This window comes from Ranitomeya variabilis, chromosome 2, assembly GCF_051348905.1.
Source record: "Ranitomeya variabilis isolate aRanVar5 chromosome 2, aRanVar5.hap1, whole genome shotgun sequence".
In the NCBI taxonomy this organism is placed as follows: Eukaryota; Metazoa; Chordata; class Amphibia; order Anura; family Dendrobatidae; genus Ranitomeya; species Ranitomeya variabilis.
This window is the reverse complement of record NC_135233.1, coordinates 447743206-447815294: the sequence shown is the minus strand read 5'-3', so window position 1 is coordinate 447815294 and position 72089 is coordinate 447743206. Positions and strand designations below refer to the sequence as shown.

Here is a 72089-nt window from a genome sequence, read left to right as displayed (position 1 = left end):
CATATAGTATAACGTATTCCCCATAGTCCTCGATACAGTATAATGCAGCCCACATATAGTATAATGCAGCCACCCCAGAGTATAATGCAGCCACCCCAGAGTATAATGCAGCCACCCCAGAGTATAATGCAGCCACCCCAGAGTATAATGCAGCCACCCCACAGAGTATAATGCAGCCACCCCAGAGTATGTAACCCCCATAGAATATAATACAGCCCACCTCCCCATAATATATAATGTAGCCCCCCATAGAATATAATGCAGCCCCCCATAGTATATAACGCAGCCTCCCCCATAGAATATAATATACCCCCACAATAGTATATAACACAGCCACATAGTACATAACATGGCCTCCCCCATAGAATATAATATACTCCCCATAGTATATAGCAAAGCCCGCATATTATATAGCACAAACCGCATAGTATACAGCACAGCCTGCATACTATAGCACAACTCGCGTAGTAGATAACACAGCCCACACAGCAGTATTCAGCACAGACCACACAGTAGTATACAGCACAGACCACGCAGTAGTATACAGCACAGCCCACGTAGAAGTATACAGCACAGTCCACACAGTAGTATACAGCACAGCCCACAGAGTAATATATACAGCACAGCCCACAAAGTAATATATACAGCACAGCCCACAAAGTAATATATACAGCACAGCCCACAGAGAACTATATACAGCACAGCCCACAGAGAATTATATACAGCACAGCCCACAGAGAGCTATATAAAGCACAGCCCAGAGTACTATATACAGCACAGCCCAGAGTACTATATAAAGCACAGCCCAGAGAGTACTATATACAGCACAGCCCAGAGAGTACTATATACAGCACAGCCCACAGAGAACTATATACAGCACAGCCCACAGAGAACTATATACAGCACAGCCCACAGAGAACTATATAAAGCACAGCCCAGAGTACTATATAAAGCACAGCCCAGAGAGTACTATATACAGCACAGCCCAGAGAGTACTATATACAGCACAGCCCAGAGAGTACTATATACAGCACAGCCCACAGAGTACTATATACAGCACAGCCCACAGAGTACTATATACAGCACAGCCCACAGAGTACTATACACAGCACAGCCCACAGAGTACTATATACAGCACAGCCCACAGAGTACTATATACAGCACAGCCCACAGAGAACTATACACAGCACAGCCCACAGAGTACTATATACAGCACAGCCCACAGAGTACTATATACAGCACAGCCCACAGAGTACTATATACAGCACAGCCCACAGAGTACTATATACAGCACAGCCCACAGAGAACTATATACAGCACACAGTAGTATACAGCACAGAGCACAGCCCACAGAGAACTATATACAGCCCACAGTAGTATACAGCACAGAGCACAGCCCACAGAGAACTATATACAGCCCACAGCAGTATACAGCACAGAGCACAGCCCACAGAGAACTATATACAGCCCACAGCAGTATACAGCACAGAGCACAGCCCACAGAGAACTATATACAGCCCACAGCAGTATACAGCACAGCCCACAGAGAACTATATATAGCACAGAGCACACAGTAGTATACAGCACAGAGCACAGCCCACAGAGAGCTATATACAGCCCACAGCAGTATACAGCACAGAGCACAGCCCACAGAGAACTATATACAGCCCACAGCAGTATACAGCACAGAGCACAGCCCACAGAGAACTATATACAGCCAACAGTAGTATACAGCACAGAGCACAGCCCACAGAGAACTATATACAGCCCACAGCAGTATACAGCACAGAGCACAGCCCACAGAGAACTATATACAGCCCACAGCAGTATACAGCACAGAGCACAGCCCACAGAGAACTATATACAGCCCACAGCAGTATACAGCACAGAGCACAGCCCACAGAGAACTATATATAGCACAGAGCACACAGTAGTATACAGCACAGAGCACAGCCCACAGAGAGCTATATACAGCCCACAGCAGTATACAGCACAGAGCACAGCCCACAGAGAACTATATACAGCCCACAGCAGTATACAGCACAGAGCACAGCCCACAGAGAACTATATACAGCCCACAGCAGTATACAGCACAGAGCACAGCCCACAGAGAACTATATATAGCACAGAGCACACAGTAGTATACAGCACAGAGCACAGCCCACAGAGAGCTATATACAGCCCACAGCAGTATACAGCACAGAGCACAGCCCACAGAGAACTATATACAGCCCACAGTAGTATACAGCACAGAGCACAGCCCACATCTCTTCTCTTCCTCCCCTCACCTCCTCCGAGAATGGCCCCACAGTCCAGAAAAAAAAAAAAACTCTCCTCACCTCTCCTCGTGCCCAGCGTTGCTTCCTGGTTCCTGCTCCTGTCTCAGCAGCTGCAGTCTGCCCGGGACACAGCAGGTGCGCGATGATATGACATCATCGCGCACCCGCAGTGTCAGAGGCAGAGCGGGGAATGATGGGAGAGGAGCGTCTGTAGACGCTCTCTCCTCCATCATTGCATTCAACTGTACCGGCGTATACGCCGGTATAGTTGAATGCGACGGCGGGGGCGGCGGATTGAGCGGCCCACCACTGGCACCGGCCCTTCTGGCATTTGCCAGAAGTGCCCTATGGCCAGTCCGGCCCTGTTAGGGGCTCTGCAAACACAATGTGACGCCTGCAGACCATTCCATCTAAGTCTGCATTCCAAATGGCGCTCCTTCACTTCCGAGCCCTTCCATGCGTCCAAACGGTGGTTTCCCCCCACATATGGGGTATCAGCGCACTCAGGACAAATTGGACAACAACTTTTGGGGTCCAATTTCTCCTGTTACCATCGGGAAAATACAAAACTGGGGGCTGAAAAATAATTTTTGTGGGAAAAAATTTTTGTTTTATTTTTACGGCTCTGCATTATAAACTTCTGTGAAGCCCTTGGTGGGTCAAAGCGCTCACCACACATCTAGATAAGTTCCTTAGGGGGTCTACTTTCCAACATGGTGTCACTTGTGGTGAGTTTCTACTGTTTAGGTACATTAGGGGCTCTGCAAACGCAATGTGACGCCTGCAGACCATTCCATCTAAGTCTGCATTCCAAATGGCGCTCCTTCACTTCCGAGCCCTTCCATGCGTCCAAACGGTGGTTTCCCCCCACATATGGGGTATCAGCGCACTCAGGACAAATTGGACAACAACTTTTGGGGTCCAATTTCTCCTGTTACCCTCGAGAAAATACAAAACTGGGGGCTAAAAAATAATTTTTGTGGGAAAAAATTGTTGTTTTATTTTTATGTCTCTGCATTATAAACTTCTGTGAAGCCCTTGGTGGGTCAAAGCGCTCACCACACATCTAGATAAGTTCCTTAGGGGGTCCACTTTCCAACATGGTGTCACTTGTGAGGGTTTCTACTGTTTAGGTACATTAGGGGCTCTGCAAACGCAATGTGACGCCTGCAGACCATTCCATCTAAGTCTGCATTCCAAATGGCGCTCCTTCCTTTCCGAGCCCTCCCATGCGCCCAAACAGTGGTTCTCCCCACATATGGTATATCATCGCACTCAGGACAACTTGGACAACAGATTTTGGGGTCCAATTTCTCCTGCTACCCTCGGGAAAATACAAAACTGGGGGCTAAAAAAATAATTTTTGTGGGAAAAAATTTTTGTTTTATTTTTACGGCTCTGCATTATTAACTTCTGTGAAGCCCTTGGTGGGTCAAAGCGCTCAAAACACATCTAGATAAGTTCCTTAGGGGGTCTACTTTCCAAAATGGTGTCACTTGTGGGGGGTTTCAATGTTTAGGCACATCAGTGGCTCTCCAAACGCAACATGGCGTCCCATCTCAATTCCTGTCAATTTTGCATTGAAAAGTCAAACGGTGCTACTTCCCTTCCGAGCTCTCCCATGCGCCCAAACAGTGGTTTATCGCCACATATGGGGTATCAGCGTACTCAGGACAAATTGTACAACAACTTTTGGTGTCCAATTTCTACTCTTACCCTTGGGAAAATAAAAAATTGGGGGCGAAAAATAATTTTTGTGAAAAAATATGATTTTTTATTTTTACGGTTCTGCATTATAAACTTCTGTGAAGTACTTGGTGGGTCAAAGTGCTCACCACACCTCTAGATAAGTTCCTTAGGGGGTCTACTTTCCAAAATGGTGTCACTTGTGGGGGGTTTCAATGTTTAGGCACATCAGGGGCTCCCCAAACGCAACATGGCGTCCCATCTCAATTCCAGTCAATTTTGCATTGAAAAGTCAAATGGCGCTCCTTCGCTTCCGAGCTCTGTCATGCGCCCAAACAGTGGTTTACCCCCACATATGGGGTATCGGCGTACTCAGGACAAATTGTACAACAACTTTTGGGGTCCATTTTCTCCTGTTACCCTTGGTAAAATAAAACAAATTGGAGCTGAAGTAAATTTTTTGTGAAAAAAAGTTAAATGTTCATTTTTATTTAAACATTCCAAAAATTCCTGTGAAGCACCAGAAGGGTTAATAAACTTCTTGAATATGGTTTTGAGCACCTTGAGGGGTGCAGTTTTTAGAATGGTGTCACACATGGGTATTTTCTATCATATAGACCCCTCAAAATGACTTCAAATGAGATGTGGTCCCTAAAAAAAAATGGTGTTGTAAAAATGAGAAATTGCTGGTCAACTTTTAACCCTTATAACTCCCTAACAAAAAAAAATGTTGGTTCCAAAATTGTGCTGATGTAAAGTAGACATGTGGGAAATGTTACTTATTAAGTATTTTGTGTGATATATCTCTGTGATTTAAGGGCATAAAAATTCAAAGTTGGAAAATTGCAAAATTTTCAACATTTTCGCCAAATTTCCATTTTTTTTGCAAATAAACGCAGGTAATATCAAAGAAATTTTACCACTATCATGAAGTACAATATGTCACGAGAAAACAATGTCAGAATCGCCAAGATCCGTTGAAGCGTTCCAGAGTTATAACCTCATAAAGGGACAGTGGTCAGAATTGTAAAAATTGGCCCGGTCATTAACGTGCAAACCACCCTTGGGGGTGAAGGGGTTAAGGACCTTCCACCTACCTCTAACTTTGTCATTTGTGCCAATGTGCACCATGACTGCTGGGTCCTCACCAGCCCCTCCCAGTAATCTGTCAACCCGATCAGCGATGTGTCGGACTCGAGCGCCAGGTAGGCAGCACACCGTTCGACGATCCCTGTCTTTGTGACAGATTGCCCTATCTGTTCCCCTAATAATTGAGTCCCCCACTACCAGCACCTGTCTGGCCTGCCCTGCTCTCCTATTTCCCTCCTTACTGTAGCAGTCACTCCTCCAGCTTTCAGAGGACATGCCTGGCTGCAGCCTGTACTGGCACCCCCCTCATCTGCCAACTTAGCAAACTTATTGGGGTGTGCCAGATCAGGACTAGCTTCCCTGGCACTCTTCCCTCTACCCCGCTTTCTGAATGTCACCCAGCTAGCTACTCCACTGTCCTGCAGCTCCATCCTACCATCCCCCCTCATCTATCCAATTGAGCGTCTGCTCAGTGAGCAGAAGACTCCTTTCCATATTGTCAATGGATCTCAGTGTTGCCAGCTGCACATTTAGATCCAGAATCTGGGCTTCCAAATGCTCAACTTGCTCACATCTTGCACAGCAGTATGCACCCTCGACCGGCTGATCAAGGATTGCATACATGTGGAAAGATGTGCACTGGATGGCATTAACAATAGTGGAGCACATTTCCTAATGGGGATTGCACCAGAGAGAAAAGTTAAATAAAAAATAAATGCAAAATATTAATAAAATACAGACAACAATTCAGTAACTCCTCCCTTGGAAACTCCCTGAATCCCAAGTCACTGAATCACAAGTCACACACTTACCGCCGTTCACACTTAGGCTAGGTTCACATTGCGTTAATAGCAGCCCGTTCAACATATGCATTAACGGGCTGCTGTTAACGCAAGTGCCGACATGCCATCGCGCTAGCGTAGATAGAGCTAGCAGATGCTCTATCTGCGCTAGAAGTGACGGACCCGGCGTCCATCACTCAATGCCGGCACATCGCTAGCGCACGCCTATTGTGGGCGTGCGCTAGCGATGCGTCCGACATTGGACTCAATGGCGGCGTTAATGGACTGCGTTACACCGCGTTATGCCGTGGTTTAACGCAGTCCGTCTAATGGACGCCTGCAACGCAGTGTGAACCCAGCCTTACGCTCAGGTTATACTCAGCTCGTTCACATTCGCTAAGCTGAAGATTTAAAGAGATTCTTTTTTTTTTTTTCCTTTTTCCCCTCAGCAGCAATCCACCTTGCTGTTCAATAAAGCAGTAAAGCATACTAAAAATTGCCAGTTGCCTCATGTAAAATAAAAAATAAAATATATATTATCTGTATGTATATATTATATATATACGTATATGTATATATGTATATGTATATATATATATATATATATATATATATATATATATACATACATACATATATATACAAAAAGCAGCACAAAAAGAAAATAAAGGGTGCAAAAAATCCTTCCAGGTATGTACCAATCCTCATGCTATAGTCCAAAAGAAAGAAGGCAGCACTCCAATAGAAGAAACAAGTTTGAGAAAGGTCCACATCTTGGACCGAAACGTCGCGCATGGACCAATAAATCACATTTATTTTTTCTATTGGAGTGCTTATATTATAATATATAATATTTTGGTCTAAATCGATTCACAGGACCTGGTAATCAGCTTAGTGAAATTAAAAGTGGTGTTTAAATTTTTCTGATAAACGGATATTAAAACAAACAAAAAAAAACAATTAGCTAATATGCAGGATTGGACATTTGCAGAATATAAAGCCAATGTTATTTCTAAGTGGAGGAAACGTGGGTAGCTAGAGGCACGGTAATATTTCTGGTGACTAGTTTGGTGTAACAGTAAATAGAATGTCATCACTGTTTATTAATATACAAGAAGTGTATTGCAGAGGTGTCAGTGCACCTCCCCGGCATCACTAACAACGCCTCGCTTCATTTCTGTAGTATTTCTGACTAACCCACTTGACAGACATTGTTAAGTGATGTCCTTCAATGCCGGTACCTTACATGTCATGACAACCTGTTCTCGCTGTGAGTCTGAAATGAAATACGTCACCTTAAAAGCATAAAGTCAATGGTTGCTGCCAATTGAGACTAATGCTCAGTTCAGTCATAGTTAAGAGCACGCTAAGCCTTTAAACGGCACAGGTCCTAATTTTCTCAATCTCTGCACGCAAGCATTGCTTCTGTACTTGTCCTATAGCTGTTATTATTGGTCTGTCTATCCAAGTGCTAGACAAAATATGTCTTTATTTATATGTACGGTACTTATGTTACACGTATCAAGAGATTTCATGAAATTCTACATCTATGATTGCAAACCCAATAGAACCAGTTTTTAAAATAATTAACAAATAATGAAATCTTAATGTGTGAGAGAATCCAAGCAACTAGGTGTGATGACCTGAATACTTTTCTCAAGATTTGGAACCCATGGCTCGATCATGACCCCGGCTCCCCCCTGACCCGTACCCTCTTGTTGTCTCCTTGATTTTTTGAATTTCTATCTTCTGATGCTTGTAAAGCTCATTAACACAATTAGTACATTGCGATAAATCTACACTCACCTAAATATCAATGCTTGATGCCGTGTCTTGCTGGATTTCTCCCCGTATCTGGTAGAACGAAGTGGTGTTATTCCCCTTGTTGTTTCTATCCTTAGTCTGTCCTGTCTTGTCTTTCCTGTTTGGTTTATGTGATTGACCTTTATGGTTATGGTTACTTTTATATCTTTGTCAAGATATTCTGCAAACAACTATGTCTTATTTTACATGGAAGGTTGTTTTTGTTATATACCGTTATGAAAACTTTAAATAAACTTATTGAAACTAAAATAATTAACAAATGGCTGTTTTTCACCTACTATCACTTTTTAAGTTCTTTATTAATCAAATTTTCCAATAAATCCAAGCACTGGTACTGGACGCAACCTGGAAAGATCGCAATAATTTTGAGCAAGATCCATTGACAATGAAAATATATAGTAAATATAAGTATGGCAGCCCCTAGACCAGCAGAGAAAATAGGAATTCAGCTAGATATAGACTGTAGGTTTTTTTTTTATCTAAATAAACCCCAAATTTTGTGCTGATTTAATTTTTAAAAATACTTCTAAACTGGTATGATAAAATTCTGACTGAGTGCAGCCACCACTAGGCGGAGCTCATTCACAGGGCTCTATTATTGCAAATAGAAAAAATTGGAGTCCGGCTTAACAGGACTGGATTTTCCTTTTCTTTTTCAAAAGAAAATATAGTGCATACAAAAGAAAAATTTACATGGTCGACCTGACCCTGGTCATGAGTAAGACTGCCTGGTGCAGTCAAAACACGACAACTGGGTCATGTCGACCATGTAAATTTTTCTTTTGTATGCACTATATTTTCTTTTGAAAAATAATAAGAAAAGGAAAATCCAGTCCTGTTGGGCCGGACTCCAATTTTTTCTATTTTCCTTGATGTGAGGCCAGTGTCTGAGCCCCAGGTGGATGAGCATAGAGCAACGGGGTGAGCTGGAATCAAGTTTCTAAAATTCTCTATTATTGCGCTCAAAAGAAATTATTTTATTCAATGAGCTCCCACTGATGGTAGATGAGGCATCACTGGTGGCACTGGGGATCATGGCTACATGTGCTCCATAGATACAGATTTCTTGATTTTTGGTAAAAGCTCTAACCATGTATACTCAGATTTGGGATCTAGTTACTTCAGAAAAACCATATGGAACAAAGTTCAAACATATGCAAGTAATCAGCTACACTACTATTGTAAAGGCTTCATTTAATTCACAATCACTCAGTTGTTCTATAGGTTGCAGTGGTGTCAACCCAAGTAAGAGGAAATCCATAAAACTCTTTGATTAATGTGTTACGTTACGTATGCTTATAAGAGACTATTCTCTCCTAAATGTAAGCGGGCTATCTACTATATTCAAAGTTTCATTATTTTGGTTACTTGATAGAAATGTTCTCTATGGATACAAAGCCTCCTGCTGTGATTGTCGCTATCCACCCTTCCTTCTATTCCGTTATTCTGTAACATTTTGTTCCTATTGTTGGTTTCCTTTCTCTGGGTTAATATAACAACTTGTCATATAGTACTTGCTGGTAATGTTAATAAATGCTGCCTTTGTTTCATTTTTCAGCCACATCCAAAGCTGTATTAATTCAGTTTTAATTTTTTTTGTTTTCCAAGATACAGATATTCACAGCTACAGCCGTACACAATTCCTGTACATAATATAGTGTTTATATCAGGAACTGGTCAGGTTTCTTATAACAAAAAAACAAAACACTATAACTAGTGTTGAGCGATACCTTCCGATACTCAAAGGTATCGGTATCGGATGGTATCGGCCGATATCCAAAAAATATCGGATATCGCCAATACCGATACCAATGCAAGTCAATGGGACACAAGTATCGGAAGGTATCCTGGATGGTTCCCAGGGTCTGAAAGAGAGGAAACTCTCCTTCAGGCCCTGGGATCCATATTCATGTAAAAAATAAAGAATTAAAATAAAAAATATGGATATACTCACCCCTCCGGCGGTCCCTGGACCTTACCGATGTAACCGGCAGCCTCCGTTCCTAAGAATGAGGAGTGAAGGACCTTCGATGACGTCGCGGCTTGTGATTGGTCGCGTGACCGCTCATGTGACCGCTCACGCGACCAATCACAAGCCGCGACGTCATCGCAGGTCCTAAACTCACTGCATTCTTAGGAACGGAGGCTGCCGGTTACATCGGTAAGGTCCAGGGGCCGCCGGAGGGGTGAGTATATCCATATTTTTTATTTTAATTCTTTATTTTTTACTTGAATATGGATCCCAGGGCCTGAAGGAGAGTCTCCTCTCCTCCAGACCCTGGGAACCACACACTGGGAACTTCCGATTCAGATTTCCGATATCACAAAAATATCGGAACTCGGTATTGGAATTCCGATACAGCAAATATCGGCCGATACTTGCGGTATCGGAATGCTCAACACTAACTATAACTCATAAAATGTAATGCCGGAGAATGTATCGGCTGAAATCGGCTGACATTCCAAGCTGCAATCAGCAGAATTCTAAATGAAGCATTAGATAGGACTAAGTCATGTCTTAGAAAATGGCTTCTTAGTTGAATACTATAATTGTATTCTCTATAATCTAAAAATTGTAGATTGTATTGTACTGTTCCGGTGATATTTCTCCTGGACATTTATGAATAATTTGGAACTAGGTGCTGTTGAATGAGTCCTTGCATAGTCTGACCCTCTCCAGTCTTTGCAGCCAGTGCCAGACTATGTAGCAATATACTCTTTAACCAGGTGAATAATAACACCCAGCTGTCAAAGTTATCAGAGATTTCTAAAGAAATAACAAGGGACGAGTGTAATACACAGTTAGGAGGAAAATTGTTTCAGAATTGTTTCATTGCTACTTTCACACGTTCAGTATTTTGTCAGTATTTCATATCAGGATTTGTAAGCCAAAACCAGGAGTGGATGGGAAATGCAGACGTGAAGATGGGTTTCTATTATACTTTTCCTCTGAGGCTACGTGCCCACCATTAGAGATAGTAGCGTTTTAGATGCAGCATCCAAATTGCTGCCTTCTACAATAAAGGCAGAGTGGATGGGATTTATAGAAATCCCATGCCTACTGTGCTTCTATTTAATGCTGCGTAAACTCAGCCGCAGTACGGGTTTACGAGCAGCAGTATGTCAATTTCTGCTACGTATTTTGACCAGTAGAATGTCATTACATGCGGTAAATCCACATATACTAAAAAAAAACAAGTGCGGTAGTTAGAACGCAGCATTTTGGCCACAGCAAAAATACATTGTGTCAAAAACGTTGCTAATCTTGATCTTGGGAACGTAGACTGAGGGTATGTGCACACGTTGCGGATTCGCAGCAGTTTTCCATCAGGTTTACAGTACCATGTAAACCTATGGAAAACCAAATCCGCAGTGCGCATGCTGCGGAAAATACAGCGAGGAAACACTGCATTGTATTTTCCGCAGCATGTCAATTCTTTGTGCGGATTCCACAGCGTTTTAGGCTAGTTTCACACTAGCGTTTACCTGATCTGCGGCGGGCTGCGGACTTCCTCCGTGAAGCCCCGCCCCCCGCCGCACCTCCGCCGCTAGCTCCGCCTACTTCTGCATGCGGCCTGTGTACCTATATTTAACATTAGGTACGCAGGTCGTGCCGCAGTATGCGGATGGTGCCGCATGCGTCGTTTTGACGATGCGAAAAAAAAAAATGCTACATGGCTGCGTCTACGATGGTCGCCGCATCGTCAAAATGACGCATGCGGCACCATCCGCATACTGCGGTACGACCTGCGTACCTAATGTTAAATATAGGTACACAGGCCGCATGCAGAAGTAGCTAGCGGCGGAGGTGCGGCGGGGGCGGGGCTTCACGGAGGAAGTCCGCAGCCCGCCGCAGATCAGGTAAACGCTAGTGTGAAACTAGCCTTACACCTGTTCCTGTATAGGAATCCACAGGTGGTAAAACGCAGGTGAAATCCGTACAAAAAAATGCTGGAAATCCGCAGTAAATTTGCAGGTAAAACACAGTGCGTTTTACCTGCGGATTTTTCAAAAACAGTGCGTAAAAATCTGCACACGAATCCGCAACGTGTGCACATAGCCTGATTTTCCCACTCCTGATTTTGGCTTAAAAATGCTGATGTAAAATACTGACCAAATACTGAATGTGTGAACATGACCCTTTGCAGTAAATTTACCATGGTTACTATAAGGCCGGCGTCACACTCAGCGTATGAAAATACTGTCTGTTTATTACAGCCGTAATACGCAGAAATGTTCCCAAAATAGTGATCCGTATGTCATCCATAGGCAGGGTGTGTCAGCGTATTTTGCGCATGGCATCCTCCGTATGTAATCCGTATGGCATCCGTACTGCGATATTTTCTTGCAGGCTTGCAAAACCGACATCTAATGGATTTATGTGCTCAAATGTTCGTTAAAACATATATACAGTATGTATGTATGTATGTATATATATATATATATATATATATATATATATATATGTCATTGACACACATACTGTATATATATATATATATATATTCTGTATTTATATTTAATTCAGCGCGAGATATGTGAAAAGCCGGTAATTCAATTGTCGGAAGGTATGAGATATTGTAGTTTTTTTATTTTTCCTTTGTTACAGAATGAGGGTCATCAGGTGGATTACCAGTATAATAAAATATTACAACAACCTGTGTCTTTATTTCATTAAAATACTTGTAAATAATGTGTGTGTTTTATTAACCATTTCATACTATTGTATTAATAATGGATAGGTGTTATAATTGACGCCTCTCCATTATTAATCTGGCTTAATGTCACCTTACAATAGCAAGGTGACATTAACCCTTCATTACCCCATATCCCACCGCTACACGGGAATGGGAAGAGAGTGGCCAAGTGCCAGAATAGGCGCATCTTCCAGATGTGCCTTTTCTGGGGTGGCTGGGGGCAGATGTTTTAGCCAGGGGGGGCCAATAACCATGGACCCTCTCTAGGCTATTAATATCTGCCCTGTTATGACCCCAGTGGACAGGGTCTCAGAGGAACGTGTAAATCTGCGAGATACAAAAATCCAGCTCATAGGGCTGTGGTAACTGGGTTGACCAAATAGCTACTCCTAACGCCAACACTAGAAGTAGCCGGGGATCATGCCTACGGTGATCGCTAGATGACTCGCGCCAGCCGGAGAATCTAACTACCCCTAGGAGAAGAAAACAAAGACCTCTCTTGCCTCCAGAGAAAGGGACCCCAAAGCAAGATACAAGCCCCCCACAAATAATAACGGTGAGGTAAGAGGAAATGACAAACACAGAAATGAACCAGGTTCAGCAAAGAGAGGCCAGCTAACTAATAGCAGAATATAGCAAGATAACTTATCTGGTCAACAAAAACCCTATAAAAATCCACGCTGGAGATTCAAGAACCCCCGAACCGTCTAATGGTCCGGGGGGAGAACACCAGCCCCCTAGAGCTTCCAGCAAAGGTCAGGATACAGATTGTAACAAGCTGGACAAAAATACAAAACAAAAGCAAAAAGCAAGGAAGCAGACTGAGCTTGAAATACAGGAACCAAGATCATAGGACAAGAGCACAACAGATTAGCTCTGAATTCAACGATGCCAGGCATTGAACTGAAGGTCCAGGGAGCTTATATAGCAACGCCCCTGAACTAACGGCCCAGGTGAGGACAAAGGAAAAAACAGAAGCTCCAGAGTCAAATCACTAATAACCACTAGAGGGAGCAAAAAGCAAAATCACAACAGTACCCCCCCCCCTTAGTGAGGGGTCACCGAACCCTCACCACGACCACCAGGGCGATCAGGATGAGCGGCGTGAAAGGCACGAACTAAATCGGCCGCATGAACATCAGAGGCGACCACCCAGGAATTATCTTCCTGACCATAGCCCTTCCACTTGACCAGGTACTGAAGCCTCCGCCTGGAGAGACGAGAATCCAAGATCTTCTCCACCACGTACTCCAACTCGCCCTCAACCAACACCGGAGCAGGAGGCTCAGCAGAAGGAACCACAGGCACAACGTACCGCCGCAACAAGGACCTATGAAACACGTTGTGGATAGCAAACGACACAGGAAGATCCAGGCGAAAGGATACAGGATTAAGAATTTCCAATATCTTGTAAGGACCAATAAAACGAGGTTTAAATTTGGGAGAGGAAACCTTCATAGGAACAAAGCGGGAAGAAAGCCACACCAAATCCCCAACACGTAGTCGGGGACCCACACCGCGGCGGCGGTTGGCAAAGCGCTGAGCCCTCTCCTGTGACAACTTCAAGTTGTCCACCACAAGATTCCAGATCCGCTGCAACCTATCCACCACAGAATCCACCCCAGGGCAGTCAGAAGGCTCCACATGACCCGAAGAAAAACGAGGGTGGAAACCAGAGTTGCAGAAAAACGGCGAAACCAAGGTGGCGGAACTAGCCCGATTATTAAGAGCAAACTCAGCTAACGGCAAGAAGGTCACCCAATCGTCCTGATCAGCAGAGACAAAACACCTCAAATAAGCCTCCAAAGTCTGATTAGTTCGCTCCGTCTGTCCATTAGTCTGAGGATGGAAAGCAGACGAAAACGACAAGTCAATGCCCATCCTACTACAAAAGGATCGCCAGAATCTGGAAACGAACTGGGATCCTCTGTCTGACACAATATTCTCAGGGATGCCGTGCAAACGAACCACGTTCTGGAAAAACACAGGAACCAGATCGGAAGAGGAAGGCAGCTTAGGCAAAGGAACCAAATGGACCATCTTGGAGAAGCGATCACATATCACCCAGATAACAGACATGCCTTGAGACACCGGAAGATCAGAAATGAAATCCATGGAGATATGTGTCCAAGGTCTCTTAGGGACAGGCAAGGGCAAGAGCAACCCGCTGGCACGAGAACAGCAAGGCTTAGCTCGAGCACAAGTCCCACAGGACTGTACAAATGACCGCACATCCCTAGACAAGGAAGGCCACCAAAAGGATCTGGCCACCAGATCTCTGGTGCCAAAAATTCCTGGGTGACCTGCCAACACCGAGGAATGAACCTCGGAAATGACTCTGCTGGTCCACTTATCAGGCACAAACAGTCTGTCAGGTGGACAAGAATCAGGCCTATCAGCCTGAAATCTCTGCAACACACGTCGCAGATCTGGAGAAATAGCTGACAAGATAATACCATCCTTAAGAATACCAACAGGTTCAGCGACTCCAGGAGCATCAGGCACAAAGCTCCTGGAAAGAGCATCGGCCTTCACATTCTTTGAACCTGGTAAATACGAGACAACAAAGTCAAAACGGGAGAAAAACAATGACCAGCGGGCCTGTCTAGGATTCAGGCGTTTAGCAGACTCGAGATACATCAGATTTTTGTGATCAGTCAAGACCACCACACGATGCTTAGCACCCTCGAGCCAATGACGCCACTCCTCAAATGCCCATTTCATGGCCAACAACTCCCGATTGCCCACATCATAATTTCGCTCCTAGAGAAAAAGGCGCAAGGTCTCATAACAGAGCAACCAGGGCCTCTCTGCGACAAAACGGCCCCTGCTCCAATCTCTGAAGCATCCACCTCAACTTGAAAGGGAAGCGAGACATCAGGCTGGCACAAAACAGGCGCCGAAGTAAACCGACGTTTCAACTCCTGGAAAGCCTCCACGGCAGCAGGAGCCCAATTAACCACATCGGAGCCCCTCTTGGTCATATCCGTCAAAGGTTTCACAATGCTAGAAAAGTTAGCGATAAAACGACGGTAGAAGTTAGCGAAACCCAAGAACTTCTGAAGACTCTTAACTGACGAGGGCTGAGTCCAATCAAGAATAGCTCGGACCTTGACTGGGTCCATCTCCACAGCAGAAGGGGAAAAAATGAACCCCAAAAAGGGAACCTTCTGTACACCAAAAAGACACTTTGAGCCCTTGACAAACAAAGAATTTTCACGCAAAATTTTAAAGACCATCCTGACCTGCTCCACATGCGAGTCCCAATTATCAGAAAAAAACAGAATATCATCCAGATAAACGATCAAAAATTTATCCAGATAGTTCCGGAAAATGTCATGCATAAAGGACTGAAAAACTGAAGGGGCATTAGAGAGCCCAAAAGGCATCACCAAGTACTCAAAATGACCTTCGGGCGTATTGAATGCGGTTTTCCATTCATCCCCTTGCTTAATGCGCACAAGGTTGTACGCACCACGAAGGTCTATCTTGGTAAACCACTTGGCACCTTTAATCCGGGCAAACAAGTCAGACAACAGCGGCAAAGGATACTGAAATTTGACAGTGATCTTATTTAAAAGCCGATAGTCAATACAAGGCCTCAAAGATCCGTCCTTTTTAGCCACAAAAAAGAATCCCGCACCAAGAGGGGAAGAAGACGGACGGATGTGTCCTTTCTCCAGAGACTCCTTGATATATGAACGCATAGCGGCATGCTCAGGTACCGACAGATTAAACAGTCTTCCCTTAGGAAATTTGCTGCCCGGAATCAAATCTATTGCACAGTCACATTCCCTATGAGGAGGCAATGCACTGGACCTGGACTCGCTAAAGACATCCTGATAACACAGGCCAACAAAAAACAACTTTTTTTATGTTTCTTTGATGAAAATAGGCAAATATTACTAATTTTGGGTCGAGAAACTCAAATATACCCACAGAATTGTTTAATTAGCTCTCGTTTTTTAGATACACGCCATGGAAGTATGTGCTGTAGGTAGCGAGAAGAATTCATTACAAGAGTATAAATTGCACAGTACAGTACACATATTTAGTATCGCCGCGTCCGTAACGACCCAACCTATAAAACTGTCCCACTAGTTAACCCCTTCAGTAAACACCGTAAGAAAAAAAAAAAAAAAACGAGGCAAAAAACAACGCTTTATTACCATACCGCCGAACAAAAAGTGGAATAACACGCGATCAAAAAGATGGATATAAATAACCATGGTACCGCTGAAAACGTCATCTTGTCCCGCAAAAAACAAGCCGCCATACAGCATCATCAGCAAAAAAATAAAAAAGTTATAGTCCTCAGAATAAAGCGATGCCAAAATAATTATTTTTTCTATAAAATAGTTTTTATCGTATAAAAGCGCCAAAACATTAAAAAATGATATAAATGAGGTATCGCTGTAATCGTACTGACCCGACGAATAAAACTGCTTTATCAATTTTACCAAACGCAGAACGGTATAAAGAAATTCATGAATAGCTGGTTTTTGGTTATTCTGCCTCACAAAAAACGGAATAAAAAGTGATAAAAAATGGTCACGTGTCCGAAAATGTTACCAATAAAAACGTCAACTCGTCCCGCAAAAAACAAGACCTCACATGACTCTGTGGACCAAAATGTGGAAAAATTATAGGTCTCAAAATGCCACGTATATAAGTGCCACGTATTTAAGTGCCACGTATAAGTGCCACGTATTTAAGTGCCACGTATAAGCAAAGTAATGATGGTAAGCAGTCTTCACAAGTGGAGTAATTGGTCTTCTTTGGTTGGCAAATGTCACATAACCACACACGTAACAAAAATTGTTAACAATATTTGCACATTTACGAGGCATTTTCAAAGTGTAAATTCTCTCCACAAAATTACTGCAACAAGAGAAAGAGACTTCAATTAGTACAAACTATGCAGACACAATTTATAAAATGGCTGACATTGGTTCAACAGGTCTGTAATCAGGTTTACCAATACACATTTGTTGAAAATTCAAAATTTCCCTATTTTCCTGCATAATAATCTTAAATGACCTGTATCTCAGCAACAAGAGCTAATAATGATTTTTAAGTAACATATTCGTTTTTAGGATGCTAAAATTATTACAAACCAGCTATTTTCATTTCAGAAACATTTTCACTGTTGGCCAGTGTAATCAGACAAATACTCCGGAACTTCCGAAGGCGTAGAAGAAGCAATAGACACAGGCAGGGAATCCTCATGAATACCACGACAGCCCCAACTAGACACTGACATAGCCTTCCAGTCAAGGACTGGATTATGGGTCTGTAACCATGGCAGCCCCAAAACAACCAAATCATGCATTTTATGTAGAACGAGAAAACGTATCACCTCGCGGTGTTCAGGAGTCATGCACATGGTAACCTGTGTCCAATACTGCGGCTTATTTTCTGCCAATGGCGTAGCATCAATACCCCTAAGAGGGATAGGATTTTCTAATGGCTCAAGAACAAAACCACAGCGCTTGGCAAATGACAGATCCATAAGACTCAGGGCAGCACCTGAATCTACAAACGCCATGGCAGGATAAGATGACAGTGAACAAATCAAAGTTACAGACAGAATAAACTTAGGATGCAAATTACCAACGGTGACAGGACTAACAACCTTAGATATACGTTTAGAGCATGCTGAGATAACATGTGTAGAATCACCACAGTAGTAACACAAGCCATTCCGGCGTCTATGAATTTTCCTCTCATTTCTAGTCAGGATTCTATCACATTGCATCAAATCAGGTGTCCGTTCAGACAACACCGTGAGGGAATTTGCGGTTTTTCTATCACATTGCATCACATCAGGTGTCTGTTCAGACAACATGAGGGAATTTGCGGTTTTGCGCTCCCGCAACCGCCGGTCAATTTGAATAGCCAGGGACATGGTATCATTCAGACCTGTGGGAATGGGAAAACCCACCATAACATTCTTAATGGCCTCAGAAAGGCCATTTCTAAAATTAGCGGCCAGTGCACACTCGTTCCAATGTGTCAGCACGGACCATTTCCGAAATTTTTGGCAATACACCTCAGCCTCGTCCTGGCCCTGAGACATAGCCAGCAAGGCTTTCTCTGCCTGAATCTCAAGATTGGGTTCCTCATAAAGTAAACCGAGCGCCAGAAAAAACGCATCAATATCAGCCAATGCCGGATCTCCTGGCGCCAACGAAAAAGCCCAATCTTGAGGGTCACCCCGTAAGAATGAAATAACAATTTTTACTTGTTGAGCAGAGTCTCCAGACGAACAAGGTTTCAGGGACAAAAACAATTTACAATTATTCCTGAAATTCCTAAACTTAAATCGGTCTCCTGAAAACAGTTCAGGAATCGGAATCTTGGGTTCAGACCTAGGATTTCTGGTAACATAATCTTGTATACCCTGCACACGAGCGGCAAGCTGGTCCACACTTGTAATCAAGGTCTGGACATTCATGTCTGCAGCAAGCTTAAGCCACTCTGAGGTAAAGGGGAAAAGAAAAAAAAAAAAAAAATGAGAGAGGAAGAAAAAAAAAAAAAAAAACTCAAAATTTTCTTTCTTATAATCCCACTTCTGCAATGCATTAAACATTTAATACTGGCCTGGCATACTGTTATGACCCCAGTGGACAGGGTCTCAGAGGAACGTGTAAATCTGCGAGATACAAAAATCCAGCTCATAGGGCTGTGGTAACTGGGTTGACCAAATAGCTACTCCTAACGCCAACACTAGAAGTAGCCGGGGATCATGCCTACGGTGATCGCTAGATGACTCGCGCCAGCCGGAGAATCTAACTACCCCTAGGAGAAGAAAACAAAGACCTCTCTTGCCTCCAGAGAAAGGGACCCCAAAGCAAGATACAAGCCCCCCACAAATAATAACGGTGAGGTAAGAGGAAATGACAAACACAGAAATGAACCAGGTTCAGCAAAGAGAGGCCAGCTAACTAATAGCAGAATATAGCAAGATAACTTATCTGGTCAACAAAAACCCTATAAAAATCCACGCTGGAGATTCAAGAACCCCCGAACCGTCTAACGGTCCGGAGGGAGAACACCAGCCCCCCTAGAGCTTCCAGCAAAGGTCAGGATACAGATTGTAACAAGCTGGACAAAAATACAAAACAAAACAAAAGCAAAAAGCAAGGAAGCAGACTGAGCTTGAAATACAGGAACCAGGATCATAGGACAAGAGCACAACATATTAGCTCTGAATTCAACGATGCCAGGCATTGAACTGAAGGTCCAGGGAGCTTATATAGCAACGCCCCTGAACTAACGGCCCAGGTGAGGACAAAGGAAAAAACAGAAGCTCCAGAGTCAAATCACTAATGACCACTAGAGGGAGCAAAAAGCAAAATCACAACACTGCCCTCAGTCACTGGCTTTACCACTCTGGCGGAAAAAATTGCGCGGGAGCCCACGCCAATTCTTTTCCGCGATTTAACCCTTTAATTTACAAGCTACAGTGCCCAAATTTTGCACATACACACTACTAACATTAGTAGTGTGGAATATGCAAAAAAAAGGGGACATGAGATGGTTTACTGTATGTAAACCATGTCTCATATCATGTCGGGTTTGTGAAGGAGAAATGAAAAGCCGGCAATTGAATTACCGGCTTTTCTATAGAACACTGCTGCGTATTTCTCGCAAGTCACACTGCTGGTCCGCGTGTAATCCGTATTTTTCTCGCCCCCATAGACTTTCATTGGCGATTTTTTTTGCGCAATACGGTGACAAACGCAGCATGCTGCGATTTTGTACGGCCGTAGAAGACCGTATAATACTGAACCGTAATATACGGCTGATAGGAGCTGGGACATAGAGAATAATTGGGCCGTATGTTATGCGTATTTTACGGGTGTATTTTCTGCGCTCATACGTCCGTAAAACTCGCCAGTGTGACGCCGGCCTAACAGACATGTCAAAAGAGCCGACAGGTTCCTCTTTATAGGAAATCTGTCAACACAACATGACTTTTCAAACTAAGCGCAGCACCTTTGTAGGGTTCATTGCCTTAAAAATATCTGCCTTTCATATCCAAATTTACTGCAGCATTTACCAGAGATTTTTTTAAAATTCAAATATGCTAATCAAAACGCAAAGCACGTCAGTGTACTTTTCCACGAACTTGTTTTCTATCTACCTGTCATGTTGTGACTGTATGTGATTAGAAAAAGGGGCCCTGGTTTGGGCCACCAATCTTACTGCTCTCCTATTATACCCTAAGCTGTCCCCTCCCTCTCAACCAGAAGGACTGCCACAGAAATGCTAGTGTGTAAGCACATAAGACAAACAGGTATAACAAAAAGCAACTAACATACCACTCACCAACGGTATAGAGATATATAGGGAAGGGAAGAAATGTATAATAATAATCTTTATATAGCGCTAACATATGTCGCAGCGCTTTACAGACATTATTATCACTGTCCCTGTTGGGGCTCACAATCTAAATTTCCTATCAGTATGTCTTTGGAATGTGGGAGGAAACCAGAGTACCCGGAGGAAACCCATGCAAACACGGAGAGAACATACAAACTCTTTGCAGATGTTGTCCTTAGTGGGGCTTGAACCCAGGACTCCAGCGCTGCAAGGCTGCTGTGCTATCCACTGCGCCACCGTGCTGCCTAAATGGGAATAGGGCAATGAGGAAAGCATACACCCAAAACCAGCAAACAGTGTCCAGCAGCAAAAACAATCTCCAACTCCACTCGGCAACTCCAGGAAGTAAACTTTCACTGGCGAGGAATAGAAAGTCTGGCCAGATTTTAGAGAGAGAGGAAATGACCAGGTCAGGAGCAGCTCTGAGATGGAGCTGCATGTTTCTAACCAATATAGAAAGGGTCGTTTACCTTTTCAACAACAACTGAGACAAAATCCATTTAATATGGAGCACAAAACACAGGATGAATGGAAGATCTGCAGTTCACAATAAGTAAAGATTTTCTAACCCCAGATATCCCAGGAGGACATGACACACTTGTGACACTATCTCTGCCCCCTCTTCCTTAATTGACAGATCTTGCTTAAAAATGAACCAGAGAAACTTGGAGATGGATAAGCAAACAGATAGGTGTTGGCGAAATGTTGGCGAAACTTGGAGTTGCTCAAAAATGTTATGACTTTTGACGATTTCACTCTAGTTTCTCTCAGTGTCGCGCAAATGGGAGGGACGGGGTGTGATACCACAGCTTGTCTAAATCATAACTAGTGGCGTCAATCCTTATGCCAAAAATTCAGACATACTTTTCAGACATACCTGATTCATTAAGAGGGGTCTGACTCCAACACGACCCCTCATCTTCAACACTGGACTTGATGAATCGGTCTTAAAAGGTTCAATTTTTAATAGGGCCATGTAGAAGGTGCTTTGCTTGGTTTGAACAGTCAATTTCTGCTGATAGACTTCTTTGTAATTTACTGGTATTATTGTTTCCATACCACAGCAGCTGATGGAGTAAGGCAACAGGAATGTTTCTGTTTGGTTGAGAAGCAATAGAAATCCCATATACATATTTGAGAAACAGGGGTGGTGACACAAATTGACCGCAACCCCTGTTCAAACAACCTCAGCTCCAATAAACATCAGACAAAAATAGGAGAAAAAGGAGCAAACTGATTACAGTACATCCGGTAAAAATAGTCATATAACTTTATTAATTCGTAGAAAAGATAAAACGTCTCAACAGTACATAAACAGCCATATTGTTTATGGCCATTGTTTATGGCTCTTTATGTACTGTTGAGATGTTTTATCTTTTCTACGAATTAATAAAGTTATATGACTATTTTTACCAGATGTAATCAGTTTGCTCCTTTTTCTCCTATTTTTGTCTTGGTTGAGAACTATCAAAATAATCAACATTTAGCATAGGTCTTAGTTACAGCGTATTGTATCAAACCTGCTCTCAAAACAGGCAAGGCTTATTCTTGCTGTAAATGGACTGCTTTCTGAAGAGTTGCACCGGTAATAGACATAGTCCCAGAGATTGCAGATGTCTTCACAGCTACCTTAGTGTCTTCCTGGAACAAGATGAAGGCTTTGAGTGTATAGCGGCAGAGAGAGGTGTTGAGTTTGTCAAGTACTATCTGTCAGTAAGTCTCTTAACTTGACACATAAGTACAAGATGAAAAATGTGTTCGTAAGCTTAGAGTGGAAATTAAAAGTCAAGTCTCATCATTTTATGCAAACATAAAAAACGATAGCCAGCTATACATATGTACCGTATTTGATGCCTAAAATGTTGTAAATAAATAGTTTTTCTTTTCTTCCCATTGCTGTTTTCTGAAAATGTACTTTTTTTGTAGTTTTCATATTTTTTAAGACGTTGGGCTTTTCCAACTCAGAACCAATCACATACACCATGCCCCCTCTTCATTTCCTAAATCTTCTACCCTTTCATAGCATACAGCCTCATTAACCAAAATACAGCAGCTACATCTTTCCCTTTCTTGTCTCCTATTTACTATTTTACTTGATTTTTTTAGATTAATTTTTGGCAATAGTGAAAATGTTTTCGAACATTTGCAAAACAATTGCTGGCAGGAAAGAATTTTTCCTAATAACATAAATTCCATTTTTTCAGGTGCTCATAGGTATTACATATTTACAGTAGATCAGATTATTCTCATGTCTTCAACTTTGGAGTAAAATGCACTAAAATTGTGCATCTAATCTTAGACTTATTTATTATGTCTTAATCTCTGGGGAAAAAGTTATCATAAGAGGAATTTTTAAAATCAGTTTTGCTTATGGCCGCAGTTCTGTTATTTTTGTAAAATTTGTTAAAATTTTGTTTCATAAATGTTTGATATTTTGGCGCATCTTTAGATATAACCTTACTGATTTTCCACTTTTTTATTCCAACCCTCTAGTTTTTGTCCACTTTTTTGTGCGACTTTCTAAGTTCATAAGTCTGGCTTAAACCTTTTTTCATAGCTAACTGCACCAAGATTATTCCACGTTTTGAAAATATTGACATAAAATAGTAAAAAGTCACAAATGTTTGAGCAAAGCAACATCCAACACAATTCTTTACTTTTTGACATCAGAAACTGTTGCATAAGCCTTTATGAATTTTCTCCTGTGGCTCGTAAGAAAAAGGGACTGTGGTTTTGTGAGACGGGTGTTGTTTAGATAAAAGGAGTGTGATTTTATGATGTTCTAAATTGCATCAAAATTAAAGTGCGAAAAGTATGTCAACTAAGGCTACTTTTACACATCCGTCTTTTTGTTTCAGGTTAAATCCTGCTCTTTAGAGAAAAACTGGAACCGGAAAAAATAAAAACCGGAACCGGTTTTTCCCCCATTGACTTGTATTAGCGCCGGATCGTGCTGCATGGCCCAGTGTTCCTTCTGGTTTTTTTTCCTGATCTGATTCCGGCGTCTGGAAAAAAACGTCTACTGCAACGTTTTTTGTCTCCGGCGAAAAAGCCTGAAGCGCCGGATCCAGCGCTTCTTGCTGTTTGCTACAATGAAAGCCTATGGGAGCCGGAAGGTGCTGGATCCGGAAAAAGGCGGATCCAGCGGCCTGATCTGTTTTTTTAAACTGAGCATGCTCCAAATCCGTCAAAAAAAAGGATCCGTCAAAAAAAAGGATCCGTCGCATCAGTTTTTCACAATCTGCGCCGGATCCAGTTTTTCCAACATTCGCCGGATTTAGCCTGACACTGAAAACCTGATGTGTGAAAGTAGCCTAAGAGATGATATGAAGTTAGACAAGTGTCTAAAGAGGCACCAAATGAATCATCCAGCATGAACCACTGCAATAAATTTGGAACATTCTTATACTGTCTGGTCTAAGTTTACACTCTGTAACAATTGTACAGGACAAGTAGCAACCAAAAAGTGAAATATTTCTATGCAGGAATCGGAGAATGTTGAGCACCTGCCATGGAAATTCGGTAATATTACCCATATTGATTATGACGTTTTCCTAGGAACAGATAAACACATAACATTACTATATTATTTTTGGGGGAATTTTTTTCTTTATGCCACTCTTATATGTCACTCACATTTACTACAGACTAGGCAATATTGTCTATAGTATCTTATTAGGTAACAGTTATATATTTAGTAACCATTCCTCTCTTCTCAGGTTTATACACAACGTATTGTATTAAGAAAGTGAAACCTGGCAGGCGCCGGGTAGTCCTTGCATCCATAGTGGTCATTGTATTTTCACTATTCATTCCAGTAAGTCATTCACAGGTGACTCTCTCTTTTGTTCCATGCAGAATACAGCCATTAATCTGTAAGTACTTAACCTCTCTTATTGATCTGGATTTGTCACCATTTGTAAAATGTTGAAATTTGATGCGTTCACGCTCTCGGCCATATTATATCACAGCAAAAAAAATTCCTTGGAGTCCTTTCTGTTGAAATATACACCTCCACGTCAAAAGTATGGGCCACCTACGTATAATCACCATAAGAACAATAGTTAGTAGTCCATGCAGGTATGATTTATGCTCATTTCTATCATATTGTCCTTTTATTTAAGTTATTTTCTCCGGAAAACAAAAAGGCAGGTGTCTACATTGATGTTGGAGTTTGCACCCCATAGAGATAACAAGAATCTTTGGGACTGTAATGCAAAAATCTCCTCTTCCATCCGCCACCTAAATATTGAAGCCTTCACAGACAGTATCAGAGACACTTAAAGACCCAGAAACTGTCATAGAAATGTGTGAATTCACATTTGCAGCATTATAGAAATATGATAATTTTTTTTATTTAGCATGATGGGGTTTGGAGCTTATTTTACCTAACACAGAGTATCAAGTCTTATTATCTATTTACAGGCTAAGTCTCTCATCCAATTTCCTCTTTGTAAATTGGCGCAATCTCGTCACTAACTTCTTTATTTTTTTACTTCCCTATGACTCCCCTGCTGCATGAGAGCCTTGAGAAAAACTATTTGAATGTATACCTTCCGATGTAATAATTTGCACCCAGTAGTCTGACGAGCATATGCAGACCAGATCTTGGCGCCCCTCTTTGAGCCTGCTAACACCACCTTTCCATTGAGGAGGATAACATCTCTTAAGTCATTATTATCATTATTTATTTATATACCACCATGTTATACCAAGTCGTCCCCTTAGCCAGCCAAATCTTGCACTTGTGTTGCTAATTAGAAGACTGAGCACGCACGATTTGTTTTGCATTGGATAGTGATGCATTGCTCATAAAAAAGATCTTCTGATCACTGGCACAAATTTAACTGGATTTGTAGGTAAGAGGGTATGTGCACACGTAGATGAAACCTCTGCGGATTTTTCCACACCTGTTTTGAGAAATCCGCAGGTAAAAAGCACTGCGTTTTACCTGCGGATTACGGTAACTGCGGATTTACCGCATTTTTTGTGTGGATTCCACCTTCAGTTTTACACCTGCGGATTCCTATAAGGCCGGTTTCACACGTCAGTGGCTCCGGTACGTGAGGTGACAGTTTCCTCACGTACCGGAGACACTGACACACGTAGACACATAAAAATCAATGCATCTGTGCAGATGTCATTGATTTTTTGCGGACCGTGTCTCCGTGTGCCAAACACGGAGACATGTCAGTGTTCGTGGGAGCGCACGTTTTACACGGACCCAATAGAGTCAATGGGTCCGCGTAAAACACGGACCTCACACGGACATTCTCCGTCTGGGGTCCGTGTGCGTGCCGGAGACAGCGCTACAGTAAGCGCTGTCCCCCCCCACATGGTGCTGAAGCCGGTATTCATATCTTCCCTGTAGCAGCGTTTGCTATAGAGAAAATATGAAGAATAGTGTTAAAAATAAAGATCCATGTGTCCGGCGCCCCCCCACCCCCTGTGCGCCCCCCCGCTGGTCAGAAAATACTTACCCGCTCCCTCGCTCCTTCCTGGTCTGGCCGCGCCTCCTACTGTATGCGGTCACGTGGGGCCGATCATTTACAATCATGAATAGTCGGCTCCGCCCCTATGGGGGGTGGAGCCACATATTCATGACTGTAAATTATCGGCCCCACGTGACCGCATGCAGGAGAAGCCGCGGCCAGACCAGGAAGGAGCGACAGCCGACGGGGGACCCGGGTAAGTATTTTCTGACCAGCGGGGGGGCGCACAGGGGGTGGGGGGGCGGCGGACACCTAAATCTTTATTTTTAACACTATTCTTCATATTTTCTCTGCAGCAATCGCTACTGCAGAGAGGATATGAATCGCAGCTTCAGTAGCTTCAGCACCATGCAGAGTGGGTACCACACGCTCCGTGTGGTACCCACTCGCCATACGGGCGGCACACGTGTGCCGCACATATGGCCTCCGTGAGTTCCCAGGCACACGGACACGGATAACTCCGGTACCGATTTATTCCGGTACCGGAATTATCTGGACGTGTGGGACAGCCCTAATGGAGCAGGTGTAAACCGCTGCGGAATCCGCACAAAGAATTGACATGCTGCACATGTGCGCTGCAGATTTTGTTTTCCATAGGTTTACATGGTACTGTAAACTCATGGATAACTGCTGTAAATCCGCAACATGTGCACATACCCTAGGAATGGTCATGCATGTTAATCAGAGGCGGGTGGAGGGGTCATGTTAACAGGCACATGGGGGCCAGTGAGCATAGTCCAAGATACCCATCGAAGAGTTAATTGCTCATTATCATATTGCACAGGACAATTCCAAACTAATTTTTGCAAGAAATGCAGAGGTTTGGGAAGGGTTGTGAGGAACTAAAAAAACAGTTAATAACATTGTGGTGCCAGTATATGGTGACAGCTTCCCTAGTACAGTACATATCTTGAAATATAGTATTGTTAGTTGCCTTTCCGGGAACTTTATTTATAATTTATGTGCTCTATTTTGTCCCAAGATAAGCGAATGATATATGGTAAGTCCTTTTATCTTGCTAAAACAGTGTTCTTAACTTTTTATAAAATTGCAGTAAGCCATCTATGCACACGGCTACACAGGACCTACAATACATGTACCTATAGCCGTGCACCAAATACTTACATTTGGATCATGTATTGACTGTTGGTGCAGCCGGTGTGAATTTTGTGTGTGCCAGTGCCTATTGCTACGAGGATTAACAAACAATATTATACTGAAGTGCACATCATCTGATATTAATTATATTGCACCAGATCCGAATGGATCATCATATCCATGAGTAATTAAAATATGCCCCACTCTTCAGTTTATCCACCTCTTGCACTGCTGACACTTGGTGTCTTACCCTGTACACATCGCCGTGTTGTTCCACTGACGTGTGCCTGCTAGGATCGCTTTCACGTTGTTTCCTTGAGCTTCTCATAATCCTCTCCTGGTCGTCTGCTACAACGAATTTCCGAACATGTTTGTCTAATTTTTTTGTCATCTGCCACTGATCTTATGTTATACCCATTTTGCACCAAACCATGCCTACATCTTTACATTGGAACAGGTAGGTCTGTAAATTGCCAGCAGAGCAGGCGTGTGTTTCTGTGAATGATACTGTTTGTAGATAGGTCTCGAGTATCAGTATACACCATATTGAAGACACTAGTAAGGGTACCGTCACACAGTGGCATTTTTATCGCTACGACGGCACGATTCGTGACGTTCTAGCGATATCGTTACGATCTCGCAGTGTCTGACACGCTACTGCGATCAGGCACCCAGCTGAGAATCGTACGTCGTAGCACATCGTTTGAAACTTTCTTTCGTCGCTGGATCTCCCGCTGTCATCGCTGGATCGTTGTGTGTGACAGCGATCCAGCGATGCGTACGCTGGTAACCAGGGTAAACATCGGGTAACTAAGCGCAGGGCCGCGCTTAGTAACCCGATGTTTACCGTGGTTACCAGCGTAAAAGTAAAAAAAAAAAAAACGTACATACTCACATCTGATGTCCGTCAGGTCCCTTGCCGTCTGCTTTCCGCTCTGACTGTCTGCCGGCCGGAAAGTGAGAGCAGATCACAGCGGTGACGTCGCCGCTGCACTCTGCTCTCACTGTACGGCCGGATCTCAGTCAGAGCAGGAAGCAGACGGCAAGGGACCTGACGGACATCAGATGGTGAGTATGTACGGTTTTTTTTTTTTTACTTTTACGCTGGTAACCACGGTAAACATCGGGTTACTAAGCGCGGCCCTGCGCTTAGTAACCCGATGTTTACCCTGGTTACCCGGGGACTTCGGCATCGCTCCAGCGCCGTGATTGCAACGTGTGACCGCAGTCTACGACGCTGGAGCGATAATCATACGATGCTACGACGTCACGAATCGTGCCGTCGTAGCGATGTTGGTCCGCTGTACCTTGGTTAGTGCAATTGTTGGAGGCCTTGAACAGGTAAGCATCTCTGCCTGTATACTGTTTTTTTTTTTTTGTGATGGTAATGTACAGTGTTAATTTGCAGTGCGAGTAGTGCATATTGCAGGGTAAGCACAGGATTAGACTTGGGATAGTATAAGTACTGTTCATATAGTTAAGTGGCTTAGTATCGATATAGGACGAAAGAGAAGGGCAATAGGTTTTGCCTGTAGGATACGATATAGTTAATATACAGAACCAGTCCAGTGAGTGGGGACTAGTGTTAGTAAAAAATGGGTACATTCTAGTAGTGACTCAGATAGGGAAGTGCAGTGAAGAGGTCAACTTTGGGTGCAGTGGACTGCTAGGGCTAACATTTACCAATCGTTCCAGACATTGGGATGCCGCACTGGTTGCTCCTGTCATGTCCGAAGTCCAAAGTCTGGCATAGGGGCTGCCGGACAAATTGTGTCCTCTGGCGTACAGAGGACGATTGACAGGGACCCGTGTAGACAGAAGGTAATGGATCCCAGATACACTCCTGAACTGGACAGGAAATTCCTGAGGCTGACAGTCAGTGGGCTTAGTGATAGTCCAGGATGAACAAGTGGTAGGGTTAAAGAGGTGTTGTAGTAAGGAAGCAAAAAATGTGAAGTGTTGTGCCCTATCCCTCATGTGACAACCTGATGAACTTGAAATGACCAGTAAACGTTTGGTTGTTGCAATGAACTTAATGTCTCCTGAATTGTGTCCTGAAGATGCAGGCCTGGCGACAGCGGAGGCCTGCGGCCTACAAGCGAGTGTGATGCACCCCACACCTGATATCACTCCTCATTTGGACACTGTTTTCCTGTAAAGTGGCAGAGCGCAAACGGATAGCAGCTCGGTCATTACTACTGCTCTCAGCCACTTTACACACTCACACAACACTAGTGCCTCCAGAGGAAGGAGACGAAGGCCTCAGTAATTTTTGCCTTTGATCTGTTTATCTATGTGTATTGCATATTTAGTCCTCAGTTCATTGAGGCCTATCAGTATAAAATGTTGGAAACTTTTAAGCTGAAAAATGTTGTTTTAATAACCCCCCTCCTTTTTTTTAGGTTACTTCATAGGTGTATCATTAAAAGCCCATAAATATTTAATCGTTGAAGTACAAAGTAAATATCTATATCTTTCCTTGGGGAGAGGAATGATATTCTTCACAGCGCTCATTTCTTTTGCAGACCCCTTCATTGCACAAGATCTGACACCCTATTCAGGTACTCACATGCATGTGCCTCACTCATATGTCTCAAATACCTGTGTCCTGGCCAAGTCAGGCTTTCCAAACAGGCCTGAAACCTAAGAACGTTTTCTAGACAAAAGCTGAACAGCAGGAAGGTGCATAGAGTTCAGTGAATGGGGCCATTGTCACGGACGCCTTGGGAAATGCATGCAGAGAACTGCCTTATTTTGAAACTATTTTCCAAACAAGGTCTCCACTTATTAGTGATGATGTGATCTCCCCTTCGCCTGTTCTTTTCTCAACTCCAAGCAAGGGAATCTACAATGTTCTGTTGTTCAATGAGAGCTGCCAGCAAATATAACATAAGTGGCATGTTAGGCCAGGACTAGAAGCTGAATATTAGCAGGTTAACATAATTTTCCTACGATATTGATATGTAAATAATACGTTTTTTCCAGAGCTGAAATCACAATTAACTTAAGTGAAGCAAAGTAAATCACCTAATAGATGGTGTAAACTTAGGGCTCAGTTCACTGTTGCCTTTGGGTCTGGCTTTTTTTGTCCTGGTTTCAATGTTTTGCGCCTTTATTTTATTGCACCATATTCATCTTTCCATTTGCACCTTTTTAACGTCTTTTTTATATGCGTTTGCCTGTATTTTTTATTTTTTTTTGTCCGCCACTGTGGAGGTAGTTTAGGGCTTTCGAATGTTTTCACCTGAATCATCATTTTCAGCTTTTCAAAAAGGCACAAAAATTGTCACGAATAGGTACTGCAGTCACCCTCCCGCCAAATCCACAGTGATTTTATATGTACTATATAATCTGGGAAAAATTTTGCTCAATATTGCAAAATGCGTGACTTTTTTTGCGCAACAATACATAAAATAAATGAAAGACCATTTTTGACTTTGCACAAAATTCATTAATCGTGGGCATGCATTTTGAAGAATTTGGCACATAAATGGCAACAAATAACAAAAAACAAAAAAAAGAAAAGTAAAAAAATGCAAATGATGAATTGGGAACTTTGATTAAACAATATAAAAGATGATTTTTATAAAATTTGGCAAACTTTTTAGGCTTTGCACTGTCTATAAAAGTTATAAAACTTTAATAAATCTACTTCATTATCTTTACATAATTCCCAAAGTTTTCATTGTACAGTATTCATTTTGAGATGAGCATTGTAAGGCGAAAATGTAACTTTAGATTGTTTTATCTTTGGAGAAAATGTAACAATTTTTTTCTAAAGAAAATTAGTAATTAATTATAGTATCAACCCAAAATAAAAAAAAATGAAGAAATATTTGACAATAACTAATACAAATAAAGCAAATCCTTACCTATAAAAGTCAGGATGAGCAACTGGATGCTGTCAATCACTTTCTATGATAAGTCAGGTCCTGTACAGTAGAAACAATGTACCAGAAAAATGCCTTAGAGCTGTCCTCACCCAGTGTCCGAAGGCACAGTTCATCCAGGCACAGAAAATGTAGTATGGCACTGCAGTGCTGAGAGGCGCTACTAGAAAGCTTATCAATATAAGGAAGCAGTTGGACAGCAATATAAACCGGACCAAAATCGGAACGCAATTCTCTGACTGTCCGGCCCATCTTCCGACCCAAGCGTTATAGATTAAGGCTATGTGCACACGTATATTGGTCCACTGCGTATTTTTCCGCAGCGGATTTGATAAATCTGCAGGGCAAAAACGCTGCGTTTTTGCTGCAGATTTATCACGGATTTACCGCGGTTTTTCTGCAGATTTGACTGCGGTTTTACACTGCGGTTTTCTATTGGAGCAGGTGTAAAGCCGCTGCGGAATCCGCAGAAAGAAGTGACATGCTGCGGAATGTAAACCTCTGCGTTTCCGCGCGTTTTTTTCCGCAGCATGTGCACCGCGTTTTTTGTTTCCCATAGGTTTACATTGTAATGTAAACTCATGGGAAACTGCTGCGGACCCACAGCTGCTGAAACGCTGCGGATCCGCAGCGTTTTCCACATCGTGTGCACATACCCTAACATATTTCTATGAGGGTACCACGCTCGGGTTGGAAGTGCCGCTGGCCAGTCCAAGCATTGCATTCCAATCTTGGTCCAATTTCTGAGAGCTCTCTTATATTGATGTTTTGCTAATGAAATGTCCATGCTGATTAGCTGGATGTCTCAGTTCCATGTGGCACGTATACACTTGTAAATAAAATAAAGTTTCGGATGTACAAGTGCATCGCACTAAATTAGAATATCATCAAAAAGTGAATTTATTTCAGTTTTTCAATACAAAAACTGAAACTCATATATTATATAGAGTCATTACAAACTGAGTGATCTATTTCAAGTGTTTATTTCTGTTAATGTTGATGATTATGACTTACAGCCAATGAAAGCCCAAAAGTCATTATCTCAGTAAATTAGTATAATTAACAAATGACACCTGCAAAGGCTTACTAAGCATTTAAAAAAGGTCCCTTAGTCTGTCTCAGTAGGCTCCACAATCATGGGGAAGACTGCTGACTTGACAGATGATATTCTAATTTAGTGAGATGAACTTGTATGTATCTAGGCTGGAGCAGCTGGTGCCTGCTTTCTTTCTCCTGTCCAATTTAAATGGTCTGTGATACATTTTGGCTCAGGATTCTGACTTTCACAAGCTACTTTTTCTAAATACTGATTGAAGCAAAAAGCCCTTAATCATCTAAATTCATCGTGGTGGCCACATTATTGACTGCCCAACAATGGCAGGATTAACAGCTATCTGACTCATCTCATGGACTTTTAGCCACTCTCAGACATCTTGTTGTTTCTTGCAGGCTGACCACAGACATAAGCGTTACAATAACATATGTGTGTGTCCAGAGCCTTACGAAACAAGCTCAGTAAAAGCCAAACAAGGTCAGAGAATAATTGTTTGTGTTTTATGTTTTCCAGGATTGTTTGCTGGTTTTCTCTTCCCATAGTACATGAAATTCAGTCTTTGATATATAGCCAAAGAGCGTACTGCATGTCAGAATTTTGACTTTTATGGCTAAGCTGTTCTTGCTTTTAGCTATTACTGCTTACACGTGACCAGCTCTAGCACAGACACGGCACTGTTCTATAATAGTGCAAGCAGAATAGAATAGGGCCCCATAACAAAATCAGGAATATGCCCCCGACTGTTTGATAGTAAATTGAACTGTAGCAATGCAAACACCAACATAATTAATATTATTAAGATAGTTTTTTTTTGGGGGGGTGGGGGGGTGACAAAACTGTCTGACCCCCTGAGCCTCTGGACCTCATTATAGCTTCTATTCGTGCTACAGTATTATGCTAGTGCTGGATTGAGAAAAGTTGTACAGTGAAAACAAGTTATTGCCTATTCCAAGGGTAGGCAATAAGTTACTGATCATGGGGGTCTCATTGCTGGGACCCTTACCGATTGGCAGAACAAGGCACTTTAATCCCTGCTAGAATGGAGTGGCAGTACGCATGCTCAACCAGTGCTCCAATACTTCCCTATGGAGATTCCAAGTGCTATTCTCAGCTTTTTCCTGGAAGCCTTATGGAAAAGGAATGAAGTGGCGCCTGAGCCCCCGACTTGACATTCTATTTTGTAAAGGGGATATAAATGCCCCTTTTGGGGATGAAAATTCAGTTCTGTTTATTGGTGAGGGTCGCAAGTGGACTGATCCCCAACAATCAGTAAGTTGTCACCCATCCTGTGGTTACGTGATAACTTGCTTCCACCGGGCAATACCTTTAAATGTGTTGTTCAGGATTGGAAAAACCTTGCTGCTTTCACAGCTATCTACTGTATGAGTTGAGTCTAAAATGATCTTTCCATTGACATGAATTGGACACAACTGCAGTACCACACAAGACATGGAAAGAGGGATGACATGTTTTGGAATAAGACAGCCATGTTTTTCTAATCTTGTTGTATGGCGCTCAGCCCACAGTAAGGCTATGTTCACACGCAGTATTTTGGCTGCGTTTTTTTTTCTGCAGTAATAACAGTGAGCTATTAACATAGATTTCACGCTTTTTGTGCTGCGAGTTTTAGCTGTATTTTTTATGTGCTGTATACATGCATGATTTACCTACAGTGCATGTTTAATAAAGTTAGTTTTATTAATGAAAAATACAACAAAAAAATAATAAAACCTGTTTACTGCATTTTTTTGCATTCTATTGACAAAAAAAAATACAATGCAAACTCTGAAAGAATTTAAATGCTGCAGATGTCAAAAACGCTGCAGATTGCAAAGTCAATCAAGTGAAAAAAAAAAAAGACAGCGTGTACATGAGGTTTCTGAAATCTCAAAGCTTTTTCTGGTTCTTTTAAACGTGGGGGGTTTTTTGCATTAAAAAAAAGCTGAAAAAACGCTGTATGTGCACATACCTTAATACCACCAGACCATCGGGTAAGTAATGCTCCCCAGTTAATATAGCGAATTAATATATATATATATATATATATATATATATATATATATATATATATATAATTAATATAGCGTATGTAACTTCATCCTGCATACGTGATGTCCGATAAGTGTTTACATCAAGTATGAAACATGAAATGTGTTCACGACTAGCGGCGCCCCCTTCGCATGGCAGTCCAAGCCTTCAATTTTCCTACTTAATTTATGGAGTTTATGGATAAGGCATTGCTGCTTGTTTGACATGATGGACCTGATAGCAATAGATGTGGCTAAATGTATCAGACCTACTTATTGCTAGGGGTTACATACTTATGGAAAAGTAGCAGTGACACTTTATCTGATTTATCTATCTGGGTTGCTGAATTGCAACTATTTCACCATACTTTCTTTTTCAGAATTCATTTTTCTTCAGATTCTCACATTGCAAAACGCTGGATTATGCTGGAAGCTACATATTAGATTTCAATATTTGTGTAAATTCTTCAATATCCATGGTAATGTGTGAAGACATTTATAGCTTCAGTTTTACTTCTGCCAATTTTACAGCAACCTTTAGCCAAACAAAATTAATAATTTTACGATTTGCGAGATTAAGGCCAATGGCATATTTAGAGTATCGGTTTCTCTAAAAGCAAAGTCTGTAAAACGAGTCCATGGAAGGAACTTGCTTCAATAGTTTCCAAAGATCATATTAAATCTTTGTACTGGACGTTTTCAAGAAATTTGTGATCTACTATAAAAAAGATTATTTTTTTTCCAAATGTGTCTACAGAAAATCATTCAGCTTTATCAAAATGATGACGAGAAGATAAAAATGTCATAACAAAGATTAGCCCTGAATTTAAAGAGTCGGTAAATATATATACAGTATACATATATATATATTACATATATAAATTGTATTTACAATTGCAAGTTTGCAAGTAGGGGATAACTATTGGGACCCCTGTGATCTCACTTTAATGTCAATTATGGGACCACCCGTTTAATGATAATTTTTCAACTGTATTTTCTTATGGGCTATTGACTATGGTTCACAAAATACATAAAAGTATACTGAAAGTCTCTCTTGACGTGGATGTATTGGAGCTGGTTATATACAGGTGAATATGTATTCACCTCTGTGAAGATCGACTTTCAGTATACTTTTATGTATTTTGGGTGGCCAGAGTTGACCAAACATAGCTCTTTCCAAACTATTATGCTTTGTTCAGGGCTGCCACTAGAAATTTCGGGGCCCCATACTGGCAACATTTTCGGGGCCCCCTTAAGACTCCGCCCAGGCTCCACCCCAGCCCCGCCTCCAACCCTCGAACTGTCTACAGCACCACCGCTGACTCTTGGAAAATATCGGATTACGTACCGGTAATGCTCTTTTATAGAGCCCACGACAGCACCCACTGAGAGAGGGGATCCGCCCCTGGGAACAGGAAACCTACAGAGAGATAAAAGGGGCGGCCCCCCCTCGCTCCTCAGTTGTTTTACAGAGAATAAGGAGGAACCGCCGCCAGGTTTTTTAGTTTAGTTATATATACATATTCACAACTTCATATCATCTTACTCTATTATATACATCTCCCTACAAGACACCACGTGCAACTAAATAAAGAAAAGGGAGGGAATCGAATGGGTGCTGTCGTGGGCTCTATAAAAGAGCATTACCGGTACGTAATCCGATATTTTCTATTCGCCACGACAGCACCCACTGAGAGATTTACAGAGATTATAGATTGGGTGGGTTAACTGAGCCGAGAACCGATACCCCAAAGGTTAGATCAGAAGCAGCAGATAGGTCTAGTCTATAGTGCTTATAGAAGGTATTAGGCGAAGACCAAGTTGCAGCCTTACATATAAGGTGTATTGGCACGTTCGCTCTTTCTGCCCAGGAAGTCGATACAGCCCTAGTGGAGTGTGCTCCGATATGCAGAGGAGGATCTCTTCCCTTAGATCTGTACGCCAAGATTATAGCATCCCGGATCCAGCGCGACAGTGTGCACTTTGTGACTCTGAATCCTTTGTTTTTCCCCTGGAAAGACACAAAGAGAGCCCTACTCTCCCTCCAGTCCCTAGTTCTTTCTATATAGGTTAGAATAGCTCTTTTAACGTCTAGGGTATGAAGCCTAGCTTCTTCTGGAGTCGAGTGGTTCTCATAAAAGGTAGGTAACAAGATCTCCTGAGACCTATGAAAACTAGTGGCTACCTTAGGGAGATAACATGGATCTGTCTTTAAAACTATTCTGTCAGAAGTCACTGATAGGAATGGAGGATCTACTGATAAGGCATGGAGATCACTCACCCTTCTGGCAGATACTAATGCCACTAGTAATATTGTTTTTAATGAGACATGCTTCAGAGAGGCGGTCTGAAGAGGCTCAAAAGGGCTTTGTGTCAATGCATCCAGGACTAACGTCAGATCCCACTGTGGAATCTGTGGTACCTTAATAGGTTTTGATCTCTCGCAAGCGGAAATAAACCTAGATATCCATCTATTGCCTGCAACATCAGAATTAAACAGAGCTCCTAGAGCCGAAATTTGGACCTTTAATGTGCTAACCGAGAGTCCCAAGTCCAGACCCTTCTGTAGAAATTCTAATATTGAGAATATAGGAACTTCCGAAGAGAGTTGTGCAGTATGGAATTCAAGAAATTTCTTCCAAATCCTAACATAAATACTGGTAGTGGAAGGCTTTCTACTCCTCATGAGGGTATTTATTAACCCCCTAGAGAACCCTCTAAGCTCTAGTAATTGCCTCTCAAATTCCAGACAGTCAAGTTCATTCCTTTTACTTGAGGATGTAGGAACGGCCCCTGAGATAGAAGGTCTTTGGTCTGAGGCAGAATCCAGGGGTCTGAAATTGACATCGCTCTGAGCCACGAAAACCATGGCCTCTTGGGCCAGAATGGGGCTATCAGTAGAACTCTTGCCCCTTCTTCCCTTATCTTTCATATGACCACCGGCAGTAGATTCCATGGAGGGAATGCATAGGCTAGGTCGAATGCCCATGTTATATGGAGGGCATCGAATATGTCCGGATTGTCCTCTCTGCATAGAGAGGCGAACATCCTCACCTGACGGTTTGCTCGTGTGGAGAACAAGTCTATCTGGGGTACACCCCATTTGGCTGTTATTAACTTGAACACTTCCCTGTTGAGCATCCATTCCCCCTGATGCAGAGTGTGGCGGCTGAGGAAGTCTGCACGAAGGTTGTCTATGCCTCTGATATGAACTGCCGACAAGGATAGTAGGTGACCTTCGGCTAGCTCCATGATGTCTGAAGCAACTCCCAAAAGATTTTCTGACCGAGTACCTCCTTGACGGTTCAGATAGGCCACTGCGGTTGTGTTGTCGGAGAAGACCCTTGTGTGAGAGCCTCTCAGCTGAGGGAGAAAGTGGAGCAGGGAATAAAATATAGCTTTCAACTCTTTTACATTAGAGGAATTCTCAAGCTCTGCATAAGACCAGAGACCCTGGGCTACCTGATCCTGAAAGTGTGCCCCCCAGCCATCGGGACTAGCATCCGTGGTAACGTTAGTGGATGAAGTGATAACCCATAAAACTCCCTTAGATAGATTGTCCCAATCTAACCACCATGCAAGGGAGTGTATTACATCTGACGTTAGAACGACTGTGTCATCCAGCTTTCCTTCCCTCCTAATGTCCTCTTGTAATACAAATTTCTGTAGCTGTCTAGTGTGGAATTGCGCCCATTGGACAGCGGGAAGACAGGAAGTCAGGGAACCTAATAAAGACATGGCCTTCCTCAATGACATACTACGCTTACTGATGGCTATACTCACTTTATGTATTATGGTGGTCTTTTTCTCATCAGGAAGCCTACATATCTGGTCAACTGAGTCCAATAGGAGCCCCAGAAATTTCTGACATGTCACAGGCTGGAGCCTGGATTTTTCCCAGTTTATAATCCAGCCCAGTTTTTGCAAAGAAAAAACTACTTCCCCCAACCTCTTCTCACACTGTAGGGAATCTCTACCTACAATCAACAGGTCATCTAGATACGGAATTACTAGTGTGTCCCTTACTCGTAGGAAGGACATTACCTCTGATAGTAACTTGGTAAAAACCCTTGGAGCCATGGATAAACCAAATGGCATAGCCCGGTATTGTAGGTGACAGACCTGCCCATCTATAACCACTGCTACCCGGAGAAATTGTTGGTGTAACTGGTGTATGGGGAGATGGTAGTAAGCATCCTTAAGATCCAATACTACCATGTAACAATTTGGAAACAAATTTTTAATAGCTGAACGAATAGATTCCATTTTAAATGTTCTGGGTTTTATAAAGGAATTTAATTTTTTCAAATTGATTATGGTTCTGAAAGAGCCGTCGGGCTTAGATATTAGAAATAGGGGGGAGTAGAAGCCCTTCCCTATCTGGGATGGTGGCACTTTTATTAATACGTGTTTGGATATGAGGGATTTAATTTCCGTTTCCAGGGCCTCCTGCTGAGGCTTAGATTTTAAGGATGTAAGAAGGAAGGAATCCGGAGGTGTTTGGATGAAGTCTAAAACGAGGCCTGAAGAAACTAAATTGATGGCCCACGGATTGACCGTTATTTCCTTCCATTGCTCTGCAAACTGTAGAAGTCTAGCTCCCACTGGCAGAACCGGGTCAACGGAATTTATCCGCTGGCTTAAAGGGACGTTTATTGAACAAATTTCCTTTTTGTTTAAATTCTTTATTATTATTCCACCGGTCTTTAAAGCCTCCCTTCTTGCCGAATGGTGGCTTCCTGAACGCCCTTCTGTAAGAAGGAATAAAGGGATTAGGGAACCCCTTCTTCCTTTCACCCGCCTTAGTGAGTATTTCATCTAATACTGTTCCGAAGAGGTACTCACCCTGACAGGGTATGGCACACAATTTGGACCTGGACTGGGCATCTCCTTTCCAGTTTTTTAGCCATAAGGCTCTACGAGCCGTGTTAGTAAGACTGGCCGTTCTGGCCGCTAGACGGAGTGAGTCAATAGAGGCATCAGAAATAAATGCCGCAGCCCCCTTAATTAAAGGAATAGCGGAGCGCAATTTTTCCCTGGATACTCCGGTTTTAATGTTTTGGTCCAGCTGGTCAAGCCAAACTAGCATAGACCTGCTAGTAGATGTGGCTGCAATTGCAGGTTTAAAGGCAGTTACACAGGCCTCCCATGACTTTTTAAGTATTGTGTCAGATTTCCTGTCCATAGGATCTGATAAGGAACCTGCATCTTCAACTGGCAGGGAGGAACGGCGGGAGGTGGATGCCACAGCCGCATCCACTTTAGGTACTTTGGACCAAGTGGTCAAGTCCTCATCATCAAAGGGGTACCGCCTTTTACACGCGACTGGCACAAACCCCTTTTGTCCTTTATTCCATTCCCGTTTAACCAGGTCCTTGATGGCCTGATTCACTGGAAATACATGGCCTTTCTTTTGCGAAAGACCAGCAAACATAGCGTCCTGAGGTGTCTGAGGTTCTTTAGACTCTGATACCCCCATAGTACCCCTCACTGACTTAACCAGATTATTTACACTGTCTGTAGGGAAACAGACGTAATCCTCGTCATCCGAGGAGCCCGATCTTTGAGAAACGTCTGAGCTGACCTCCCCACTTTCTGCTGACGTGTCTGCTTCAGGAGAAGGCGCCTTCCTGGTTCTTTTTCCCACATTCACCGCCGGACTACTTCCCAAGGACTGAAGTTCTTCCCTTATCATGAGACGAATCTCCTTCATCCTGACCGAACTCTCCTGCTGCAAGGTGTAATCTATGCAACTCTGACATAATTTCTTAATATAGGAGTCCGGCAGGGGCTCATTACACATTGCACACTGCTTGTGCCTAGATTTCTCCGTCCGCTTACCCTATAAGATAGAAGTAGGAGAAACTACCATTAGCCCCCATAAAGCCAGCTACACATTTACCCAGGAGTAAGGTTAAATACCGTCTGCCGGGTTGTACGATCAGCTTTTGGTGCAGAGCGGCCTGACTTTTTCACCGATTTCTCAGCGGAGTCACTCCTCTTTGAGTGTCCACTGCCTTTCTCTTTGGCATCACCACTAGGCAGGATTAAATCCTCCAGTGGGCGCTCGATATCCTCCTGGGACGACATGTTGCGCAACCAGGAGAGCTCTAAACTGCCTTATATAGCACCGCCTGTGCCTCACAGCTGAGAAAGCACTCCCCCTTTTTTTTTTTTTTTTTTGTATCTGATCGATAGAGGAGATCAGCGATTAGCCCAGGTGTGTGGCCCGCAGTCTCCTACTCCAGCCGCAGATGCTTGCAGTAATTACCGGCAACCGCAATGGCGCCTATAGACGAGCCCAGGCTGCCCCCGCGACCCCGGAAGTTGAACCAAGCATTTCCGGGACGCCGCTGCTACTGCGCATGCGCCGGCGTCTCTGCTACACGCTGGAAGACGCCCTGGTAAGCGCTGCACCTGCAGCCATGTTAGCTTCAATACCTCCACTCTGGAGGGACCAGGAGGGGAACAAAACCCCCGGGGAGACGCCAGCACACAGCAGCTCCACCAGGAGCATATCTTCCTACCTGCCCCGGACCCCGGGCTGGACGAGGTAGGTGCCGCTCCGTATCATCGGTGGCCTCATACAACAGTGTCCCAGCAGGGAGACTGTTGATAGCCTCAGCAGATGAGGGGTCCACAGGATCATCCCCCCGTCTCTGTTTACCCGCTCTGGAGCCCCTGCCGCTCAGCAGAGTCGTACAGGCGGCAGTCCAGGCGGGTCTTCCTCTTGATAGCAACTCCATAGAGTCTTCTCTGTGGGTTCCCGTCTAGGAACAGGAAACCAACTGAGGAGCGAGGGGGGGCCGCCCCTTTTATCTCTCTGTAGGTTTCCTGTTCCCAGGGGCGGATCCCCTCTCTCAGTGGGTGCTGTCGTGGCGAATAGAAAAACTACACTTCTCACCAATCACACATTAACAGTTCCCATCACCAGATCACACACATAGCCAGCAGATTTTGTTTTGGCCAAAAGGTTTTTTTAATCTGCCACGATGACAAGGTAGACTCTTTTAGCCGGGCCCTACTCTACTCTAACTTATTAAACATTTGTTAAAATATGCAATACAATTTAGGTATATTTTTATTTATTTTTCAATTTTTCAAATGACCAATAATTCCACATACAAGGGACAAATAACACAACACCATGACCAAACACCACATTATCACCACATAGTGACCTATAATACTATCTACAAGGAATAAATACTGCCACACCATGTGCAGACCACATATTACCACCACAGTGACCGAACAATATCGCATACAAGGGACAAATACCACAGCAGCAGGTACAGACCACATATTACCACCACATGGTGACCAACTACATACAAGGAACAAATACCAACACAACATGACCAGACCACATATTACCACCACACGGTGACCGAATAATAGCACGTACAAGGAACACATTTTCACCACACCATGACCAGACCACATATTACCACCAAATAGTGACCAAATAATAGCACATACAAGGAACAAATACCGCCACACCATGGCCGGACAACATATTACCACCACATTGTGACTGAATAGTACAATACTGATCATTAATAAAAAAAAAAATACTATCACCATAAGTGCTATTATACATAGGAGATCTGTACTTAGTATGCAGTGTCTGTGTACAGGTAATACAGTGGTCACCGATGCCATTATACACAGGAGCTCTATATATAGTGTCAGTGTACAGGTAATACAGGGATCACCAGTGACATTATACACAGGAGCTCTATATATAGTGTCAGTGTACATGTAATACAGTGATCACTAGTGACATTATACACAGGAGCTCTGTATATAGTGTTTAGTGTACAGATAATATAGTGATCACCAGTGACATTATACACAGGAGCTCAGTATACAGTGTATGGTGTCAGTGTATAGGTAATACAGGGATCACTAGTGACATGATACACAGGAGCTCTGTATACAGTATATAGTGTATGGTGTCAGTGTACAGGTAACATACTGACTCACCAGTGATGTCTCTAGCTAAAGTCCTTCATCTTTGCGTTTCTTTTTAATCCAGCGCAGACCGCCATCACTTCTTTCAGCCAGGACTCGTCTCTGCATAAAATAACACAGTTATCTAGAGCACCGCTTTCAGAGCACATTCCCTACTTTTTTCCTTTCTTCTACACTACACATCTGAATACAGACATTCACCCACCATTAATATATACTGTAATTGGTTATTATGCAACCCACCATTCCAAATATAAATTATAATACGCCACTGAGCCCCTTCTAGCTATACATAGCCACTTTCCTCATTTAATATATAAATTAATTAGCACCTGTACTCTTTCTCCCAATTTATTTCCAGTCACTTTATCCTCAACAATCCCACTATGCACCTCCCGCTCTAACCCTAACTCCGATTCATTATAGTTACATGCCCCTTCTGCCTCAATTCATTGTCATGTCTTCTCTCTCTCCCACCCTCTATTCATTATCAACTGCTCTTCCCCACCCTCAAAATTAATTATTTGCTCTCCCTACCTTCAATATACCATTGGCTCTCCCCACCCCCACCTACAATTCAATTGCTGTCCACCGTCCCTCACACTCACTTGATGTGCAGTCCCCATCACCCCACTTCATCATTTGCAGTCCACCTTCATCATTTAGTCCCCTATCCCCCCTTCACTTCATCTGCAGTCCCCCTTACTTTATCATTTGCAGCCCCCTATCATTTCATCATGTGCAGTACCCCCTCAAACACAATTCATCATCTGCAGTCCCCATCACCCCCACTTCATCATTTGCAGCCCCCTATCATTTCATTATGTGCAGTACCCCCTCAAACACACTTCATCATCTGCAGCCCCCTATCATTTCATCATGCGCAGTGCCCCCTTAAACACACTTCATCATCTGCAGTCTCACTCCCCCCACCTCACCCATTTAAAAAAACAAAAATAAAAATGTTTTTTATACTTACCTCAGTCGTTCCGGGGCGTCTAGTGTTTCCAGGGCTGCCACTAGAAATTTCCGGGCCCCATACTGGCAACATTTTCGGGGCCCCCTTAAGACTCCGCCCAGGCTCCACCCCAGCCCCGCCTCCAAACCTCGAACTGTCTACAGCACCACCGCTGACTCTTGGAAAAACTACACTTCTCACCAATCACACATTAACAGTTCCCATCACCAGATCACACACATAGCCAGCAGATTTTGTTTTGGCCAAAAGGTTTTTTTAATCTGCCACGATGACAAGGTAGACTCTTTTGGCCGGGCCCTACTCTACTCTAACTTATTAAACATTTGTTAAAATATGCAATACAATTTAGGTATATTTTTATTTATTTTTCAATTTTTCAAATGACCAATAATTCCACATACAAGGGACAAATAACACAACACCATGACCAGACACCACATTATCACCACATAGTGACCTATAATACTATCTACAAGGAATAAATACTGCCACACCATGTGCAGACCACATATTACCACCACAGTGACCGAACAATATCGCATACAAGGGACAAATACCACAGCAGCATGTACAGACCACATATTACCACCACATGGTGACCAACTACATACAAGGAACAAATACCAACACAACATGACCAGACCACATATAACCACCACACGGTGACCGAATAATAGCACGTACAAGGAACAAATGCCACCACACCATGACCAGACCACATAGTGACCAAATAATAGCACATACAAGGAACAAATACCGCCACACTATGGCCGGACAACATATTACCACCACATTGTGACTGAATAGTACAATACTGATCATTAATAAAAAAAAAAATACTATCACCATAAGTGCTATTATACATAGGAGATCTGTACTTAGTATGCAGTGTCTGTGTACAGGTAATACAGTGGTCACCGATGCCACTATACACATGAGCTCTATATATAGTGTCAGTGTACAGGTAATACAGGGATCACCAGTGACATTATACACAGGAGCTCTATATATAGTGTCAGTGTACATGTAATACAGTGATCACTAGTGACATTATACACAGGAGCTCTGTATATAGTGTTTAGTGTACAGATAATATAGTGATCACCAGTGACATTATACACAGGAGCTCTGTATACAGTATATGGTGTCAGTGTATAGGTAATACAGGGATCACTAGTGACATGATACACAGGAGCTCTGTATACAGTATATAGTGTATGGTGTCAGTGTACAGGTAACATACTGACTCACCAGTGATGTCAGTGATAGCTGAAGTCCTTCATCTTTGCGTTTCTTTTTAATCCAGCGCAGACCGCCATCACTTCTTTCAGCCAGGACTCGTCTCTGCATAAAATAACACAGTTATCTAGAGCACCGCTTCCAGAGCACATTCCCCACTTTTTTCCTTTCTTCTACACTACACATCTGAATACAGACATTCACCCACCATTAATATATACTGTAATTGGTTATTATGCAACCCACCATTCCAAATATAAATTATAATACGCCACTGAGCCCCTTCTAGCTATACATAGCCACTTTCCCCATTTAATATATAAATTAATTAGCACATGTACTCTTTCTCCCAATTTATTTCCAGTCACTTTATCCTCAACGATCCCACTATGTACCTCTCGCTCTAACCCTAACTCCGATTCATTATAGCTACATGCCCCTTCTGCCTCAATTCATTGTCATGTCTTCTCTCTCACCCACCCTCTATTCATTATCAACTGCTCTTCCCCACCCTCAAAAATCATTATTTGCTCTCCCTACCTTCAATATACCATTGGCTCTCCCCACCCCCACCTACAATTCAATTGCTGTCCACCGACCCTCACACTCACTTGATGTGCAGTCCCCATCACCCCCACTTCATCATTTGCATGCCACCTTACTTCATCATTTAGTCCCCTATCCCCCTTCACTTCATCTGCAGTCCCCCTTACTTTATCATTTGCAGCCCCCTATCATTTCATCATGTGCAGTACCCCCTCAAACACAATTCATCATCTGCAGTCCCCATCACCTCCACTTCATCATCTGCAGTTCCCATCACCCCCACTTCATCATTTGCAGCCCCCTATCATTTCATCATGTGCAGTACCCCCTCAAACACACTTCATCATCTGCAGCCCCCTATCATTTCATCATGCGCAGTGCCCCCTCAAGCACACTTCATCATCTGCAGCCCCTTATCATTTCATCATGCGCAGTGCCCCCTCAAACACACTTCATCATCTGCAGCCCCCTATCATTTCATCATGTGCAGTGCCCCCTCAAACACACTTCATCATCTGCAGCCCCCTATCATTTCATCATGCGCAGTGCCCCCTCAAGCACACTTCATCATCTGCAAGCCCCCTATCATTTCATCATGCGCAGTGCCCCCTCAAACACACTTCATCATCTGCAGCCCCCTATCATTTCATCATGTGCAGTGCCCCCTCAACCACACTTCATCATCTGCAGCCCCCTATCATTTCATCATGCGCAGTGCCCCCTTAAACACACTTCATCTGCAGCCCCCTATCATTTCATCATGTGCAGTGCCCCCTCAACCACACTTCATCATCTGCAGCCCCCTATCATTTCATCATGCGCAGTGCCCCCTCAACCACACTTCATCATCTGCAGCCCCCTATCATTTCATCATGCGCAGTGCCCCCTTAAACACACTTCATCTGCAGCCCCCTATCATTTCATCATGCGCAGTGCCCCCTTAAACACACTTCATCATCTGCAGGCTCACTCTCACCCACCTCACCCATTTAAAAAAACAAAAATAAAAATGTTTTTTATACTTACCTCAGTCGTTCCGGGGCGTCTAGTGTTTCCAGCAGTGAAGCAGCAGCTAGAATGTATGGGCTGCTGAGAGGACCTGACAGGAGCCCATACATTCTAGCACATTCACTACTGAGACTGCTAGAATCAGAGGCGTAGCTAGGGTTTCAACTTAGGGGGGGCGAAACATCTGAGTGGGCCCCTAACCAGCTAACCCTGATTACAGCGACGGTTGCGCACTCTAGTTGTGAATATAGGGGAACCTCAGAATATGACCCTACTGTTATTGAAAATAAATCTCTATACAAAAACGATCATTGACTTTACCACCATATTGTGACCATATGCAACTTTGATGGTCACAATACTCCGAGTGCCCCTATAACAATGATGCTTAAGTGCCCACTTAACATTTAATAATGTCCCCTAAGTTCCCTCATGTACTGCTCCATTATACACAGTATGGTGAGCTTAAAGCTTCCCTATACACAGTCTAAGGCCCCCACAGCTCCCCTATACACAGTATGATGATTCTATAACTCCCTGATACACTGTATGATGTTCTCACTTCTCCCCTATTTACACAGTATGATGTTCCCACTGCTCCCCTATAGATAATGAGCCCAATGCTCCCCTATACACAGTATAATGCTGACAGAACTCCACTATAGAAAGTATAATGCCCCCCAGAGCTCCCCTATATACAGTGTAATGGGCCAACAGCTCCCATATGCACAATATGCCTTCACAGTTTCCTATACCCAGTATGATGGGCCGGCAGCTCCCGTCAAACAGTATGATGTCCCTCACAGTTCCCCTGTACACAGTATGATGGGCCCCCAGCTTCCTTATACACAGTATGATCGGCCCGCAGCTTCCTTATACACAGTATGATGGGCCCCCAGCTTCCTTATACACAGTATGATGGGCCCCCAGCTTCCTTATACACAGTATGATGGGCCCCCAGCTTCCTTATACACAGTATGATGGGCCCGCAACTCCCGTATACACCGTATGATGGACCCCAGCTCCTTTATACAGAGTATGATGGGCCCGCAGCTCCCTTACACACAGTATGATGGACTCACAGCTCCCTTATACACAGTATGATGGACCCGCAGCTCCCTTATACACAGTATGATGGACCCGCAGCTCCCTTATACACAGTATGATGGGCCCGCAGCTCCCTTATACAGAGTATGATGGGCCCACAGCTCCCTTATACACAGTATGATGGGCCCGCAGCTCCCTTATACACAGTATGATGGACTCGCAGCTCCCTTATACACAGTATGATGGACTCACAGCTCCCTTATACACAGTATGATGGGCCCGCAGCTCCCTTATACACAGTATGATGGACTCGCAGCTCCCTTATACACAGTATGATGGACTCACAGCTCCCTTATACACAGTATGATGGACCCGCAGCTCCCTTATACACAGTATGATGGACCCGCAGCTCCCTTATACACAGTATGATGGGCCCGCAGCTCCCTTATACAGAGTATGATGGGCCCACAGCTCCCTTATACACAGTATGATGGGCCCGCAGCTCCCTTATACACAGTATGATGGACTCGCAGCTCCCTTATACACAGTATGATGGACTCACAGCTCCCTTATACACAGTATGATGGACCCGCAGCTCCCTTATACACAGTATGATGGACCCGCAGCTCCCTTATACACAGTATGATGGACCCGCAGCTCCCTTATACACAGTATGATGGACCCGCAGCTCCCGTATACACAGTTTGATGGACATTTACTCATCCTCCGGCATATTCAGTATTTTGGGGCACTGCTGCAGTGCCGCTGCTCAAACTTGTGAGCGCAGCTTCTGACAGGCCAGAAGTTAGAAGCTATGTCAAAAGCGCTCAATGTAAGACTATGAGGCTATGTGCACTTTGTTGCGGATTTACTGTGTTTTTTGTGCAGATTTCACCTGCGTTTTACCACCTGCGGAATCCTATACAGGAGCAGGTGTAAAATGCTGCGGAATCTGCAAATAGAATTGACATGCTACGGAAAATACAATGCAGCGTTTCCGCACCATGTGCACTGTGGATTTGGTTTTCCATAGGTTTAAATGGTACTGTAAACCAGATGGAAAACTGCTGCAGATCCGCAGCGGCCAATCCGCACCATGTGCACATAGCCTGAGAGTGAGAACGAGGCCAGAACGAGGCTCCCACAGACTCACACTGATTAGTGACCTCTGCGCTGCTCCATGAAACACTGGAGCCTCGGACAGGCCACAAACTGCAGGAGACGGAGCCAAGCAGAGACTAAGGCTACGTTCACATTTGCGTTCTGCGCCGCAGCGTCGGGCGCTGCAGCGTCCCCGCATGAGTCATGCGCCCCTATATTTAACATGGGGGCGCATGGACATGCGTTGCACTTGCGTTTTTTGACGCATGCGTCGCTGTGGTGCATGCGTCAGGGCACAGAGCAGTTTTTTCTGCGCCCAAAACCATGCAAAAGTGGACGCATGCGTCACAAAACGCTGCGTTGTGCATGCGTTCACATTTGCGTTGTGCGTTGTGTCGCCGACGCTGCGGCGCACAACGCAAATGTGAACGTAGCCTAAAACAGATGAAGACGCCAGAAGGTGAGTATCAGACAGGGGGCAGGGGACGAGGATTTTCAGTACCTGGAAGTGGTGCTGTAAATGTGATGCAGCTCTTGGTTACTGTATGGGGGCTCCTTATACTAACACTCATAAAATACCCAGGTGGTACGTATCAAAGGCCCCCTACCCCCATCTCCAGCCTCCCCGTACATATACTATCATAACATAACATTATAATATTCAGCCCCCAGTGACCTGTCCCCCTCCCCCACAATACCCCCATCGTCTCACATCCACCCCTCAGTGCCCTGTCCCACCTCACCCACCTTCAGCCCCCACAACACCCCCATGGTCTCACATTCACCTCCCAATGCCCTGTCTCCCCTCCCCCACAATACCCCCATGGTCTCACATTCACCCCCCAGTACCCTGTCCCACCTCACCAACCTTCAGCCCCCACAACACCCCCATGGTCTCACATTCACCTCCCAATGCCCTGTCTCCCCTCCCCCACAATACCCCCATGGTCTCACATTCACCCCCCAGTACCCTGTCCCACCTCACCAACCTTCAGCCCCCACAACACCCCCATGGTCTCACATTCACCCCCCAATGCCCTGTCTCCCCTCCCCCACAACACCCCCATGGTTTCACATTCACCCCCCAGTACCCTGTCTCCCCTCCCCCACAATACCCCCATGGGCACACATTCACCCCCCAGTACCCTGTCCCCCCTCACCCACTTTCAGCCCCCACAATACCCCAAGGGTCTCACAGTGACATACCTGAATTTAATAAACCTAAAATGTCCCATCCCCAGCACTTACTGATAAAGTTTGCACTGCAGGACCAGGAAGTGTCAGTGAAATGCACAGTGTGTGCACTAGGACCCAGCGTGCCGGAGCCAATCCCAGCGTGCACAGAGTGAAGAAAACTGCAGCCAGGAAAAGCTTCATGATCAGGTCAGACGGGCGAAACCATTCACTGCAGGAGGGAGACTCTGCAGCCGTCACTGTGCGAGCAGCCTGCAGCTTGTCGGACGGGAGCAGACGTTATACTGCTCTGCTCCTATGCGGTGTTCTCCCTCGTCACAGAAGTGGCCCTGCCCTGGCTCCCCGTGGGCCCCTTCATGTGACAGGGCCCCCCCCCCCACGCTACTGGCTAGAATGGATGGGCTGTAGTCAGGACCTGCAGGGAGCCCATACATTATAGCTACAGCCGAGCAGGAGCTGCGCAGCCGACTAGGTGAGACGGCCGTGCACAGCTCCAAAACGGCTCCCGGGCCCCAGCGCCGACATGTGCGCCGCAGTGCACAGTATTTTAGTGCACGATGGGGCCCGATCAGTAGAAGCACAACAGTGGGGCCCCAGATCTGCGGGCCCCTCTGTGTACTGCTGCTGACCGGGCCCCATACAGCAGTAACGGCTGTAATGCCCTGATGGCGGCCCTGGCTTTGCTTATATAGCATCGTCATATTCTGCAGTGCTTTACCGACATTATCATCACTGTCGTCATGGGGGCTTTCAGTATCTATGTTTAGTATGAAACTTCTTGCAAATGTTCTCCTTGGTGGGATTTGAACCCAGGACCTCAGCGCTGCAGTGCTAACCACTGAGCCACCATGCCGCGACAGGGTTAGCCATAGTTTCATACTCATGTTTCCAGTTATTAGGAAATGTAACTCTGGATGTTATAATAACTAATATTCTACAAAAAAACCTGGTATTTACTAGGATATCCTATGGTCGTTTTTAATATTTAGAGAGATGCTTTTTCTCCGAGAGACATGTATCACACACTAATCTTCGGCATGTTTGCTCAGTCAGGTACATACTTGTGACTGTGTGCTCGTTCCCTTTGTTGTCTGTTTAGATGATAAATATCCTGTCATGGAGTTTATTTTAAGAAGGTGTGACTACTGTTTTTGGAACCTTCTAATGACAAAGCACAGCGCACATGAGACATAGAGCAAAAAACGCCAGCATAGACTCAATGGATGATATACATGCCAAGGGCAGGGCTGCATGGCACAGGTTATATACACACTAGAAGAATACAGACCTCCTCTATCCTCTAAAGAAATATCAGACTCCACATGTCAAGAATTATTTAAAATTCTGGATAAAAAAGTATGAAACACTATAAAAGCTCAAAAAACCCACCCCACATTAACTCTTTATACTCTACAGTACTATTACTCAGAAATGTATTACACTGGATCACTTTGTTCTTCTTGATCTACGGTATTTAATTTGCATAATGACTCCATCGTCTGTTTTTAATTAAAAAAATAAATACAAATTCTTGACCATCCAAATAAGTAATAAGGGAATTACGCTTTTAATCTTATTTTTTGTACATTAAAAGGAGTCTGTCAGCATGAAATGACTGTTCAAACCAAGCATATGCAATTGGTGCACCCTTGGTGTGGCTGAGTAGTTCAGTGCACCTTAACACCTTCTTTTTTTTTCCTTCTACGTCCAATTTCATTGATTTACAGGTCTATCCTTTACAGGAGTCAGAGGATGGGGTAGATAGGTGAAAAACAAGTAGATGAGAATGTTCATTGAGCTGTTTTGCCAGGCTAAGGCCGGGATCACACACAGCAAGATACGGCCGAGTCTCGCAGGTTAAAACCAAGCTCTGGCACCGGCACTCCAGAGCGGAGCGTGCGGCCGCATAGCAATACATGGAGCCGCATGCTCCACTCTGGAGTGCCGGTGCCAGAGCTTGGTTTTACCTGCGAGACTCGGCCGTATCTCGCTGTAGTGTGACTCCGGCCTAACGATGAATTCAGCGCATGTGCTTGGTTTGAACAGTCATTTTTTCCTGACTTTAAAGAATAGTGCAATAACTGGGGACAAAAGGAAAAGAATGTAGAACCTCAGAAAAGCCAGCACAATCAATGTTAACAAAAAAGAAAGGTAACAATTCTGTTCATAGTTTAGGGTGAAAATAAGGTAAAGTGCAACAAAAATGTATTGTTGCAAAAGCATTGAAAGAAATACATGTAAAATTACAGTAAAATATTACATGATGCTAGTTGTGTTAGAATCCCTGCCAAGCAGTGTGAAGACTGATTTCATGGTTAATGGAACCATGCGGATATTCTTCTTGTTGGTGAATGTGGAAGGGTGGTCACAAGAACATAAAGTGCAGGTAAAGTTTGTAGGTGGGCACAACACTGAACTAGTGATGCCACCATTTTCCACCATTTTATGGATCAATGGGGGATTCTAGACCAATCATAAAGTGATGGCATATTCTAGTTCCTAAAGTTGGCACATCCGGTACAAGTAAATGAATGGGACTTTTCTGTAGTTCCATGCGCAGTGGGTGGCTAGAGGGAAACCTTAGAAGAGGGTGCAACTCTAAAGTAGCAATGTCACCCATCCATCCTCAGGATCACTGAGTGATGTGCAATTACTTTATAATATTGAATTTATTTTTTTTTTTTTTTGGGGGGGGGGGAGGGGAAGGATTACTATTTGCAGGAGTTGAATAGGTGATGACCTATGAGTTGAATAGGTGATAACCACTGAGCACTTTGGCTCAGTGGTTAGCACTGTTGCTTTGCAGCGTTAGGCCATGTTCACACAGTGCGTTTTTTACCGCGGAACCGCGGCGGTTTTGCCGCTGCGGTTCCGCAGCTGTTTTCCATGCAGGGTACAGTACACTGTACCCTATGGAAAACAGGACACACTGTGCACATGGTCCGGAAATTTAAAAAAAAAGCCGTGCTGAATAGCTCCCGGAAAAAAGAAGGAGCATGTCAATTCTTCTTCCTGAACCGCAGCGGTTCTGCACCCATAGACCTCCATTGTGAGGTCAAAATCGCAGTAAAACCCGCAGATCAAAAATATATCTGCGGGTTTTACTGCGGTTTGTTGTGCAGAACCGCTGCAGCCGGAAGTGCGGGGAAGCCGGCGGAAGTGCGGGGCCGGAAGTGCGTGGGCGGAGAGACATGGAGGCATACCGGCGCATGGGGATCGTGTCGGCCGTTTGATTGATTTGGTATGTGTGTCTGTGTGTGTGTGTATGTGTGTGTGTGTGTCTGTGTGTGTGTGTGTATGTGTGTGTGTATGCGTGTGTGTGTGCGTGTCCCCATGCGACGCTAGTGCCACCATTGTGCTAAGTCGCCGTATGGACTACTACTCCCATCCGGTATTAGGATGGGAGAGTTGTCCCTGTGTCCGGCGACTTAGCACAATGGTAAAGTTACACCAAACACCTACACACAATACACATACATGACACACAGTACAGTACATACAACACATAACACAGTATATACTCACCAACAGCACACTTGTAGGCGAAGCCCTCGATCCTCCAGGAAAAAATCGCAAAATAATAAACCAAATTCATACTCCCTGTCCGCAGAATCCATAAAACGAGTGTCCCACGCCGATCGGCTGCTCTCCGGCGATACACTGCCAGGAGCGAAGCTCCTAGCAGTGTATCGCGTACTGTTCCGGAGTTCAATGACTCCGGCGTCTCGGTTAACAGCAGTACAGCTGCGTTGAACTTTCCCACGCAGCACTGCCGTTAAGCGAGAGTGCCGGGGTCAATGACCGCCGGTAAACTCGCTCGCGCATGCGCAGTGACACACCGACAGGAACTATGGCTCCTGTCAGTGTGTTGCTGCATCCGTGGAGAGCAGACATATCTCTGGATGTGTCTGTTCTCCATGGAAAATCTTCGTGGGATACGTGGCACTTAAATACGTGGCACTTAAATACGTGACACGTGTCACTTATACGTGATACGTGTCACTTAAATACGTGACACGTGTCACTTATACGTGATACGTGTCACTTAAATACATGATACGTGTCACTTAAATACGTGGCACTGAAATACGTGATACGTGGCACGTGGCACTTAAATACGTGGCACTGAAATACGTGGCACGTGGCACTGAAATATGTGGCACGTGGCACTTAAATACGTGGCACGTGGCACTGAAATACGTGGCACGTGGCACTGAAATACGTGGCACGTGGCACTTAAATATGTGGCACGTGGCACTTAAATACGTGGCACGTGGCACTGAGATACGTGGCACGTGGCACTTAAATACGTGGCACGTGGCACTGAAATACGTGGCACGTGGCACTGAAATATGTGGCACGTGGCACTTAAATACGTGGCACGTGGCACTGAAATACGTGGCACGTGGCACTGAAATACGTGGCACTTAAATACGTGGCACGTGGCACTTAAATACGTGGCACGTGGCACTGAGATACGTGGCACGTGGCACTTAAATACGTGGCACGTGGCACTAAAATACGTGGCACGTGGCACTGAAATACGTGGCACTGAAATACGTGGCACGTGGCACTTAAATACGTGGCACTTAAATACGTGGCACGTGGCACTGAAATACGTGGCACTTAGGCTATGTTCACATTTGCGTTGTGCGCCGCAGCGTCGGCGCCGCAACACACAACGCAAAGTAAAACGCAGCAAAACGCATGCACAACGCTGCGTTTTGCGCCGCATGCGTCCTTTTTTTGATTGATTTTGGACGCAGCAAAAATGCAACTTGCTGCGTCCTCTGCGCCCGGATGCGTGCACTGCAGTGACGCATGCGGCGCAAAACGCGGAGCGCTGTCATTCAAAACACGTCCACTCATTTTGGTGTTTAGTCCCAAAATGGAGGATGGAAGAAGAAAAGGGTTGGCCAAGGAAATGACATCATTTCTTTTTTTTTTTTCCCCCACTGCAGTTAAAGCTTTATTTGTGTCAAACACAGACAATTTGCAGAGAAAACTGCATACAAAACGCACAAAAAACCGCACTAAAAAACGCACCAAAAAACGCACCAAAAACGCACCAAAAACGCACCAAAAACGCACCTGCGTTTTCTGCAGAGACCTGCAGATTCAGTCAGGAAAAAAAAAGGATGGAAATCCTGAACGTGTGAACATAGCCTTAGGGTCATGGGTTGAAATCCCATCAAGGACAACATCTGCAATGAGTTTGTATGTTTTCCCCATGTTTGTGAGTTTCCTCCAATTTTCTCTAACACTCCAAAGATATACTAATAGGGAATTTAGATTGTGAGCCCCAATGGGAACAGCGATGATTGTGTATGTAAAGTGCTGCTGAATATGATGGCACTATATAAGGAAAGCATAATAATAATGACTATATGACCACTTAAAAATATACATGGTCAGTATACAAGAATTTTTATTAATCAATTTTGTCAAATTAAAAGTCAATAATAGAAGAAATTAGCAAATACTTTTCCCCAGTTTTGTAACTCTATTAAGGGTATGTGCACACGTTGCGGATTCGTTTGTGGATTTTTCGGCGCGGATTCAGCAGGTAATTTTACCTGCGGATTCCCTGTGGATTTTCCGCGGATATTCTGCAGATTTTGCCTGCGTTTTTACACCTGCGGATTCCTATTAAGGAATAGGTGTAAAACGCTGTGGAATCCGCACAAAGAATTGACATGCTGCGGAAAATAATCTGCAACGTCACAGCATGTGCACAGCGGATTTGGTTTTCCATAAGTTAACATGCTACTGTACAATGCATGGAAAACTGCTGCAAATCCGCAGCGGATCTGCAGTAAAATCCGCAACGTGTGCACATACCCTTATGCAATTGCACATGATGATTGAAGGGAGGCAGATTTTCCATTGGGGCCCAGAAGCTTCATCCAGAGCCTTCCCCTATGTACCATGGTGGCCTTGGCTCACTGAATAAGTTTCATTAGATCATTATTTGTTCTCCACTTTGAGCTGAATACAAAGTCGCCTGTAATTTTGTGTTGTCTCCTTTGACAAAGAGCACATCATGAGTAATTGAAGTTGCTGCGTTTTCTTTGCCTGCAGTGAAGTTGGTCACAAAACCCCATTTTTACAGAATTACCACCCAGGATCCTGGTGTCTGAAGTCACTGAAGCATTTCATCTACACTCAGCGGAGATGTTATTGTCTGGTAATGAGGACAATGCCATTTGAAGCTGTCCAGGAAGTAAAGGTCAGAATCCAATTCTCCTCGGGCACACGATGCCCAGGCGGCATTTTTCTATCCAAAAATCACATAAAAACTTTTTCTTAACTCTTTCAAGTCTCGGACACCCGTATATGGCCTTCAGATAGTTTCTGTATTTGAAAACAGGTGAATCCTCAAGGGAATAATCACCGAGTAAAAAATGCGCACAATGGATTTACATCGTACAATCTGACCTAATCTGTTCCTTTACCTGCTGTACAGACAGTCATATGGAAAATGAAATAAAAAAAATCAACAAATCAAAATGTTATAAGTTGTAAATGCATAATAGACCTCCAAGGACAAATAAGGAAAATTCTTCATTGGTTGTAAAAGGTTTTCTCTTGAAATGACCAATTTAATTTGTGCTGCTCTCTTCTGCCATTTCTCTATGGCAGCAATTGTTCATTTTGTATTATCTCAGGTTTGATATCATGTAGGCAAATAAAGGATATATAGTACAAAACATAATACAAATGTAAAATATTGACTTTCCTCTGAAATTCCTTTGGGTTGCATTTTTCTATTTTTGGATAGTTGATTGCTGTAAGGTACCATTCACACATCCGATTGTCACATATGGACCCTGTCTCTTTTTTTTTTTTTTTTTTTTTATAGCACTAGTACCGTTCATAGGCCTCTTCACGTATCCATTTTTGCAGACTTAAGGGCCAGTAAAGAAAAAAAAACAGTCATGTTTGAGTTTGATCCAATTTTCAGAACAAACTCACCCATTGAAGTAAATGGGTCCATGAAAAAAAACATAGCACACTGATGACATCCTAGAGGTATCCGTGTATCGTGCTTTTTTCACTGACTATTGCTAGAAACTTGTCCAACTTACATTAGTTTTTTTTTTCTCATACGAGAAGAACGGGTGACACATGGATGGGAAAAACGGACGCACGGACTGAAAACAGAGGAAAATGGAAGCCAGGAAAGGATGAAAATAGGTCCTTTTGAGTACGAGGAAAAATTACTTACTGCATGAATGTCGCCTCGTACACATACAGTTTTCAAAAGTTGTCATTTTCTTTACAAAGTTTGTGTTAATCTGCCCCCTGCTGGTACACACAGGTTAAAGAGAGGCAAAAAATAATCATATTTTTGTTTTAATTGATTAATTCTGTTTGACAAAACAATTTAGATTTCAATAGCGATAATGTAAATATACAGCCCCAATTCCAAAAATCTTGGGGCGCTGTGCAAGAAAAAAAAAGAAGAAGAATGCAATGATTTGGAAATCTTATTGCCATATTTTATTAACAGCAGAACATAAAACATATCATAAAATGAACGTTGGACATTTTTCCATTTAATTTGAAAATTGATGTAGAAATTGATGGCAGCAACACAAGCATAAATAAAGGAAAATAAAGTTCTAATTTGGCATCACCAAAATGATTAATTTTATAATGTTATTAATGTGATTTATCTTGCATGGATAACACTGATAAAATAAACAATGCTTCAATAACTGGCTTTATATATTTTTTTTTTTATCAAAAAGTCATAAGTAGACCTGAGCGAATATGTAGGAGGGAGCCGAACATATTTGCTCATGTCTAGTCATAATTACCATAATATGTTAACCATGAAAACTACAGTTCATTCCACAAAAAATAAAAGATGGCTATTGGGATGCAGCGACACAAAGGCACAAACACAAAAGAATGAAAAAAAAACCAACACATTTAATACAGTATAAGGCCGGTTTCACACGTCAGTGGCTCCGGTACGTGAGGTGACAGTTTCCTCACGTACCGGAGACACTGACACACGTAGACCCATAAAAATCAATGCATCTGTTCAGATGTCATTGATTTTTTGCGGACCGTGTCTCCGTGTGCCAAACACGGAGACATGTCAGTGTTCGTGGGAGCGCACGTTTTACACGGACCCAATAGAGTCAATGGGTCCGCGTAAAACACGGACCTCACACGGACATTCTCCGTCTGGGGTCCGTGTGCGTGCAGGAGACAGCGCTACAGTAAGCGCTGTCCCCCCCACATGGTGCTGAAGCCGGTATTCATATCTTCCCTGTAGCAGCGTTTGCTATAGAGAAAATATGAAGAATAGTGTTAAAAATAAAGATCCATGTGTCCGCCGCCCCCCCACCCCCTGTGCGCCCCCCCGCTGGTCAGAAAATACTTACCCGCTCCCTCGCTCCTTCCTGGTCTGGCCGCGCCTCCTACTGTATGCGGTCACGTGGGGCCGATCATTTACAATCATGAATAGTCGGCTCCGCCCCTATGGGAGGTGGAGCCACATATTCATGACTGTAAATGATCGGCCACACGTGACCGCATGCAGGAGAAGCCGCGGCCAGACCAGGAAGGAGCGACAGCCGACGGGGGACCCGGGTAAGTATTTTCTGACCAGCGGGGGGGCGCACAGGGGGTGGGGGGGCGGCGGACACCTAAATCTTTATTTTTAACACTATTCTTCATATTTTCTCTGCAGCAAACGCTACTGCAGAGAGGATATGAATCGCAGCTTCAGCACCATGCAGAGTGGGTACCACACGCTCCGTGTGGTACCCACTCGCCATACGGGCGGCACACGTGTGCCGCACGTATGGCCTCCGTGAGTTCCCAGGCACACGGACACGGATAACTCCGGTACCGATTTATTCCGGTACCGGAATTATCTGGACGTGTGGGACAGCCCTTATGCACCAAAGTGCACCAATATATTCTGTTCCCACTGAAATTACTGTGCCAAAATAAGTAAATGTGAATAAATCTGTCAGCCAAAACTAATGACATAGCCTTGTAGGAGCTATACAGTGGCATGCAAATGTTTGGACACCCCTGGTCAAAATTACTGTTATTGTGAGTAGTTAAGCAAGTTGAAATGATCTCTAAAAGGGCTAAAGTCACAGATGACACATTTCTTTTGTATTTTAGGCAAAAAAAAAATATGTTGTCATTTTTTTATATTTTAACCCCTTTCCGACATTAGGCTAATAATGCGTCGCCCACGTCAAAATCCCTCCCTCCGTGCCGGAGTCCACATCTTTTCTGGCACATGTCAGCTGTTTTGAACAGCTGACATGTGCCACTAACAGCCGCGGGTGGCATCGCGATCCACCCGCAACTGTTAACTAGTTAAATGCCGCTGACAATCTCTGCCAGTGGCATTTAAGGCTACTTTCACACTAGCGTTAACTGCAATACGTCGCAATGCGTCGTTTTGCCGAAAAAACGCATCCTGCAAAAGTGCTTGCAGGATGCGTTTTTTCGGCATTGACTAACATTAGCAACGCATTTGCGACGAATTGACACACGTCGCAACCGTCGTGTAACGTCATGTAACGTTTTTTGCTCCCGACGGTCCGCTTTTTCCGACCGCGCATGCGCGGCCGGAACTCCGCCCCCACCACCCCGCACTTCCCCGCACCTCACAATGGGGCAGCGGATGCGCTGGAAAAATGCATCCCCCGTTGTGCGGTGCAGAGAACGCTAGCGTCGGTAACCTCGGCCCGACGCACTGCGACGGGCCCGAGCCCGACGCTAGTGTGAAAGTAGCCTAACTCTCGTTTACCGGATGCTCTTCGGAAATCCCTCCCATCGGTGACCCCGTCACGTGATTGCAGGTTACCGATAGGTTGGCATGACAACCAGAGGTCTGAAGCAGACCTCTATGGTTGTCATTGCCGGATTTCCCAGTGGTCGGCGCTGATAGCAAGTGAGCATTTCTGCTACACACAGGCAATCTGATAATCGCTTGTGTGTAGTAGAAACAATCAGACAACTGCAGCTTCTAGTCTCCCATGGAGACTATTGAAACATGCAAAAAGTAAAAAAAAATATGTTTTAAAAATATTTAAAAATAGAAAAGTTCAAATCACCCCCCTTTCAAAATAAAACAAAACAATAAATAAAAATCAAATATACATATATATGGTATTCCCGAGTTCAGAATCGCCCGATATATCAATATAAAAAATAATTAACTCGATCGTTAAACGACGTAACAAGAAAAAAATTCAAAACGCAACAATTACTTTTTTTTGGTTGCCGCTACATTGCAGTAAAATGCAATAACAGGAGATCGTATCTGCACCAAAATGATATCAATAAAAATGTCAGCTCGGCACGCAAAAAATAAGGCCTCAACCAGCCCCAGATCATGAAAAATGGAGACATTACAGGTCTTGGGAAAAATGGCACCATTTTTTTTTTCTTGCCGAAGTTTAGATTTCTTTCCACCACTTAAATAAAAAAGAACCTAGACATGTTTGATATCTATAAACTTGTAATGACCTGGAGAATCATAAAGGCAGGTCAGTTTTACAATGCTTAGTGAACAAAAAGAAAACTGTGAAATTGCACTTTTTTACAATTTCACCGCACTTGGATTTTTTTTTCCCCATTTTTCAGTACAGGATATGTTAATACCAATGGTGTTGTTCAAAAAGTACAACTTGTCCCGCAAAATACAAGCCCTCACCTGGCCATTTTGACTGAAAAATAAAAAAGCTATGGCTCTGGGAAGAAGGGGATCAAAAAACGAAAATGCAAAAATGAAAATACCTCTGGTCATGAAGGTGTTAAAAATTACAACAAGGAAGATGGGCTAATGCAAACGTTGGGGCATCCTGCCTGGTTACTACCTAGTAACACCCCGTTTTCAAGTATCACAGCTTGTAAATGCTGTCGTTTTGTATACACTGCTATTTTGAGGTCTAGCCACAGACTTTCAATCATGTTAAGAACAGGGGGACTGTGAGGGCCATTGTAAATCTTTCAGCTTGCGCCTCTGAGGTCATCTGTTGTGGATTTTAACTTGTGTTTAGGATCATTATCCATTTGTAGAAGCCATCCTCTTCCTCTTTTCAACTTCAGTTTTTTTACAGATGGTGTTATGTTTGCATCAAAAATTTGTTGAAATTTCATTGAATCCATTCTTCCCTCTACCCGTGAAATGTTCTCTGTGCAATTGCCTGCAACACAACCCCAAAGTACTATTGATCCACCCTTAATGGTTGGCGAGATGTTCTTTTCCTGAAATTATGTGCCCTTTTTTCCCCACACATACCTTTGATCATTGTGTCCAAAGAGTTCTATTTTAACCTCATTGGTCCACAGGACTTGTTTCCAAAATGCATCGTGCTTGTTTAGAAGTTCTTTTACATACTTCTGATACAATCTTCTAATCTTGAACCAGGAGGTAGGGGTCCAAGTGGAGCAGTGCTTTGCATGTGTAGTTCACTATACTTGTTAATAAATGAATAAATAAATTAGAAATGAATGGGCTCCCCCAGTTTTTAATAACCAGCCAAGGCAAAGCACACAGGAGATGGTCTTATTATGCTGGGAAAGGGCCAATATCCATGGAGCTTCCCAGCTTATTAATATCGGCCCCCAGTTGTCAGTTTTGCCTTTGCTGGTTATAAGATGGGCCAATTCTGGCACTTAGCCTCAGCTCTTCTCAATTGCTGTTGCGGTGGCAATCGGGGTAATGGAATTGTGAGGTTGATGTCAGCTGTGTAACATCCGCTGATATCAAGTCCATAGGTTAATAATGGACAGGTATCTATTAGAGACCCCCATTACTAACCCAGTAAGAAACAAGAGAAGAAAACACACTGGAAAAAAATCTTTATTGGAAAAAAAAATCCCCAACAATGTTTCTCTTTCCACCGTTTATTAAAAAAAAATACTAATCCACACGATCTGCCATAATCCATAATAAGAAGGTCCCACGACGATCCCAGTCTTCTTCATCCAGTCTATGGAGCTCAGTGCGAGACCCGGCTGCTGTGAACTGAAGTGACGTCATAAGGTTATCTCAGTTCACAGCAGCTAGTTCTCATAAGGGCAGTGCCGCTGTGAACTGAGGTAACCTTACTGTTGTCACCTCAGTTCACAGCGGCCGGTTCTCATGAGGGCAGCGCAAGTGCAAGACTAATTAGTGACTAGGGGTCACACTCATCAGTCCGCCACTCACACTGCCCTCATGAGAACTGGCCGCTGTTGTTACGCCAGCCTATACTTACCTTTCCAGCCGGCGAGCTCCCGGTGCTCCTCCTTGCTCCTCTGTCTCTGCTTTCCGGGGTGCTCGTCCCTTTGCCGGTCTGTGCATGCGCAGACGGGCTTCTCGTACTGCTAGGGCTTCTGGGAGTTCGTGACCCGTTGGCTCCGCCCCCAATATGGCGGCACCCATCGGGTATTTCACTCCTGCACTTGCCCTGGTTAGACACCTTTGCGTCTATCGTGTTTGTCGGTTCCTTGCCGGCATCCCTTTAGTTTCCTTGGCTCCACCAGCGTTTACTCTGTTTTGTTCCTTGTCTCATTGTTGCCTTTATAGGGGGTGGTTCCATCTGGTCCGCTCGCCTTCGGGGGCTCTGTAGCCGTGACCCAGAGGGTCCACTTCTCGGGTCGTAATAGTACGCAAAGGCCATGGATCCTGCTGGAGCTGCGGCCGCTCAGAAGGAACTAGTTTTCCTTCGGGAGAATCAAAGTCGGATGATGTCCTTCATGAAATCCATGGACTCCCGACTTTCTGCTCTTCAGACCTCTGACCCGAGGAATGCCTCCCAGATAGCCAGTCTACAACAAGAGCTGGTACAGCAGCGGGACACAGAGTCCCATATTTTGAGTTACATGGCATCTGTCGATTCTCGACTTCTTTTCTTACAGACCGCGGCGTCTGTTCCTGCGCCTACTCCTGCTCCTCATCCCCCTCCCCGATTGGCTAAACCTCCTCATTTTAAAGGTGATCCCAAATTTTACCGGGGATTTCTAAATCAGTGCCGTCTTCACTTCGAGCTCCTTCCCCAGCAATACCCTTCTGACCGGGCTAAGATAGCCTTTATTATTTCTCATTTGGAGGGAGATGCGCTAGCCTGGGTTAACCCTCTCTGGGAGCACAATGATCTAGTGGTTAACCAATTAACATCTTTTTTGGAGACGTTTCGTCGAGTGTTCGATGAACCAGGTCGTTTGGCTTCTACCACTGAAGCCCTGTTTAATTTACAGCAGGGGCCTCTAACTGTTGGGCAATATGCAATTCAGTTCCGAACTTTATCTACCGATTTAGGTTGGAATAATGAGGGGTTGGTCGGGGCTTTCTGGCGGGGGCTTTCCAGTCGTATCAAGGATGAATTAGCTGGCCGGGATACTCCTACTATTTTGGAGGATTTAATTTCTTTAGCTACGCGAATAGATCTTCGCTTTCAGGAGCGAGCTCGGGAGAGAAAATTTCCGCGTTCTTTCATGACTTCCCGCAGACCTCCCAGTCCTCATCCCAGGGTCGCTGCTTCAGTTTCTGCTCCTGAACCGATGCAGGTGGATCGTGTTAAACTCTCCGAACAACGTCGCAAGGAGAGGCGTACCCAGGGTCTCTGTTTTTACTTTGGCAGTTCCTCACATCTTCTTCGTGCTTGCCCTGACCGTCCAGAAAACTCCTCCGCCTAGGTCAGGTAAGAGAGGCCTCCCTAGGTACATGTGAAACCTCTCAACCCCTCACTTTGCCCGTTTTATTGCACATTCGTGACAAACGTTTCTCGAGGCTTATTTAGACTCGGGTGCAGCAGGAAATTTTATTAGGTTAGAGGACGTAATTAAATTCTCAGTTCCCGTTAGACCATTAGAGAATCCTCTTCTTTTCTCTTCTGTAGATGGGAGACCCCTGCAGGAGACTATTACTCAAGTCACGCACTTGGTGGAGCTTCAGGTTGGGGCTCTTCATAAAGAGAGAATTTCGTTTTTAGTTCTGGCCAACATCTCTCACCCTATTCTTCTCGGTCTCCCGTGGTTGCGTCTCCACGAACCTTTCTTGGACTGGCGTGGGGGTAATATTCTTCATTGGGGAGATTCCTGTTGGTCTCGTTATCTGCTGCCGGTGCATCCTGTTGGTGTTCCTTGTCCTTCTCCCATCCCCTCCGGGTTGCCCTCTGCTTATTCTTCTTTTTCTGATGTTTTTGACAAAAAGGAGGCGGAGTCTCTTCCGCCGCACCGACCTTACGACTGTCCCATAGACCTTGTTCCTGGTACCACGCCACCTAGGGGAAGAATCTATCCGCTCTTGCCTGCAGAAACACAAGCTATGTCGGACTATGTTCAAGAGAATCTTGCTAGAGGCTTTATTCGGAAATCTTCTTCTCCAGCCGGAGCAGGTTTCTTTTTCGTGAAGAAGAAGGATGGTTCCCTTCGCCCGTGTATTGATTACAGAGGGTTAAACAACATCACCGTGAAGAACAAATACCCTTTACCGCTTATCTCTGAACTCTTTGATTGACTGAGAGGTGCACGAATTTTCACCAAGCTTGACCTTCGGGGAGCTTACAACTTGGTTCGTATCCGTGCGGGAGACGAGTGGAAGACTGCATTCAATACCCGGGACGGTCACTACGAGTATCTGTAATGCCGTTTGGGCTTTATAATGCTCCAGCGGTGTTCCAAGAGTTCGTCAATGACATCTTTCGTGACTGTCTCTATACCAGTGTTGTAGTCTACTTGGATGACATCCTCGTCTTCTCTCCTGATCTTTCCACCCATCGACGAGACATTCGCCGAGTCTTACTTCGCCTAAGGGAGAATCATCTCTTCGCAAAGTTTGAAAAATGTGTCTTTGAGCAGTCTTCTGTGCCTTTCCTGGGATATATTGTTTCTGAGGATGGTCTAAGAATGGATCCCGAGAAGGTGTCTGCCGTTTTGAATTGGCCCCGTCCTTCGGGAGTAAAAGCTATCCAGCGATTCCTTGGCTTTGCCAATTACTACAAACAATTTATCCCTCACTTCTCCTCTTTGTCTAAACCAATCTCTGCTCTGGTCCGCAAAGAGGTTGATCCTAATCTTTGGCCTCCAGAGGCAGAAACAGCTTTCCAAACTTTGAAACAAGAATTTGCTTCAGCCTCGGTGCTTCATCGTCCTGATACCAATAGGCCTTTTATTCTTGAAGTGGATGCGTCATCTATTGGAGCCGGAGCTGTGCTTTTACAGAGATCTAACTCTGGACGGTTAGTTTCCTGTGGCTTTTTCTCCTCCAGAATGCAATTATTCCATCGGTGACAAAGAATTGTTAGCAATCAAATTGGCCTTGGAGGAGTGGCGGTATCTTCTTGAAGGGGCTGTTCATCCCTTCGTCATCTTTACAGATCACAAGAATCTCGCCTACCTTCAGTCTGCCCAAAGGCTGAATCCTCGACAGGCCAGATGGTCTTTGTTCTTCGGACGCTTCGACTTCGAATTACACTTCCGACCCGGAAATAAAAACATCAAGGCTGATGCCTTATCACGATCTTTTCAACCTTTGGATGAAGAGGAGAGACCTACACATATTCTTGATCCATCCAGGATTGTTTCTTTGGCTCCTCTAGATTTGATTACTCCTCCTCCGGGTAAGACCCTCGTATCTAATCTTGACAAGCTGAAGATTTTGCGCTGGGGTCCTCCCAGATCGCTGGACATGTAGGAGGTAAGAAGACTCTTTCTTTGATTTCTCGTCATTATTGGTGGCCCACTCTTCGCCAAGATGTATTGGATTTTGTTGCTTCCTGTTCTTCGTGTGCTCGGAACAAGGTTCCTCGACATCTTCCTTCTGGATCTCTGCTTCCACTTCCTGTTCCATCTATTCCTTGGAGTCATATAGCCATGGACTTTGTCACCGACTTACCTAAGTCTTCTTGTTGCACAACTATTTTGGTGGTGGTAAACAGATTTTCCAAAATGGCCCACTTCATTCCTCTGCCTGGTCTACCATCAGCTCCTGACCTAGCAAAGATTTTTTTACTTCAAGTTTTTCGGCTCCACGGATTCCCTCAGCATATCGTGTCTGACCGAGGAGTTCAGTTTACTTCCCGTTTTTGGAGAGCTCTTTGTGGTCTTTTGAAGGTTTCGCTAGATTTTTCTTCCACGTACCATCCCCAGTCCAACGGTCAAGTGGAGCGTGTAAATCAAATCCTCATATCTTACCTTCGTCATTTTCCTAATGCGCACCATGATGACTGGGTGTCTCTTCTTCCCTGGGCTGAATTCTCCTACAATAACCACACTAGCGAATCTACATCCAAGTCTCCCTTTTTTATTGTTTTTGGGCAACATCCCGGCATTCCTCTTCCCGTTCTTCCCACCTCAGGCGTACCGGCGATGGACTCCTTGTCCCAGGAGTTTTCCAAGATTTGGCAGGAGACTAAGGAGGCGCTAGTAAAAGCTAGTAGCAGAATGAAAAGGTTTGCCGACAAAAGGAGTTTGGATGTTCCTCCTCATCAACCTGGCGATAAGGTCTGGCTTTCCTCTCGCTATATCAGACTTAAAATTCCCTCTCAGAAGCTGGGTCCACGTTACATCGGTCCCTTTGAGGTTTCTTGCCAAGTTAATGATGTAGCATACAAGTTGAAATTACCCGCCTCCCTACGCATTCCTAATGTTTTTCATGTATCTCTCCTCAAACCCGCAATTTTCAATCATTTTCATTCTGTTCCTTCACGTTCTCACCAACCTGTTTCCTCTGATGCTTTTTTTTAAGTTAAGAATATTCTCGCCAAGAAAACCGTCAAGGGCAAAACATTTTTTCTAATTGATTGGAAAGGGTTTGGACCCGAGGAGAGGTCTTGGGAGCCTCTTGAGAATATCAATGCTCCTTTAGTTTTGAAAAGATTCCTTTCCAGCTCTAAAGAGAGGGGGGGTAAGAGAGGGGGTACTGTTACGCCAGCCTATACTTACCTTTCCGGCCAGCGAGCTCCCGGCGCTCCTCCTCGCTCCTCTGTCTCTGCTTTCCGGGGTGCTCGTCCCTTTGCCGGTCCGCGCATGCGCAGATGGGCTTCTCGTACCGCTAGGGCTTCTGGGATTTCGTGACCCTTTGTCTCCGCCCCCAATATGGCGGCGCCCATCGGGTATTTCACTCCTGCACTTGCCCTGGTTAGACGCCTTTGCGTCTATCGTGTTTGTCGGTTCCTTGCCGGCATCCCTTTAGTTTCCTTGGCTCCACCAGCGTTTACTCTGTTTTGTTCCTTGTCTCATTGTTGCCTTCCTTGTCAGTCCTGTGTTCCTGCCTCCGTGCCAGTCCTGTGTTTCTGCCTCCGTGCCAGTCCTGTGTTTCTGCCTCCGTGCCAGTCCTGTGTTCCAGCCTCCGTGCCAGTCCTGTGTTCCAGCCTCCGTGCCAGTCCTGTGTTCCTGCCTCTGTGCCAGTCCTGTGTTCCTGCCTCTGTGCCAGTCCTGTGTTCCTGCCTCCGTGCCAGTCCTGTGTTCCTGCCTCCGTGCCAGTCCTGTGTTCCAGCCTCCGTGCCAGTCCTGTGTTCCTGCCTCCGTGCCAGTCCTGTGTTCCTGCCGTCTCGCCAGTCCTGTGTTCCTGTCGTCTTGCCAGCCCAGTGTTCCAGCCTTCCTAGCCGGTCCTGTGTTTCTGACATTCCCCATCTATCATGTGTCTCCTTCATACCGGTCAGTACCTTTTCCTTACATACTCAGCTCGTAACTCTTCTGATCCATTTGCCTCGGTGACACCACCTCTCCCTTATCCTCTGACCCATCTCTGGTTCTTATATCAGTCGTCCCTTTGGCTCCGGCAGTCGCGGCTTCACCCTCCTTGGGCCTGTCCCAAACACTCCCTGTATAGGGGGTGGTTCCATCTGGTCCGCTCGCCTTCGGGGGCTCTGTAGCCGTGACCCAGAGGGTCCACTTCTCGGGTCGTAATAGCTGTGAACTGTGGTGAACAGAACTGAGGCCCTTTAGGTTATCAGAGTTCACAGTACTAGGTCTCCTGGCAGTTGTAAGGCTGGGAAACGTTAAGGTAGCCTTTAAAGGAGACTTTAATGTTACCGGAGTTTCCAGATGCTGAAACACCTGGAGGCTGTGCACCCTGGCAACCTTAAAGGGACTCTGTCACCTGAATTTGGAGGGAACAATTTTCAGTAATACGGGCGGGGTTTTCGGGTGTTTGATTCACCCTTTCCTTACCCGCTGGCTGCATGCTGGCTGCAATATTGGATTGAAGTTCATTCTCTGTCCTCCATAGTACACGCCTGCGTAAGGCAAGATTGCCTTGTGCAGGCATGTACTACGGAGGACAGAGAATGAACTTCAATCCAATATTGCAGCCAGCATGCAGCCAGCGGGTAAGGAAAGGGTGAATCAAACACCCGAAAACCCCGCCCATATGACTGAAAATTGTTCCCTCCAAATTCAGATGACAGAGTCCCTTTAAGGCTGGAGTCACACAACGTATAAAAACAGACGAGAATCGCACAAATGTTTCATGAACAGTGTTCCGTGTGCAATGCGAGGATGTGATTTTTTTCTCCAAAAAGTATCAGTGTGTCATCCGTATGGCATCCGTATGCTCGCCGGCTTGCAAAATGGACATATAATGGATCCATGGGCTCAAATATTCATGAAAACATATATACAGTGTATATATATATATATATATATATATATATATATATATATCAGTGAGACACATATATATATACATATATTTTATATTTCATACAGAGCTAGATAGCAGAAAAGCCGGTAATTCAATTGTCGACAGGAAACCGACAGGATATGAGACATGGTTTACATACAGTAAATCACTGCATATCTGTTATTTTTTTATATATCCCTCCCTAATAATGTTAGTAGTGTTTGTGTGTAAAATTTGGGAGCTCTAGGTGTTCGATTAAAGGGTTAATTCACAGGAAAAACTGGCGTGAGCTCCCGTGCAATTTTCTCCGCCAGAGTGGGAAAGCCAGTGACTGAGGGCAGATATTAATAGCCTAGAGAGGGACCATGGTTACTGGCTCCCCCTGGCTAAAAACATCTGCCCCCAGACACCCGAGAAAAGGCGCATCTGTAAGATGCGCCTATTCGGGCACTTAGCCTCTCTCTTCCCACTGCCCTGTGGCATTGGCATATGGGGTAATAAGGTTAATGTCACCTTGCTATTGTAAGGTGACATTAAGCCTGGTTAATAATGGAGAGGTGTCAATAAGACACCTATCCATTATTAAGCCACTAGCATGAAAGGGTTAAAAAATCACATACACATTAAGAATAAATTATTTTAATGAAAGAAAGAAAAACACAGGTTTTATTAATTTTATTGAACACTCAATCCAACCAAAGTCCTCGTTCTCCTGAAAAAAATTCCAAAATAAAAAAACAACAATATGCCACACCTGTCCGCCGTACAGTCAAGTCCCACGCTGTAAATCCATCTCAAGGCATTAAACTTTTTTTTTTAAATGGCTGCAATGAAATAAAGAGTGAAAAATTTCAGTGGGTCTGAATACTTTCTGTACCCACTGTATAAGGGGTGTTTCCCCTACAATACAATATGCTTAGTTTATACTGTCCGTTTGGGTTCTCGGACCTCGATATAAGGCCGGCGTCACACTAGCGAGTTTTACGGACGTAAGAGGTCAGAAAATACGTCCGTAAAACTCGCCAAACAAACGGCACAATTATTCTCAATGGGGCTGCTCCTATCAGCCGTATATTACGGTTCAGTATTATACAGCTTTCTACGGACGTACAAAATCGCAGCATGCTGCGTTTGTCAGCGTATTGCGCAAAAAAAGCCAATGAAAGTCTATGGGGGCGAGAAAAATACGGATTCCACATGGACCAGCAGTGTGACTTGCGAGAAATACGCAGCGGTGTTAGTGAAAAGCCGGTAATTCAATTGCCGGCTTTTCATTTCTCTTTCCCAAACCCGACAGGATATGAGACATGGTTTACATACAGCAAACCAGCTCATATCCCCTTTTTTTTTGCATATTCCACACTACTAATGTTAGTAGTGTGTATGTGCAAAATTTGGACGCTGTAGCTGCTAAAATAAAGGGTTAAATCGCGGAAAAAATTGGCGTGGGCTGCCGCGCAATTTTCTCCGCCAGAGCGGTAAAGCCAGTGACTGAGGGCAGATATTAATAGCCAGGAGAGGGTCCATGGTTATTGGCCCCCCCGTGGCTAAAAACATCTGCCCCCAGCCACCCCAGAAAAGGCACATCTGGAAGATGCGCCTATTCTGGCACTTGGCCACTCTCTTCCCACTCCCGTGTAGCGGTGGGATATGGGGTAATGAAGGGTTAATGCCACCTTGCTATTGTAAGGTGACATTAAGCCAGATTAATAATGGAGAGGCGTCAATTATGTCACCTATCCATTATTAATCCAATTGTCTGAAAGGGTTAAAAAACACACACACATTATTAAAAATTATTTTAATGAAATAAACACACAGGTTGTTTTAATATTTTATTGCTCTCTCAATCCACCTAAGACCCTCGCTTGGCAAAATAATAAACCCACAATATACATACCCTCTGATGAACCGTCACGTCCCACGAGGTAATCCATCTGAAGAGGTTAAAAAAAATTTACAAGCAGGAGCTCTGCAATAATGCAGCTGTGCTCGTGCTTGTAAGCCCCGGTGAATGAAGGAAATGTAGGTCAATTACCTATAGTTACCTTCAGTCGCGGTGATGCGCCCCCTGCAGGTTGTCCTCATGAACTGCAGCCTGGGAACTTTTTCCCACGCTCCAGGTCATATGAGGACATCCAGCAGGGGGCGCATCACCGTGACTGAAGGTAACTATAGGTAATTGACCTACATTTCCTTCATTCGCCGGGGCTTACAAGCACGAGCACAGCTGCATTAGCAGGGCTCCTGCTTGTAAAATATTTTAACCCCTTCAGATGGATTACCTCGTGGGACGTGACGGTTCATCAGAGGGTATGTATATTGTGGGTTTATTATTTTGCCAAGCGAGGGTCTTAGGTGGATTGAGAGAGCAATAAAATATTAAAACAACCTGTGTGTTTATTTCATTAAAATTATTTTTAATAATGTGTGTGTGTGTTTTTTAACCCTTTCAGACAATTGGATTAATAATGGATAGGTGACATAATTGACGCCTCTCCATTATTAATCTGGCTTAATGTCCCCTTACAATAGCAAGGTGGCATTAACCCTTCATTACCCCATATCCCACCGTTACACGGGAGTGGGAAGAGAGTGGCCAAGTGCCAGAATAGGCGCATCTTCCAGATGTGCCTTTTCTGGGGTGGCTGGGGGCAGATGTTTTTAGCCACGGGGGGCCAATAACCATGGACCCTCTCCTGGCTATTAATATCTGCCCTCAGTCACTGGCTTTACCACTCTGGCGGAGAAAATTGCGCGGGAGCCTACGCCAATTTTTTCCGCGATTTAACCCTTTATTGTAGCAGCTACAGCGTCCAAATTTTGCACATACACACTACTAACATTAGTAGTGTGGAATATGCAAAAAAAAAGGGGATATGAGCTGGTTTACTGTATGTAAACCATGTCTCATATCCTGTCGGGTTTGGGAAGGAGAAATGAAAAGCCGGCAATTGAATTACCAGCTTTTCACATACATCGCGCTGAAGTAAATATAAATACAGAATATATATATATGTGTCTCAATGACATATATATATGTATATATATATATATATATATATATATATATACTGTATATATGTTTTACCGAACATTTGAGCACATAAATCCATTAGATGTCGGTTTTGCAAGCCTGCGAGAAAATATCGCAGTACGGATGCCATACGGATTACATACGGAGGATGCCATGCGCAAAATACGCTGACACACCCTGCCTACGGATCACTATTTTGGGAACATTTCTCTGTATTACGGCCGTATTACGGCCGTAAAAAACGGACCGTATTGTCTTACGCTGAGTGTGACGCCGGCCTAAGGCTACGCTCACACACAGCAGTGTGATCTTTTGACTGCTGTCCTACTAAATGATGTTATCTTGCAGGGAAACTACTGTTCCACTTGCAAAACCATGTGGCTGTTTGTAATGGCTGCGCAGTTTTCCCGCGGTGTGTGAACACTGTCTAAGGCCGGTTTCACACGTCAGTGGCTCCGGTACGTGAGGTGACAGTTTCCTCACGTACCGGAGCCACTGACACACGTAGACCCATTAAAATCAATGCATCTGTGCAGATGTCATTGATTTTTTGCGGACCGTGTCTCCGTGTCCCAAACACGGAGACATGTCAGTGTTCGTGGGAGCGCACGTATTACACGGACCCATTAAAGTCAATGGGTCCGTGTAAAACATGGACCGCACATGGACGTTCTCCGTGTGCAGTCCCTGTGGCGTGTAGGAGACAGCGCTACAGTAAGCGCTGTCCCCCCCCACATCGTGCTGAAGCCGCCGTTCATATCTTCTGTGCAGCAGCGTTTGCTGCATAGAAGATATGAATAATAGTGTTTAAAAGAAAGATCTATCTGTCCGCCGCCCCCCCCACCCCCTGTGCGCCCTCCCCCCCCCCCCGCTGTTCAGAAAATACTCACCCGCTTCCCTCGTTGGCTGACGCTGCTTCCTGTCCTGGCTGCTGCACCTTCTACTGTATGCGGTCACGTGGGGCCGCCGATTACAGTCATGAATATGCGGCTCCACCTCCCATAGGGGTGGAGCCGCCTATTCATGACCTTAAATGAGCGGCCCCACGTGACCGCAT

General features: G+C 44.2%; 1 protein-coding gene across 1 annotated transcript; it reads right to left on the bottom strand.

Annotated features, from left to right (window-relative positions):
• Positions 1–36310: 36310 nt before the first annotated feature.
• Positions 36311–41156, bottom strand: LOC143806556 (uncharacterized). Its single transcript, XM_077287228.1, has 2 exons — positions 39152–41156; positions 36311–39057 (listed from the first exon to the last, which is right to left on the bottom strand). Exons 1-2 carry the CDS (start codon positions 40107–40109, stop codon positions 37235–37237), a joined length of 2781 nt encoding a protein of 926 aa, XP_077143343.1. The 5' UTR covers positions 40110–41156; the 3' UTR covers positions 36311–37234.
• Positions 41157–72089: the final 30933 nt, after the last annotated feature.

Excerpts from the sequence above, each read along its gene's own strand:
- LOC143806556 (XM_077287228.1), bottom strand. The coding sequence starts at position 40,109 with ATGTGTAATGAGCCCCTGCCGGACTCCTATATTAAGAAATTATGTCAG. Across the intron at positions 39,058-39,151 it reads GTGTGCCATACCCTGTCAGG|AAGGGCGTTCAGGAAGCCAC; the intron begins GTGAGTACCTCT and ends TCCTTCTTACAG.